The following is a 53873-nucleotide window of genomic DNA, read 5'->3' as shown; positions in this document are numbered from 1 at the left end:
CCGGTAACGCTCCATACGGCCCGGTAACGCTCCGCACGGCTCGGTAAGGCTCCGTACGGCCCCCTACGCCTCGGGGCCGTTGCCGCGCGTGGGTGGGGAGCGTGTCCACTCGCGGGTGTGACGGTGCCAGGGCGCGCGCGATGCGTGTCCTGCCTGTGTGTGTCCCTGCGTGTCCCCGGTGCTGCCGCGTCCACACGCACCCTGCTCTGTACCTTCCACACCCACGCGTGTCCCCCCCCCCCCCCCCCCCGTTTGTTGTGCTGGGAGGTGAGGGGCGTTTCCCGGGGCCCCCCACGATCGCGGCTCTGCATCGCCCCAGCCCGGCCCTGCGGTGCCCACGGGCACCACCATGGTTCCCCACAGCCTGGGGACCCCCATCCCAAAACCCACCCCACAGCTGCCACTGGGGTGACACCATGTGGGGGCTCACCACGGCCTCTCACCTCCCCCCAGAACGGGCTGTGCTGTGTATCCCACTGTGCTGCTGTGCCCCCCCCCCCGCACGGATCAGCCCCCTTGCCTCCATCTCCCTCATCGTGCCCATAAATTGATTCCCAATCCCGTTCCCACCCTGCCGGCCCCTCGCGGGACACGCGGCCGCTCCCAGCCCGCGCCGGAGACATGGGCTGAACTTTGGTCCCCGAGCAATTAAGGTGCCTGAAACTGCACTTCATTAATGGTTGTTCCGCAATAAAACCCATCAAACTGCCCTTATTTGCAATATAAAACCGCAATTTGTTTTAATTTATGTTTTTCCCTCCTTGCCGGGTGGTTCCCGGGATCTGCCAGGAGTCTGTCCCTGGAGCTGGCCGTGGGGAGCGGGGTGGTGGGTGCTGGTCCCCGTGGGGAGGGGGGACATGGGGTGGTGGGTGGGCACAGACCCTCAGGGGCACCATGGCATGGGGTGGCCTCTGCCCCGGGTCTGGAGAGGAGGTTCCCATTCCTTCCCGTTCCCCCTGGACCATGTGCTGTGTCCCCCAGGAAAGGAGGGCAGGGATGTTCCCGAGGTGCTCGCGGTTCCAGGGAAGAGCATCCCTGTGCCGTGGGAAGGTTCGTGGGAGCCCCCCCCAACCCGGAGCTGCCACTGAGGCGAATTCCTGAAGAAAAATCTCCGTGAGCAAGGGTGAGATGGGGGTGGGAGCCCCTGTGCCTGCATTCCACTGAGGAGGGGTGGGCCTGGCCCTTCTCCCTGGACAGCATCACCCGTGGGAGCTGGGAATCTAGCTCAGCTAAGAGTGGGGTGTGCACACATGGAGCTGTCACATCCGACACAGCAGCGGCGCCTGGAGCTCCCAAGGGATTTGTCCTTCCATAAAGCAGCGCGGAATCCCCACAGGATCAGCCGGCCCTGAGCCCCCATTTCTAATTACAGTAATTGTGGCTCTGGCATCCTCTGGGGCCGGTTGTTCTCCGGGGCTCCAAATCCAGGCGGGAGGAATCTGGGCCATGGGGCAGGACTGGGAAGGGCTCTGAGCCACCCAGGCTTCCCGGTGGATCTGTGGTGGGAATGCTGCCACCGGCTGCCAAATCCAAAAGGGCCCTTTGCTGGCTCCCAGTGTCCTGTGCTGGCACAGGGGAGTCCCCATCCCAGCTGGCAGCTCCTCATGCAGGTGCCTGGCCTTGCAGGGGGTTGGGACTTTCCAGGGAATTCTCCCTTGCTCTGGGCAGGTCCATGATGGGAATCTGCCCCGGCGCTGCTGGGGAAGAACACAGGCAGTGCTGGGACAGAGCCCAGCTCCTGCTGGAGGCAGGATTTGGCCCTGGAGTGTTTGGAGCTGCAGAAAACCCCCATCCCTCGGGATGGGCATGGAGATCCCGGGGGGAGGTGGCAGAGCGGGGCCTTCTCCCTTGGTATCCCCATCCCACAGGAATTCCCAGCTGGCTCTGGATGCTTCCCGGGCTCCCACTCACACATGGAGAAGCCACTGGAGCTCTTTTCCTGGCAGTGCTGAGGCAGAACACGCTGGGGGCACCCCCAAAGGGGCTCCATGACACCCCGAGGGGATCCCTCGGCCCAGCCCAAGGACACACAGGGACACGGCCCCTGCTCTGGCACAGGAGCCAGGAAAGCGCCGCCGGAGCTACTGATCCCGCGCCACACCTGGAGGGAATTAGGCTGCCTGTTCACCTCCCTGCAAACCTTTTGTAGCGCGAATTCCTGCGGTTTCCAGCCGCAATTGCTGCAAATTATACGAGCGCCGCGTGTTTTGCTCCGACGGGAGCGCGTGTGCTGCGCTGACCTGCTGCTGTGCATGGCCTCGGGGGACCCTGCCACAGCCCCCCGCAGCTTTCCTGCTGTTCTCCTTGGGTCTTCTGTCTTGTCCTGCAGGATTCTGGGGGGTCCATCCACGGTGGGCTTTGGGATCGCTCCGGTTGGGATGGGGAGCAGATGCGTTCTGTGTGCACAGCTGGATGCGTGCCCAGATGTGCACTCGGGAGGGGGCTCCCGGGGGGGATGTGCTGCCCTCGAGGGGCCGTTCGGGAACCCCCCATCGCCCCGGGGATCCCTGCCCAGATGCCAGTGCTGTGGTCATGTGCATGCGTGCACATGCATGCATGTGAAGCCATGCGCACAGCCGTGTGCTTTCCATACATGTGCGTGTGTGTTTGTGCACTCCCGCACGGCCCTGGCCGCACTGAGCATCTCGGGGGTGCCCCCAACAGCGGGGACCCCCGGTTATCCCTCCCGGCCTCCCAGGACCAGCGAGAATGGTCCTCCAGGGCGGCAGGAGCGTCCCCACTCGGTGGCTCGAGCCACGTGGCTTCCGGGAGCGGCGGCGGAAGGCGGAAGTGCCGCTGTGGCCGGTGCCGGGTCGGGGCGGGCCTGGCGGGGCCATGGCGGGCACGGGCGGCTGAGGGCGCCGGGGGCACCGGAGGGCTCCAGGAGGACCGAAGGGCTCCAAGCCGGCCGGGGGGCGCGGGGAGCGGCCAAAGAACGCGCCCCCCCCTCGCCTCGGGGACCCCCCGCCGCGGGCCATGGCGGCGGCGGCGGCGGCGGGATCCAACTGGGGCCTGATCATGAACGTGGTGAACAGCATCGTGGGCGTGAGCGTGCTCACCGTGCCCTTCTGCTTCCGACAGGTAAGCGCCCGCTCTGCGCCCCCCCCCCGGCTCTGGGGGCTCCCCGGGGCCGCCCGGGGGGGAAGGGTGGTCCCGCCGGTGGCCCCCAGGCTGGGGCGGCTGTGCCGGGCCCTGCCCTGGTCAGCCAAAAGCCCCCATGCGGGCGCTGCCCCACTCCGGGGTAGCCGGGGGGCGGGCAGGCAGAGGCCACGTTTGCCCCCCCCCGGTCCGAATTTGTCCATGTGACGAACACGAGTCGATTTGGAGGCATTTGCAGATGCCTGCTGTGCTCCCAAGCCTCAATCCCAGGATCTGCCCCATCCCCAGGGCCCCCCTGCCTCCAAACAGCGGGAAAAGGGCAGCTGGGATCAGGATTTGGGCCTGTTCCAAGTCACCTGCTTGAAAAGTGACCTGTGGTTCCCACCCTGTGCAGACAGGGAGGCAGGAGAGGAGCTGGGTGAGGGGTTTGGGATACCAAGGAGTGGTTAATTTATCAAGCTACAGCAGGGGTGGAACCTCGGGGTCTGTCTGTGCTCCCTGGACCTGCTGGGGGATGAGCCAGGGGGGAAGTTCTGCTCCACAACTCGCTCCCAGTTCACTCCTGGGAACTCTGACTGGTGCAGCTGAGGGCTGTGGGAAACACGAGTGTGTTCCCTGTGGCCTTGGGCTGTGGAGAGAGTGATATGGAGCAGATGGGGAAGGGAGGGAATTCTGTGAAACAGGGAAAAGCGTGGCTGGAATTAACCGGGGGTGCTGAGGGAGGGCCTGACCCCTCACCTCCCGCTGGTCTCTTCCCCCTGTGCTCTGTTCCAGTGTGGGATCATCCTGGGGGCTGTGCTGCTGATCTTCTGCTCGTGGATGACCCACCAGTCCTGCATGTTCCTGGTGAAGTCGGCCAACCTGAGCAAGCGCAGGACCTACCCCGGCCTGGGTGAGACCCCTGCCCCAGGGCTGCTCCCCAGCCCTCCCTGCTGGCTCTTACACCTGCAGCATGACCTGGGCCTCCCGATTTCCATTTTCCCACCTGGTGCTGCTGGAACAGCCGATGTTTTCCTGCTGCAGTTCCCTTTCTCCCCTGGGGCAGCGCCGGCATCTGATCTTGCCCCCGACAGCCCAGCTAATGGTGCTGAGTTGTTTTGGCTCCCCGGGACAGGGGAGGAGGTGCAGCACTGCCTGATCCAAACCCCAGCTCCCGGGAGGCGTCTGGGATGAATTAATTGTGGGTCTGGGATGAATTAATTGTGGATCTGGGCACGAGCTCCCCGCCCAGTGCTGCCGGGACAGTGGGTGCTGCCAGCCTGGCATGGAGCTGGGCTGCCTGGAGCCGAGCTGGGAGCTCCTTTATGGCTCAGCAGAGAGGAAACACTGCAGGCTTCCAAGGGGCTGAGAAACCAGAAACATCTGGAAGGTCCTTGGGTGGGTTTTGGCAGGGCCTGGCCACCATTGGAGCACGGTGCTGGCGCCAGGAGCCCGTGGCCTCTCTTGGAATCCTGACTGACCTGGGGGGCAGGAGGAGGGGGGGGGGTTCCACTGCTCTCCGTTGCACGTGAAACAGCAGGAAAAGCCACCTTTTCCTTGTTTTTCCTTATTTTCCCGTGGGAGGAGGGCGCTGGCTGGCGCTGCCCTGGTACAAGGGCGCTGACAGATGGGTTTGCTCCTGCCTCCAGGTGCCCGAGGTGCTGCTCCCGGGAAGTACATCCTGGCTGCTAGAAACGGGAAAGCTGGAGCAGCTCCTTGGTCTGGGGGTTGTTGTGATGCCGGAGAGAAGGGGGAGCCCCCGTTCCAGCTGCCAGTGCCGCCCCCCCGGCCCCCTCCACACGCCTTTGTGTGCTGCTTCCCGCAGTACACAGAGTCCCCTCCACCTTGGAGCGTGTCCCGGGAAAAGGGATCCTCTGCACGCTCCCAAGCCAAGGGGCTGGAATATACAGAGGGCCAGTAATGCTTCCCAGCTTCCTCCTGGCACGAGGGGGCTGGCAGCCGTGCTGTGCCCCCTGGGAGAGGAGCCACGGGCAGGGACAGCCCCGGGAGCGCTCCCGCGCCGCATCCCAATGCTCCGGGGTCGGGCAGCTCCACACAGACCCTCTTTGTCCCCGCGGGCCAGGCCTGGGGACATCTGTGGGCACTCCTGGCAGCCCCGGGGCCGATGTCCTGGGAGGATTTGGCAGCGCTGAGCCAGGGAGGAGAGTTGTGCACATTCCCTTCGGGCAGGCACTGCCTCCCGGAGGGACGGCACAAAGGAGGGGCTGGCCCGGGCTGGGGCTGGGCCATCAATGCTGCAGGGAGGGGAAGGGCCTCGGGCAGGTGTGTGGGCGAGGAGGGAAGCAAGATGAAGTTCCCAGATGGATTCTAACCAGGAGATGGGTGAATCCCTCCCTTCTGGCTGTGCAGGGGGGCAGCTCAGCCCCACAGGGGAGCCGCTGAAGCTCCATCCCAGGAACCACCTTGGGTTTGAAAGGCTTCTCTGATTCCTGAGCAGGCTCAGCTCTGCCCAGCCTGGGCATCCAGAGGTCCCATTCCAAGGATTCCACTGTACCATTTCTCTTACAGTCGTTGCCTCCTGGAGAAGATAAAGGATCCAATTTTTCCAGTGTCCCCAGGTGGGGACATCAGGTGTAGCGTTAGGAGGCATGTTCTCACTGAACATCAGTTCCAAACAGTGGAGGAGATGGGCTGGTTCCAGCCCCACCAGTGGCTGTGTCCATACCCAGGGGCGCCCGGCTGTGTGTGCCGGAAGGATGGAGCGCCGTTGGATCCTCCCGGAGCTCAGCCTGTTAATACCCACCTCCAGGAGGGATATTTTCCTCTTACTCACTCCTCTCCCTCCTCCCAGACCCTCTCTGTGTGGGACTGGCCCCCCCAGGGCTGTTGCCTTTTCCCCCATGGCTGTGGATTCCCGGAGGAGGCCGGGGCGGCCGTTCCCGGTGCCCAGGCACTGTGCCTGGTGGCGGCTGTCCCACCGCCCTGGCACTGAGCCAGCAGCTATTTCGGGTGCTCCCCCACGTCCCCGCTCCAGGCTGTGGGTCCCTGCCGTGCCTTTTGCTCATTTTGTGGGAGAACATCTCGTTTTCCTGAATTTTTAGCTCAAAGTCCAAGGGAATCAAGAGTTGAAGTTAATATTTAAAATAGCAGAAGAAGCTTCCAGAAAGTATCCGAGTATGTGTGCTGGCGGGTTCCAGGAATGTTGGGCTGTGCCTTGAGGGAAAGCAGAGGGGACTCCAGGGTGGTGGGTTCATGCTGGACAGATTTGGGCACTGTGGTCTGGGTTTGGAGCTCTCCGTTCCCATTCTGCCCAGTAGGGTCTAAAAATAGAAGTGGAGTTTTCTTGGCATTGTTTTTTTTTGAGAGAAAACCCAATGATTTAAGGACTACTGAGCATTTTCTGCTCCAGCCCAAGGATGGGAGGGGGGGAAAAGCAAAGCCTTGGCAGCGGCCCTTTGGTGTGGGTTGGGAGCACTGGGTATTCTGGGAATGGGATTGAACGTTCTGGGCACCAGCTCAGCTCTCCCAGCCAGCCATGTCAGGCGGCCCAGTTCGAGGGGGAAGATAAAAATAAAGAGGGGAGTTGGATTGGAATTCTGCACCACTTCAACTTTTGCCACACAGAATCTTGTACAGGAATATTTTCTCTCCCATTGCCTTTAATGGCTGCCATGTGTGGCTGCTGCTTCACACCACTTCTGGTTTTAAATAGGAAAAAAAAGAACCTGCTCGCTGGCTTTTCCTCATCTTTGTTCCTGTCTTTTGTGGTTTTCAGTTCCCAGAGGGAATGGCTGAAAAAGAAAGTGGGAGGGTGAGGCAAACAGCCCCCAAACACCAGCAGTGGGGCCCTGCTGCACTGCCCTGTGTCACTGTTAGTGTGCAACTTTGAACTGGCCTCTGGCCTATTCTGAGCCTTTCTTTGACTAACTTCCACTTATTTTTTTTTCCATTTTATGCCAGCATTTCATGCCTATGGAAAAGCAGGAAAAATGCTGGTGGAAACAAGGTAAATCTGCTGCTCGTTCATAGCGTGAACAGTTTGGGTTTGTTTGGGGAAAACTCCTGCTCTGAGCCTTGTCCTCCTTCCTTCCCCTCCTGCCTCCCCTGGTCCCCACAGCCCTCCTGCCTCCTGGAATGTAGCAGGAGCCTGAGTGAGATCCCTAAGCCCAGCTCTCAGGTGTCACCTCCAGCGTATCCCGCCCGTTCCCGGGCGGAGCCGGGAGCGCCTTCCGGGCGGTGGGAGCACAGAAGGTGGGAGAGAGCTCATCTCCTGCTCTGCTGTGAAATCCCAGGCATGTCACCTGTGGCTGTTCTCCAGGGGTGACATCCCTGCTGAGAGTGCTGTGAATGAGTGGGAGGGGGAGCGTTTGGTTCCTTGGATCCATGGATCTGCTCCGGTCCTGCTCATCCCTGCTGTGAGATGCCTTGAGGGGGAATCCTGGCTTCATTTTGGGACGGACTCTGCTTCCTCCCATGACCCCAGTGCAGTAGAAGCTCCCTGCAGTTCTCAGGTGATGGGACATCCTCACAGCCCTGCTTTTTCCAGCAGGGATTCTTTTCCAGGCATCTTGAGCCCAGGCCAGGCAGTGGTGGTGGCTCCTTCCCTCACCCCAGCTGCAAACTGCTGCACAGCACTAAAAATACACAGAATATTCCTCAGATGTTGCTTGTCCGTGCAAGCAGTGGCTGTAATTGCCACGGGGATGTTCTATAATTGGAACTGGGAAGGAAAGTGGTCCAAGAGTGGGAGGAGAAGCAGTTCATGGACAATCTTTTCATTAAAGTTTGGTCCATTGTGTGGAGAGACATTGGAGAGCCCACTGGATATCGAGATTCATGGCACGGCTCTGCTGTGGGGTGTGGGCTCCAAGAGCCTCATGCTGATTATTTTAGAGGTTTTTCCAGGAACCGAAGGAGTTCTTGCCATCTCCAAGATTGGTTTTTGGAGTTTGTTTTTTTTACCCATGGCTCCAAACAGCAGTTAAACCAGTGCATGGTCTGTTAGCAGAGTTACATCTCCAAGGCGATTAGTGTGGATGGGGGTTCTCTGATGGTTGTTTTACTGGGATTGAGTGCAGAAGGGTTGTCCTGCCCTTCCCAAGGTCCTCCTAACCTGTCCCTGTTTCTGTTTGCAGCATGATTGGGCTGATGTTGGGCACCTGCATCGCTTTCTACGTCGTCATCGGCGACTTGGGCTCCAACTTCTTTGCGCGGCTGCTCGGATTCCAGGTGAATAAATCCCACCTACCATGCACACAGTGCTCCCAGATCTTCCACTGAGCTGTGTGTTCCTTGGATACAGCACAGCTCCTGCCTTGGAGTGTGCTCAGCACTCCACTGGGGTCCCCTCATGGAGAGCTTTGCGGGATGCCTGGAGCGCGGAGCCTTCGGCTCTGGGAAGTCCTGGAAGCCCAGACATATGGTGAACAATCAGCTGTAAAACTCCAGTAAGGCATTTCCATCAAAGGAATTCTTTTTAACTTGTTCCCTTATTAATTCTGGAGCAGATTCCTTGGGGAGATGATGCTTCCTGCCTTAATTCCAGCCCCAGTGGGTAGTGACAGGCAATTCCTCTGACTGAGTTCTCCCCTCTCAGTCCAGGAGGGGTTTTTGTCCTGTCCCTGGCTGTTTTGGTGGCCAAAGTCATTGTGTTCCTGCCTCTTCAGCCGTGTGATGAGCCTGGTGCTGGCTCAGGATGCTCAGAGGCAAGAGGTGCTCCTCGTGGGCATGGCTGGAAGCTGGTACAAGAGCCGTGCAGGGAAGCAAAAGGACATTTGGGAAGCAAAAGGATTTTTGGTGGAGCTGTTATCTGCGCTGCCTGATGCTCCTAAGCTCAGATTAAGGGGCTGTGAAGTTAGAAAAGATGTGTTGAGGCCACAGCCAAATTAGGTATTAAATATTTCCGAGTGTTCTGCTTTAATAAATACCAGTGTGAGGCTTTGATTAATTTTCTGGATCGGAGTTTCCAAGACTTCAATCTCTCGTTTCCCCGAGTAAGTTTAGTTTTTATTTAATTGCATGAAAATACCTAAATAGCTTGTGCTGGATTAGCATTTAACCCCTCTCCCACCCCCCAAATTCTTCTGCCTCGGACCTGTCACACACTGCAGAGCAACAGTGGCACCCAGTGACTGTCTCAGCTCATCACAGACGGAGCCCAAGGAACGTTGACTTTGCAGCATCGGATCTTTAAACACCTGCAGTCACAGAATTTCACACTTTATAGCTGTTTCTCACTCTGGGAAAATGAACCACGTCAGGGTTTGCTCGTTTGGTGGATGTTTTGGGTGTCTTCTCTGCTCCAGGTCTTTATGCAGGTCCCTTTTCCAGGTGTCGGGCAGTTTCCGGATAGTCCTGCTCTTCGCTGTCTCCCTGTGCATCGTCCTCCCCCTGAGCCTCCAGAGGAACATGATGGCCTCCATCCAGTCCTTCAGTGCCATGGCACTCATCTTCTACACTGTGTTCATGTTTGTGGTGGGTATGGACGCCGAGGATCCTGTTTTCCTACTGTTTTAACTCAGGTGTTCCCTGCAGGGGCAGACCTTGAGTTTAAAATGTCCTTCCTGATAATTAGTGCTGGGAATAACTGGGCATCTGGGTGCCTGTGCTCCTGAACTGGTGGAAGTGGAGAGGTTTGTTTGTTGGACACCAGCAGCTCTGTTTCTTCAGCTCCATAAACTCTTTTGGCACTTGGTGTGAACTTGTTCTTAGAAGTTTCTAGAAAATACGTATTTTTATTTCTTCCCTGCGCTGGACAGACTCTTGACCATTTTGATGCCATAGGGGGAGTGGAATGATGCCCAAACTGGCCCGTTTGGCTCTGCCAAGCCCTCTGCCAAGTTTCCTCAGAGGTGAAAGCTGAATTGTGCTTTTTCATGACCAGTTTCACCTCCTGGATGCTCCTGTGGTTTGCTCGTGGAGCACCAGCCCTGTCTCGCCCAAATTTCAGGACTGGAAGAGCTGGAAGGAAAGGGAGGTGTAGAAATTCTTTCCATGCAACTTTTCTAGTGTGTTGTGCAGGGTCACACCTCGGAGCCTGCTTCCACAGGGAGGTGTGGAACATTCCAGGAGCTGTGCCTTTAAGAAACCCACCACAGTCATGAGAGTTGGCTGCACCAGAACATCATCTCTGGGGATTAGAACCCCCATTGAGGGATATTATAAACAGGCATTCAGACATATTTACCTTCTGCTTCCTGTGCAACCCAACTCCTGCCAATTCCTGTGTCTGTGACAAAGGAGCTCCCCGGCCTCGGCTCTCCCCTTTTCCATGAAGTTTATCCTTCTCTTTGGTGAGCTGGTGTTGTTAAATGCCTCTGGAGAAGCAAGTGGGATCCTGTTTTGGGATCCTTTGTCTCTGCTGAGCAGGATCCTCCAAGGCCACCGTCACTTCCCATTTGGATTTAAAAACACATCAAAAAACATGCAGAAGAGGCTGCTTTGAACAATAATTCTCACAGTTAAATGTGTCAGTGGAAATTGTCCCACCCTGATGTGTGCTGTGATGTCTGACAGCATCAAACAAGGGGGAATGTCACAGATCCTTTAAGATCCTCCCTGGGATCCTTGGTGGCCCTTGGAGCTCAGTAGGTGGGATGGGAGCTGGGGCTGTGGGGCTGCTCCTGGCAGAGCTGCCACACGCTGCCTCTTATCCCAGCCCTATCACTCCTGCTGCCATGGAGCTGTTTGGGGCTGGACCCTCACCCCTGCTCTCTCCCTTGGCTGCAGATTGTGCTGTCATCCTTCAAGCATGGGCTCTTCAGCGGGCAGTGGCTGCAGCGAGTGAGTTACACGCGCTGGGAGGGCATTTTCCGCTGCATCCCCATCTTTGGAATGTCTTTTGCCTGTCAGTCGTAAGTACCTGCCGTTCCCACCCCTGGCAGTTGTTCCCACAGTGAGTTTCTGTGAGGGCAGAGGGTCAGGAGGATCTGCAAGGGATAGATACCATCTGGTTTGGTGTTTTATTTTCATCAGAGTATTTTACGGCCCACTGAAGTTCAGGCTCTCATTCAGTCGTGACCCTTTTGTTACCGAGGCGGGGAGGGAGTTACATTTCACCTGGGAGTTATTGTAGCTGAGCAACACGAGACTGCTTGGGACAAACAGCTCCTCAGTGTGACACACCGGGCTTCTGGTGCAGCTGCACGAGGGATGAAATTCCCCCGGTTCTTGAAGGGAGCAATGGAGCACCAGGAAAGGCAGCAGTGTCACCCCATGGCTGCAGGGTCCCCCCCAGGGCAGTGAACACTGGGGGCTGCTCTGCTGCCCCAAATTCCTTGGAGAACACTCAGAAGATGGCACAGTTGTTGGCTTTGGAGGGTTGTTCCTGCATTTCCAGTTCCCTGTTTTTAGTGGCACGTGGAAGGAGGTGAGAGCAGACCAGGCTATTTCCAGTTCCCTGTTTTTAGCAGGGTTTGTGCTGACAAGTGGAAGAAGGTGGGGACAGACCAGGCTATTCCATGTTTCCAGCAGCATTCCCTGCTGCACCGAAATGGCACATGAGCCTGGCCAGAATCGTGACAGCTCCAAATGGTGTAAATCCAGCCCTGGACACAGGAAGGATTGGCCTCCTTTGGGAGGACCATCCTCCTTTGGAAGCCTGGCAGAACTGGGCTTCCCCCCTGTAGTTCCAGCAAACGGGTCTCATGCCAACAGTAAATGAATGTGACAGATAAAATTTGTTCAGGCTGCTGTGTTTACACCCACTGCAAGATCCAAATCATCATTTTCCACTTACTGCCTCTCTTGGCAGCTCGGATCCTACCCCGGCTCCAGGCTTGCTGTTTAATGTCTCCATCACAACTGGCAAAGAGAATTGTGTTCTCCTGCAGCTTTACCTTGTTAACAAATCCCTTTTTTTTTTTCCCTTATGATATCCACACAGTAGTACCCAGCAGAATTTTCCTGGGAGCTGGAAATGCAGGGAAATGGTTTGGTCTGGACCAGTGTGTGTGGACCTAAATAAAGGCTCCGTGGCAGCACTTTTGTGGCAAACCCAACCTAAAGCTGGGTGTTTTTCTCAAAGCATCAGGAAAATACACTGTCCCCAGCCCAGGCAATATTATATATATATATATATGTTTTATTTTGTTACATGTTCTATCTATATTTTTTTTTATTTCTCTCTTTATATATATTTTATCTGTCTGTGTATTCTCAGCTATGTAGATTTAATTTGGTTAACCTCTGAATCATCTTTTTAACCATCCCACACACTGCAGAGCCTCCATGCTTCCAGCCTGGATGTTTGGCTGGACCCTTCCCCTCGGGGGGGGGGGCAGAAGTTTGGGATGTAGTCAGTTAATGTAATGGCTGTGGTGAGGGCAGGGAGGAATCCCAAATGGAGAGACTCCCGAGAAAGCCATCCTTGATCCCAGCCAGTAACTGCAGCCCCTGTGGGTCCTGGAGCTGACATGCTCGGCCTCCTTTGTGCAGACCCATTTGATGTTCAGGGATTAAGGGTTAAGGATCCTTCTGCTTGTCCTCACCCTGACACACTTCTCTGGGAATGGCTTCCTGCCCACTGGAGCCGGGGATACCCCTTCCCATCTCCCCGTAGGCTCCCCTCGCTTCTCCCTAGAGTTCCTTCAGTAACACGAAGCCAGGATGTAGCCACTTGAATTAAAGTAACAAGAGGTTAATGAGTTGCTAAAATATGCACCTGATGTCAGAAAAGGACATTCCTCACGCTTTCCAAGGCTGTAAATACCCCAAATCCCGGGGAATCGGCGCTCCTGGCTTTCTGTGAGCGGAGCTGAAGTAGGACAGGCGCTGCGTTCCCTTCTGTTTGTTTAACTTTGCCTTTTAGACAGGGGGATGCTCCAACCTTCTTCCCGCTTTTCCTCTGTAAACACTGTGTTGCTTTAATTATCAGCACGGAGAGCTCCAAGAACAATAATCTCCGGCGCTGGGGCTGGCCTGGAGCCACCCGCGTTCCCGGGAACAAACGGTCATTCATTTTGCAGCCCTTTCCGAACCCCAATGTTTACATCACACGTTTTGCTCCACGTGGTGGGGTGGGGAGAGCAGGAATATTTTTGCAACACTTAAAAGTTATGAGTGTTCTGAAATCTCTTGGCATTAGCAGTATAAATTGTGGAATAGCAGTGGGTGTTTATGCTCCAGAGCGGGAAGGTGTCAGGGATTCGTTGCTGCTGGGCTGAGGCAGGGAACGGGCTGGAAATGAGGGTTTTCTCTCTTTTTCTGCAGGTTTCCTTAAATAATTTACCCTTTTCTACAGTCAGGTCTTGCCTACCTATGACAGCTTGGATGAACCGTCTGTCAAAATCATGAGCTCCATATTTGCTTCTTCCCTAAACGTGGTCACCACCTTTTACATCACGGTAGGAACTTCCCCTTCTCTTCCCTTGCCAGAAATCTGGAGGGGCCAGAGGGACGAGGATTTATCTACAGCCAGGGCTGGTTTCTGTTTATCTGTATTTATTCTGACAGATAAGTCGTCGTGCTGAAAGCAGAGTTATCTGGGAGGTGATGAACCCGACAGCACAGGGGCCTTTGGGAGAGTCCAGATTTTCAGCGTGGCACGTTTTCCTTGGGTGGAGGCAGAGTGGAGGCCCAGCTCTTGCCAGGCCCAGCCTGGAGCTGGGGATGCTTCCCAGAGTTTGGGAGAGCTTTTTTCAGCCTATTGTGAAGGAAGTTATGCCTCATAAGGCAGCAATTAATAAAAGTGGGTTAATTATTCTTGAGGAGAGCTCTGGCCCATGAGCCAGGCTGCTGCAGGGAATCGTGACAGCCCCTCCATTGGAGAGGGACAGTCCATGGGCCTGGCAGCAAGGAGAGTGTGTCCTCCAGGAAACCCCCTGTGTTTGTGAGAAACTTGCTTTTAGGCAGGTGCCACTGTTCATTAACCACCTGTCCCAGCTTTTGGGGGTGCTGGGGCTGCTGGCAGGTTTCCCATGGAGGAGACCCCGTGCTCCCACCTGGCTGCTCCAATGGGAGGTCACCGTCCTCCCCACTTCCATAAGGAGCACGTGTGAAGTGCTTTGGAGTCCAGCCCACCCTCTCCCCTCCCCAGGTGGGCTTCTTTGGCTACGTGAGTTACACCGAAGCCATTGCTGGGAATGTCCTCATGAACTTCCCTTCCAACCTGGTGACGGAGATGATCCGAGTGGGATTCATGATGTCGGTGGCAGTGGGGTTCCCGATGATGATCCTGCCCTGCAGACAGGCACTGAACACCCTGCTCTTTGAGCAGCAGGTAAGATCCCTGCGTGGCCAGGGCTGCCTCGATGTGAAACTTGCTTTTTGAAAGGTTCTTTGTGACTCCTGTGCTCTGACTGGGTCCCAAACCTCTCTTGGTTCTGTGAGACTCTGGTGACAGCGGCGTGGGGCAGGTGCTTGCTATCCAATGGGACAAACCCCCAGCTCCCATAAAATCCTCAGTGCCCTGCATGTGGTGACAGTGCAGCAGGGGCCTGTGGCCATCTCTAAATCCTGCTCTGCAGAATGGTTAATCCCTGGGACTTAAAGGTTCATGTCCTCTCCTCAGAGGAATTCCATGGGCAGAAGGGCTGGAGTTCCCAGGCTGAAGTCCACATCCCATGGCTGCTGCTCCCTGCTCCACTGGGGATTCCAGCTCTGGCACAGACGTGTTACACAGCTCAGAGCCGAGGTGGTTTCCCCCCCCTCAGAAAGAGGGAGAAATGTGCTTTTGGAAGCACTGGAGCCTCCTCATTTCCTGCTGCTCCAGCTGCCGTCCTTTTGCTGGCCAACTCACTTTGCATTGAGCTCCAGCTCCTGTTCCCGGCCTCAGAGCCCAGCCCAGCCTCATTTCTTGTTGCTTCCATGTGTGCCTGCTCATTCCTGCTCCATTATTCTCACCCAGCACCTTTGTCAGCAGCCCTGTCCCCTCCGGGTTCGGATGTTCCCTTCCTCCAGCGCCTCCTGGGCCGCGGTGCCGGCCCAGTGCGGAGGCGGGCAGTGGGATATGGGATACAGCCCTCTCCCACACATTCCACCTTTCCCAGGGCCAGCTCCTCAGCCAGCCTTTGTGACTGTAGCTGGTCTGTCTGCTGGAGACTGTGAGTCCCTTGTGGCGGTGGCGTGTTCTCCTCTGTGCATTGTGCGGCGCGGAACGCGCCGATGGGATTCAGCAAATACAGTAAGAGATTGTGGGAATGTTCTGAGGCCTTTGTGTATCCGCATAAATAGAAACCTCTTAGGGCAGGAAATAAAACTTGAGCAATTTATAGCTCTAAATCCTGCCACTTCTGCCTGTGAGAAGCCCCCAGCTCTTTTCTCACGTCGGGAGGGCCCGAGGATGGGGGCAGACAGTTGGTGAGAGCCAGCGGGTGCAGGGGAGGAAGCGCTGGAAACACTTGGGAACACTTTGGATCTCGCCTGGGCTCAGCTCGTGGCTCTTTAGGCTTGAAGGTGTCACTTTGCCTTCCTCTCCATCTGTGCAGCAGCAGAGCCGGGACCGACTGGGTCTGCAGGGCACACTGGGGCCTCTGCCTTCCACACCTCCCACTTGGAGTGTGGGGATGGGATGGGGTGGGAAGCAGAGGGCATCTGGAAGCCTTCCAGCAGCACTCATCCTTCCCTGCTGTCTCCCTGGGGTGTCCTCCTCCCAGTTGAGGGGCTGTTCCTGTTGTGTAGTATGGTGGGAATGGCCCTGCTCCCCCAGGTGTTGGGAGACACCTCTCCCTAGCAAAGCCAGAGCTCTTCCCCCTGTGACTGTTCTCCCTCCTGCTGCTCCCTGTGCTCCCTCCTCCTGCTCTTGGCCTTGGCTGCTCTCCGAGTCCCTGCACAGGGACTGGGGCACAGCTGTGTGGGGTCATATTTGGGGTGTGCTGGAAACAGCAGCTGTGGCCCCATGTCCCCTGCCCTGTTTTGGAGATTCAAATGCACCTTAGAACTGCTCAGCCGTGTTTGACTGCCTCCAGCATTCACCTCTGTGGAGGGTGGAGTGATGGTGCTCTGGAGTCTGCTGGGGGATTGCTGAGGAAGTGGGGGAATTGCTCAGGAGCTGGGGAATTGCTGGGGGCTGTGATGCAGGAGCTGAACTCCCCCCTTCCCTAACTGCCTCCCACCCTTCTCTCCCAGCAGAAGGACGGCACCTTCGCTGCTGGGGGTTACATGCCCCCGCTCCGGTTCAAAGCCCTGACGTTGGCTGTAGTGTTTGGAACCATGGTTGGAGGCATCATGATCCCAAATGGTGAGTGAGCAGCTGGGGACCAGGGCTGGCTGTTTTCTTTGCTCCCTGTTATTTGCTTTCCTGGCTGGGGTGATCGGGCTCACAGCCCGTCCTGCCCCAGGGCTCCGACAACCACCCCGTGCTGCTGCTGTGGCACTTCTGGAAGAGACCTCTGCTGACTTCTTCTCTTCTTTCCCAGTGGAGACAGTCCTGGGCCTGACAGGTGCGACCATGGGAAGCCTCATTTGTTTCATCTGCCCGGCTCTGATTTACAAGAAGATCCACAAGAATGCGCTTTGTTCACAGGTCAGTGCTGATGCTGCTTGACATCCCCCTAAGCCCTCTGCAGAGCCTGGGAACAGGGTTCTTTTGGCTGCAGCAGGGAAACTGCTCAGCACCTCCTGCAGCCTCCCCCTCCAGTCTGCCCAGTACAGGTGGGAGCTGTTCTGGTCGGGTGTCTGTCACTTAGGGAGCACACACAGCAGCAGAGGTGGTGGCCCAGTGCATGGCTCGGAACACCAGCTCTTTTTCTTCCTCCAGCAGCAAGTGAAACGTTGATTTGGTGCATAAAATGCTGCTTCTAGTCCTCCTTCTGGTGGGATTCAGGTTCTGGATCCTCAGAACAGGAAATCCAGGCAGGCTGTAAAACCTTAAAGCCTCACATGCCGACCTGCCCGGGCTGGGTAAAACAAACAGGGCTTCTCTGCGATGCGGTTCCCGCTGCCGACCCTCAGCCTTCTGCTTTCAACCAAAGTAATAATAAAAAGGAACACACACATAGAGGTGTTGCTTCAGGAATTGATTTTCTGAGGGACTGGGGTTGTTCAGAGGCTGTTAGAAGTTTAACTTTTCCTTTTGCTCCAGTTTGAATTGGCCTCCTCAGGGACCGAAACAAAGTGGCTTTTTGCTGGGCTTGATCTCTCTGCTCCTGCAAATACTGTGGGCTGAAATTAACAGGTTTGGGGATTTTTTTTTTCCCCTAACAATAATTTAATCCACTCACTTTTTGCAGGCCTCTGTCCCAGCGTTCCCAGAGAGGACAGTGCTGGGCTGCCCAAGGTTTTGGGCAAAGTGCAGAGTCAGCAGGGGAGAGCAGCACGTTTTTGTGGGGCCCACAGAACTGGTGGCTTGTTCTGTGCTTAATGACTTGTGGCTTTGCAAACCTACGTGAAGTTTTTAAGCAGGGTGTGTTTTTTTTTTCTTCCCTGTGCTTTCCCTGACACAAGGAAATAGTCCAACTTTCCAGCTTTCACTCTGAATTCTGACACTTAGCTCCGAAGTTCTTTGAGTGAAACCCCGAGCAGGAGTCTGAATGCCAGCCTGGGTTTTTCAGGGAAACAAAGAGCACTTTCAAGAATTGCTTTCTATTCCGGCTGAGCCAGAGTGTTTCTCTGCAGTGCCTCGAGGCTGCACTCAGGACAGGCTGAGCTCTCAGCCCTGGGGTGGGACACTGGGGCCCTCACAAAGCCTGACCCCAAACGCTGGTCACGAGGCTGAGGGAGATGTTTGTCCTGCAGAAATCCTCACAAAGGAAGGGCTTATCTAAAGCATCAGGCCCCAGGTTACCTCTCAAGGGGCTGTCCAACCTTCCCTGAGTGATCCATTGCCTGTCAGGTTTGCATTCCTGCTCTGAGCAAGGACACACCTGCTCAGCACCTCCCCACCTCCACAGCCCAATTTGGAGCCTACCCTCTCCTCCTTCCTCCAGGTCTTTGCAAAGGCTCATTTATTCTTTCCCTGGAGCTCTGTCTTTGGTCTCCTCCTTCATTCCTGCTTTTCTTTGATCAGGTGCTCCACTCCATCAAAGTCTGCTCCTGAGGAAGGTGGCTGTTGGGGGGGAGAGGAGCCAGCCCTGGGCACAGCTGTCCCTCCCCGCCTGTCCCTGTCCAAACAATGTTTTCCCTCCTTCCCTCCACCGTCTTTAGCTCCCTTCAGAGCAGCAGACCTTCTCAACGCCAGCTTTTACACTTGTCTGGGTTATCTTGGCTCTTGTGGTGCTGAGAACTGGCTGCTTTTATCGAGCCACCTTTGGCATCCAGTCTGGTGTCAGGAGGCTACAGAGTGGTGACATGGGAGGGCAGGTTTTTTCAGGAGATGGTGCAAACTGAGGCTACGAAATGGGGATGTTGTACTAAAAGTAGAGAAGAGGATTCCAGGAGGAGGGATATGGTCAGGCCCAGATGTTCACTGGCCAGCAAAGAGCTTCTGCCAGGGAACTGTGAATTATCAGAGCTGCTGCCTGGCTGGGTTGGGCTGGAAGTGTCCTGGTTGGAAGGGCTGGGTCGGAAAGGCAGGTCCCAGAGCAGTTAAAAAGCCTGTGAGTGAAGCAGGGAGAGTGTTCCCTTTCTTGTGGTTAAGCATCTGTTCCTGTAAAGGTCTGGTCCCGCTGCCCCCCGGGGCCCTGGGTTTGGCTGAGGCTGCTGAAGGGCGCGTGGGGGTCTGTGAACAGAGTGTGGAACTGCCAACAGGAAGGTGTTGCCTTCCCAGTGTTGACACAAGCGTGTCCGAGAGGCCCCTCCTAGGGAGGCCAGAGTTGTCCCAGTTGGGGAAGAGGAGCTGCCAGAGGTCAGGAAGTGACTCCTCAGGCTTGCTTCTGAGCGGGTGGAAAAGAGATTCCCCGTGCCCTCCCCTGGCAGTGCAGGGGCCAGCACTCCTTCCCCACCAACACACTGAGGGGTCCAGCCCCCCAAACACAGCGTGGCTGTGGAGGGACCCGGCCGTGACCGGGGCTCTGCATTCCTTCACCATGACTCCATCCCTCGGAACGCTCCGTGTCCATGGATGGTGTCACACCACACAAACGCAGTGTTTGCTGGAGGACAAGGGCTGAGCTAATGGCTCTGCTGTGCAGAGCTGGAGTTATCTTCAGAGGGAGGAAGGACGGCCGGGGGAGCGCGACCGGCCGAGGAAACGGCCGCGTAAACTTCCTCTCCTGAATTCCCGTCCGAGGCTCCCGGGAGACGGGCCCTGGCCCTGCTGACCTGCCTGGTGGAACAGGCTGCAGCCCCGGGGACAGCCACTGCCTCTTGTTTCCATGCTGACAGGGGCTTCTGGAGGAGGGTCTCTGCTCTTGGTGGGATCTCTGGGTCTGGGGGACATCCTTCCCATGGACACTAGGTCAAAACTGCTCTGCAGTGCTGTCCTTCCCCTTGCTCCAGGATCTCTGGATAAGTGGGGGGTCCATGATTCCTTGAGCCCCGAGTCCTTGCAGCCCTCATTCCCGTTCCTTCCATTGCCTTGGTGGTCTCCTGAGCACAAACCGCCTGCTTTTCCATGTCATAAGCATCTCCATGGAATTAAGCCAAATCATAGACCTCTTTATTCTGGTCTTCAGTTGGAGAGGGGGTAGGTGAGGAGGAGGAGGAGGGGGCTGCTGGGGGGAGCTGGGATGGCTCAGGGACAGCCCAGCCTGTCTCCGACTGCCACGTGTGCCCGTACCCGCTGCTCCGGGAGCTCACAGCTGAACTCCAAATGTGGAACAATCAAAGGGGCTTCAATCCGAGGCATTCGAGGCCCTGGTTCCCCACTAAGATAAGAAACAACAAAAATCCTTTTAAAGCATTTAATGTTTTCAGCCGTTTCCTACAGTTCCCTTCTCTCCCACGTTGCTCCTGGTTCCTGTGGCACCAGAATAGATCCTCTTTGTGGAAACGCTCTTCCTCTCCGCTGTTGTTTCTGGAAGGTGCCAGAACAGCCTCCCAGGCACAAAATGCATTTGTGCCGGGGCTGTGGATTGTGTGAGGGGAGGAAATGGAGCAGCTCCAGCCCAGGGCAGCAGAGCAGGACCTGCTGACTCGGCGTTTGGCCCGAGGGGTGGATGGCAGGATTTCTGCTCTTTGTGCACCCCCGGGCAAGGCAGGCAGCACATTCTGCTCCTGTTTCCTCTGCAGTGGCTCGAAGGTCTGGCCTCTGCTCCCTGGCCACGCTACCCCTGATCCAGAGCTGCTCCACATCCCGCCAGCCTTTTCCTTCCGAAGGCGTCCGTCTGTCTGCGGGGTGTGCTGGGAACGGGCTCTCTGGGGTCTCCTGGGCCCAACTCTGACCACGCTGGCCCGTGTTTCTGGGTGACCTCCCTCAGCATGAGGCGGGTGAGGAAAGCATCAGCCTCTCCTCCCCCTCTGGAAGTACCAATGTTTTAATTTCTCCTTCCAGTTTCACCTCTCCCCTTGATTTTCAGTTTTCTGGCAGCTTCCAGTGCTAGAAAGGCTCCCTGTGGCTGTTCCTGGTTTTCCTCATGCTGAGAAGCATCTTTTTGTTGTGCTTTTTGTGAGTTGGGATGTAGATGCTGCAGGGCGAGGATTTGGGGGGAAGAGGATGAGTCATGGAATCATGGAATGGTTTGGGCTGGAGGGACTTTAAAGCTCATCCAGTTCCATCCCCTTCCGTGGGCAGGGACACCTTCCACTAGAGCAGGTTGCTCCAAGCCCCATCCTACACTTCTTAGGAGTCATGTGGAATTAGATCCTTGTAGATCAATTTGTCATCAGATAACAAGCTGTAGAAATTCCTTTTGCTGCCCATCACTTTCTCCTTTTTGAGGTAGAGAAATTCCTAGAGCCCTTCTCTCCACAGGATCCAGATTCCATCCTTCTATTTTTATCCTGCTTGATCCCAGCTTTCTGGAAATGAGGGAGTCACTTCTCAGCAGCTTCTTGAGCTCTGGCCACCAGCACTCGTGTGTGGACATTTTACTCTGCCTTTCCAAACCAAGGATTTCTGAGCAGCTCCCTGGAACATTTTGGGTCTGTAACCAGGCCGGGCACCTCTCAGCTCAGCCAGACCGAATTTCATGGATGTCTCATACTGGAAATACCAGGGAATGAGCCTTTGCAGCTGGACTCATGTCTGCCACATGCATTTTCCTCTCCCTACATCCTCTCCGCTCGCTTTTGAGCCCTTCCAGTGCAGGAGTTGCCTTTCCAACAGCTTCCAGCATCCCAAATTCCCATTCCCATGGCTCTGCACCCAAATACAAACCTCAGACAAAAGCAACTGGTTTCCCTGTTTTCCTCCTAAATTTCTCTCCTCTCCCTCTCACTGGCACATGTCACTGAGCTGGGAATTGTTTGGAGACACCGTGGGAATGCTGTACGGAGCGGTGCCGGTGGTTTTACTGTGCTAACTGTCCCTCTGGCACTTTGTGCAGATCATCCTGTGGATTGGGCTGGGAATGCTGGTGATCAGCACATACACCACCCTGTCTGCCACCGAGGACACCCCTATGAGGACAGAAGCAGTGGGCTTGGAGCACCTGGACAGAGAGGAGAGCAGAATCGACCAGGATTCGGTCAAAATCCCAGGTATGTGTCTGCTGGAGTTGGGTTTCCCAGACCTGCTCCCTGCTCCACTTCTTAAAAAGAGGGAAAATAGTGGTTTTTTTAAGTGTGGCGGAAGCAGGGTCATTTCCAGGCATCTCTGTGCATCTTCCCAGCTTCCTGGGGCCTTTTCCCAAGAAAAGCTGCAGTTTTGACTGCTGGAAAAGCCCACTGTGACCTCCAATGGTACCTTCTGGGAGTTGTTTTTTCGGAAAGGGAAAGGTGGGGTGCAGGGGCTGGGATCCTCCGTGGGGACAGAGCAGAGATCCCTGTTTGGGATGATCCCAGCCGCTCTGTGAGCACAGTGCCCACCTGGCTTGGGGGGCTTGTGGCCAAAGGGGGCTGCCCTCCCCCCTCTGCCAGCCCAGGAACCAGCCATCCATCACCCTGGAAGGCACGGGAATTTATGGGAACTGCCTTTTTTTTTTTTTCGGTGCCGAGGAGTATAAATTTGGACTTCTCTTTCGCCCTGACAAAGGCTGTGATTATGCCTCAGCTTTGTTTACTGGTTCCTGTTATTTATTATTTGTTTGCTGGGGCCGCTGATGGAATTACGGCCGCTCCTCCCTTTCCCAGCTGCTCCGGAGCGAGGCCGCGCAGGTGCCGCCTGACCCCGCGCTGCCCCTCGGCCCCGCCGTGTCCTGTTCCTTCGCCTCAGTTTTGTTTCCTCCTGCTCCTGTGGGGCTTTTTTTTTTTTTTTTTGTTCTTTGGAGGCCTTGAAATATCCTCGCGGAGATTGAGAGCGGAAGGGAGAAAGGGGCCGGCTCTTCGGGAGATTATCCTCCCTCCTGGTTCTTGGCCGGGTTCCTGCCCGGCAGCTTGGAGTGTCTCCCACACCGGTGCTGCCGCCGATAACATTCACTCCGGGGTTGCTCCGCGGCGGAGTTTACTTGTGGTTTGCTCGTGGCTTGCTCAAGGCCGCGTGTGCCTTCCCAGGCACGTGGGTGCTGGTGAACTCCAAGCAAAAGAAGCTCCCAATCCCTTAATGGAGCCCTCAGCAGGGCCGGGAGGAGGGATGCGATTGAATTCTTCCGTCTTGGTTAATTTCGGAGCAGTAATGGCCAAAGAACAGCTGCTCCTTTCAGGAGGAATCGCTAATGACACGTGTTCTGACTGGGAAAATAAAAAATCCCATGAAACACGGTGTCCGCGGGAGTTTGCTGAGTCTTCCCCCCTTCTCAGCGTGAGCCGGGGCGGCGGAGCGGGATGCCAGGCTCTGATCATCCGAGCGATCCCGGAGCCCGCCGGCATCGGCTCTTAGTGCTGCTGGATTAAATAATCCCACCGGGGAGGGAGGCGGGTTCGGTGCTCCTGGGTCATAAACTTCCCAGGGAGGAGCCGTGTGGCTCCGAGGGAAAGCTCGGCTGCCCCCACGGTCCCTTTGGCAGTGGGGGACTGAAGGGCTCCATCCCGTGGGATGAGGACGAGGGGGGAGATGGGGCTGGGCAGAGGAAGGGGATCAAGGAGCTGCAGGGTGGACATGGGGCTGCCCCAGGAGAGCCGCCGCTGCAATTCCTTGGATCTGTGCCTCCCTGTGGCTCCGCAGGATGTCGGCTTGACTAGCAATGAGAGGCGTTAAATGGTGCCCTTCATCCCCCCCCCCCGCGGCTCCCCCCTCGTCCTCGCCCGCCTTGTTTTGCAGAGAGCAGGAGCTGCCGCCTGGAACGCGCCGCAGCAGCTGCATCCTGTCCTTCCAGGGGCGCAGGATCCGGGCTGGGCCGCCCCCGGCACCTGGGTGCCCTCCGGATGGGCCCCGTTCCGCACCCGGGGGTTCAGCGGGATCGCACGGCCTCTCCCTGGGCACCAGCGGTGGGTGCTCCAGGCCCCTTCCCAAGGGTGGAGGGTGCCTCGTGCCCCTTCCCCAGGGCACAGGATGCCTCGTGCCCCTTCCCAGCGCCCGCCCCATCCCAGGCGAGCCTCGGGGCCTTTCCCCAGCGCTGCCTTCCCTGCCTGCCTCCCGCCTGTCAGCGTGTGAGAGGAGTTTTATTGGCCTCTTTGATGTTGTGGAGCCCAGAACTGGAGAGACTTTCATTAAAGCCCTGCCCCGTGGGCCCGGGGATTATGAATATTAGAACATTGGCCTTTTATGTGAACACGTATTGACCAGCGGCCTCGGAATCGTGTTTTTCCTAACGACACCCAAGTGCCCATTACAGCCCCAGCCTGTGGTGCTGGAGGTTTTACTGTCAGCAGCTCTTCGGGAAAGGGATAAAACCCCTTCCAGCCCCGTCCTGCCGCGGCTGCGCCTCTGCTAAAAGGTTGCTAAGCTGCCTCTGAAAGCTCAGGAAGGCAATTATCCATTTAAAAAAAAAAAAAAAAAAAAAGAAGAGCTAATTAGGCAATTTCTCTCCGTATTTAAAGCACCCTCGAGGGTCTCGGGGGGGATTAAGATTTTGTAATATTTTTCAGCTCCTTACTTGGTCGTTGCTGCTTCATCTTCTCCCTGGCGTTGTGCAATGTTGGGTAACAAAGCCCTGATTCAGGCTCCTTGTGCAAGAGCCCTTTCCCCGCTGCTCTGGGCACCCTGCTCGGGCCATCCTGGCGTCCTGTGGGGTGGGGAGGGCTGTGTTACCTGGGTTTGGGTAAAACTGGGGGCTGTGTTTGGCTTGGCGATGCTGAGGGCTCCTCCACCCCTGCATCCGTGTGTTTGCCCACAAAAAACCAATCTGCCCGACCCAGGCTGTGTCCCCGCCGGCATTCCCAGCCGGAGCAGCCCCGGAGATGTGTGGAACGGGGATCCTGCATCCTGGTAGCTGCAGGAACAGCTTGGCTCCGTGGCGGCTCTCCCTGGTGCTTTGTGCAAGAGAGCTTTTAATAGTGCCTGTGACACAGAAAAGGAACCAGCAGCCTCTGGTAATTTGGGTTGGTTTTTACTGCTGGTGCGTCAGGAGACAACTGTGAACTAATTTCAGGGATGCCATTCCATAACCTTGTGAAATCTGTACCCGTTTGGGGGGAGGGAGGGCTCCTGGAGGCGCAGCTGGGCCGGGGGCTCCCCAGGGAGGGCCCGTCCCTGCCCTGCTCCGGGCGCTCGGCACGTCCGAGGGCAGCGTTTGCCCCCGTCCCTCTGCCCTGCTTGTTCTGCTTCATTTTCCTTGGCACGAGCCCCTGGACCTTGCTCCATGACACTGCGGTGAAGGAATGTCAGCAGGCCCAGAGCTGGGCTGGCACGAGCGGGTCCTGCACCCCGTGTCCCTGGTCAGCCCTCGCTGATGCTCTGGAGCAGGTGGTGTGTCCCCGAGCTCCCTGTGCTGTCCCTAAGGCTCCTCCACTCCTTTGGGCAGGTGCCCCTGGACTGGGGGGAGCACAGCAGGGCCCATCCCGCTGCCTCTGCCCAGGACAGGGGCTGTGGACATACATTTCAGCTCTGGCCGTTGCTGCAGCGGACGAGAGGCTGAAGAAACATGTGAGGAGGGATTTAGTGCCTGCCTGGGACCGTTGCTGCGATCTGAACCGGGAGCTGGGGGAGAAGGGAAGCTTTTAGGTTGCTAATCATGAAATTTTATGGCAGCCTGGAGAGGCTGCTGGCAAACCACAACACACCCAGACACGCACACGCACAAATCAGCTGCAGGACGCCCCGGCTTCCCCTCGTGTGAGCGGAGCTGCCAGAGAGCCGGGGGGTCAGAGCGGAGCCTCCCGCTGCTGCCTCGCACCCCGGCCTCTCCTTGGGAGCCAAAAGGCTTTTACAGCCTCTCAGCCCTTCCCTGTAAAGTCCAAGGCTGGTCATAAAACATGACGAGGTGCAGCGTTACTGGAAGACGCTCCGGAGGGACCGGGAGGGCGATGAGACAGGCAGAGCCATTATTGCACATCCCGGGCAAAACTGTTCCCTGCAAACCACCCGGAGCCCTGGATGGATTTCCAGGCAGCCTGAGAGGTTGTTAATTCACGCCCTGATGATGAACTTAATTTTGTTTCCCACTGAGCAAATGACGGCTTAGAGGCAGCTTGGCCTTATTGCAGCGTGGAGACTTTTGGGTTTGTGTTTTGTTTGTGTTTTGGGCTTTTCCTGCATTGTTTGCAGAGCAGGGAACGTGCCTCTGCTTGATTTACGATGGGAGCTGTCAGGGACACTCCCAGAGCTGAGCGGGGCCTCCCCCGGCCCCTCGGGCTGCCCTGGGCCAACGGGGGGTTCACCCACTGCAGGGTCCTCTGGGCAAAGGGGAGTGCTGGGATTAACTCCTCTGTTTCCTGCTTGCATGGAAAACTTCCTGCCTTTTTCCTTCTTATTTCTTCCCCTCTCCCTATTTGTTTCCCCCTCCTTCCTGTTTTTTTCCCCCTTGAACATCATCTTGCTGCCTCGGCTCCTCATTCCCTCTGCCATGGGAACGGCCGTGTCTGCGTCGGGTTTCTCTGGATCCTCTGGTCCTCTCCAACCGGAGCCATCTCCCGCCTCCATGAACCAATTAACGACAAACTTTCCTCCAACAGAGTAAATAGTTTTTTGCGCCGAGGCCAGGCCTGAGCTGGGAACATCCGCAGCCGTGCCGAGCGCTCCCCTCCCCGGCCTCGGCCTCCCGCTTCCCAGGGCCCCCGGCCAGGGCTGGGCACTGGTTCCTGCAGCCCAGTTTTTCCTGAAAAGGAGGAGTGTCCTGCCCTGACTTGCTGAACCCTGGGAAGTCCCTCAATGGAGAGGGGGGACCCTTGGGTACTAGACTCGAATTTCTCAGAAAATCCAATCCCTTTTCCCCTCCCACCATCATTCCTGAAGCAAAGGAACGTGGAAAGCCAGCCAGCCCCACGCACGTCCCTCGGCTGGGTGTGGAGCTCCGGGATGCAGTCCGGGTTTCTGGAGAGGCTCAAGGTCCTACTGGCATGGATCCCTCTGGGCCAGGAGTTTGTTCTTAATTTTGGGGGAATTTTTGTTGTTTCCCCCCCCCCAGCTCGGGCAAGGCCCACGCAGCTGAAGTTGTGGCAATCCCATCTTTCCCATGAGTTCATCTCGTAATAAATCGCACCAGCCCTGCAGAGGGGGAGGAGAAAATGGAAAGATGTTTATAGAATTAATTCCCCAAAGGAAATTGCACGGGGGAGGGCGAAGGGGGGAAGAGTTGGGAATTTTTTTTTGTTACAGAAGATACTTTTTTTTTTTTTTTTTAAGTTTGTTGGATGGAAAAAAATCTGCAGAACAACTTCAGTGCTGGGAAACAATTTGATTTCCTCCTTGGCTGCTCTGTGAAGGAAGAGTTCACTCCCTGTGTGGGTTTTCTGCCACGCTGGGGGAGGAAAGGACCCTTCCCATCCCATGGGATGTGCCATGGATTCCATGTGGAATACGCTGGTCACACTGGCACTGAACCAGTAACTGGTTTGACTGGGTTGTGTCTTCCCATTTCTTTGAAGGAGAGAAGGGGGAGTCCCCCATCTCCCTAAGGAGTTTCCCCTAATTAATGCCTGTTTAATCCCACTCAAAACTTCTGTGGGAAAAGGAAACCTCCCCTCCCTCCCTCCCCTCCTCTGAGCGGCATCAGAAGGGCTGCTAAGAAAGGGAGAAAAAATAGGGGAGAAAAATCAAAATAAAAGAGGTTTTAAGGTGCTTTGCAGGAAACAGCAGTGGGGGGGGGGTCCAGGGTTGGCCCCCAGCTTGGCTTCTCTGGGAGCTGGAGGTCTGAGGCTGGATCCCAGCTCAGGTTCTGGTGTTGGGGGCGTGTGTCCAAGGCTGGATCCCAGCTCAGTCTCTCCCGGTGCTGGAGGTCCAGGGCAGGGAGCCGTGGGGATGCTACCATCTGGTGGCACTGGCTCGCAGCGGCAGCCGGCTCCATCCCGGCTCCATCCCGGCTCCATCCCAGCTCCATCCCAGCTCCATCCCGGCCACGCTTCCCTGCCAGCAGCTCCATAAAAACCCACTGCAGGGAAAACAACCGGGCAACCCCGGAACAAAAGCCCCCCCTGTCATCCCCCCCCCCCCGTGCTAAATCTCAAGGGAAACCAGCGGCTGGGCTTGGGTGGGTGAGGGGGTTGGGACAGACACGGCGGTTCCCGGGATCCCACACCTCATCCCTGTCCCCATCCCGTGTTTGCAGAGCAGAACCCGGCAGTGGAGGAGCCCGAGGATGACCGTGATAAACCCAAACTGCTGGAGGAGAAGGAGGAGATGGAGCAGCCACAGATCAAGGTGCCCATGCAGGTGCCCAAGAGGGAGGAGGAGAGAGGAAAAGCAGAGGAGAAAGTGCAGCTGGACCGTCCCGATCAAGGTAACGGGGAGCCTGGGAGAGGGAGCCAGGCTGGGGGCTGGGGCTGTGTGTTTTAGGACTATTTCAGATATAGATCCTGTCTCTGCTCCTTACCTTCCTCTCTTCACCCCACATTCACAGTGGACTTTGTGGGCCAAAGGTGATTTAGTGTTTGGTGCTCTGGAGGCTCGTTGGGTACGCAGCCTCTGGACAGGGAGGAACGACAGGAATGAGCAAGGGCAGCAGGGAGCTGGGTGGACTGGGCGTACTGGGAGCCTGGTGCCTCTTGCTCTGCAGCCCCTAACCCTGCCTGTCCCCCCAGGGATTGCCCTGCCCGTGGGGGAGGCTCATCGCCACGAGCCCCCGGTCCCGCATGACGAGGTGGTCGTGGACATGGGGCGGGAGCGGGAGGAATCCAGCGAGAACAAGGCTGCTCCCGGAGGAGCCAACGGCCGCCTGCTGGAGGAGCCAGCCAGGCTGAACCCCCAGAAGGAGGCACTGGGCCCAAAACAAGGGAAGGAAGCGGTTGCTGAGAACCAGCAGCGGGGAGGGACTGCTGGGCCCGTCCAGAAGCCGGAGAAGGTCCTGGAGGCGGTGGTGCAGCGGGATGGTGGGGATGGCAGGCCGCCCTACAAGGAGCTGGAGCCAGGGAAAGCAGTGCTAGAAGCCAAGGAACAGGCTGCTGTGCCGGATGGTGACACTGCTGAGGCCGCGGGTGACCGGGACAAGGCCCAGCTCCAGCTCCCCAGGAGAGCAGAGGAGGCCGGGAAGCCTGTGGAGAAAGAAGCAGAGCCTGGTAAACTCCTTCCACAGCTCATCTGAGCACACTCCTCTGGGCCTGTTATCCCCCCGGGGACGGGACAATTTGGTCATTCCCAACTCCGTCCCAGTGTTTCCTTTTAATTCCACGAGACGAGCACGTGAGCGTGCACAGCCCCTCCGGCAGCTGCTGTGGGAAAGGAGGAATCTGGTGGCTTTGACAGCTACTGTAAGAGCTGTCAAACAGTTGTTCGCTACCCGCCAAAATGTCAGGTGCCGTGCTGTTCCTGCACGGCTCCCAAATCACCGGGGACACGGAGCCGGGAGATCCTGACAGGGAACACATTGCCAAGTGCCCGTCTAAAAGCCAGTTAGAGCTGTTCCTGCATGTTAATTGGCCGAGGTAGTTAGTGCTGGCTCGCTGCCACCAGCCAGGAGGTTGTTAAATATTGGGTTTATTACTTCCCTCGCAGCCGCCGCGCTGGATCCGAACGGTGCCGGGTGGGCGGGGAGGAACACGGAGGAGATTTGGGGAACATCTGCACTGACAGCAAAGCTCTGCCCTCCTTTGCAGGTGAAAAGCAGGAGCTGCCCCTCCCGGACAGAGTGGATCTGCTGGAGAACCGGAACCCCGAGGAGAAACAGGAGAATGTGGAGAGCAAGCTGGGGGGTGAGTGTGTGTCCCCAGGCGTGTGGGGAGGAGGCACAGCCAGGATTCCCCAGGATCCCTCTCTGCAGCAGGATGGTGTCTTAAGGCCACAGTCCCCCCAAACCCCAGCTGCTCCATCCTGGAGCCTCAGAGCTGGTGCAGCAAACCCTTCCTCAGGCTGAGCTCCTCCCTTTGACCTCTGCCTGGCAAGGGTGCTTGGAGTCTGAGCTCGGACTCACGTGCTCCCCCTCATCCCATCCTCCTCCAGCTTCCTTCCCTCCCTCCTGGGTTTGTGGGGTCGGATCTTCCTGTGAGGAGAGCCCCCACAGCCCCTCGAGCAATTTCTGAGGGCTTTGGGTCACTGAGGTTTTATTTCCTCTCTTTCCCCTTTTCCAGAAGCCAGACCAGCAAAACTGCTGGACCACAACATGCTGCTGCAGGTGATCAAGGAGCAGCAGGTGCAGCACAAGCAGCTCCTGGACCAGCAGGCAAAGCTGCTGGCAGTGATCGAGGAGCAGCACAAGGAGATCCACCAGCAGCGGCAGGAGGAGGGGGCAGAGGAGAAGCCAAAGCCAGGTAAGGACATGGCCAGGGAGCAGGACCCCTCCCCAGGGTGCTCACTGCTCAGAGCAGCTCTAAAGTCAGGCTGAGAGAGATCCAATTCCTTTTGGCACATGGCAGAGTCCACTGCAAAGCCATTCCTGGCCTCCAGGGCATCCCTAAGCACAGGGATAACACCCCAGGGTTCTCCTCATCCTCCCGTGTGGCCATGGGTGGTGTGGCCTCGTCTCCTGTCATACAGAATGTGCTGGCAGGAGCAGGGAATCTCCTAAGAAAACCCTTTTCCGTGTTGGTTTTGTCCCACAGTGGAAGCTCAGCCGGATCCTGCTGTGCCCCTCTCCAGGAGCAGGGAGGACGAGGGCCCGGGAGCCAAGGAAGACACAGCCGGGAAGCTGCTGAGCAAGGAGCTGCCAGAGCAGCCAGAGCAGCGCCCAGGCCGGCAACCCCCCGGGGCCACTGAGCAGCACAGGGACACTGTGGGGAGGCTGGAGGAGCCTGGGCACAGGCGGGACATTCCTGGGGCTCCTCCCAAGGAGCGGAAGGTGCTGCCGCAGGAGAATGACAGAGCTGTTAGGAATCCCGCGGAGAACCGGGATCCCGTCCATGGGGATGCCCAGCCCCTTCCAGCAGCCAGAAACCACCTGGAGAAGAAGCCCTTGGCGGAGGATTTGGGAGGAGATCATGAAGCCAAAGCTGGAAGAGACATCCACGAGAAGAAAAATTTCCTGAAACCCGTGGAAGCAGCAACAGCTCCCATCCAAAGAGAACAGCCGAGGGCTGCCAAAGTTCAGGGAGTAGCAGGAAGGAGTTTGGAAAGAGACTCAGGAATAGACCTTAAAGCCAAAGCTGTGAGTCAGGTGGAGCCCAAGGACCTGGCAGTGGCGCCAGACTCTTCCAGTAACAGGAATGGGGCAGCAAGGGAGCAGCACCCCCGGGAGCAGCGGAGAGGGGCGGAGGCTGAGGGAGCCGCGCTCGGACGGCAGCAGGACCCGCCCGGCCACGGGCACGGGAAGGAGGAGGATCCCCGGGAGGAGCCGAGGGGCCGACAGGGCCACGGGGGCGGGGGTCCCTCTAACGGCGCCGACAGGAAACCCGGCCCCGAGGATGCTCCGGCCCCAAAGGCTGAGAATGGAGTGGCCGCTCCCCGGGATCCGCAGCCGGAGCGCGACGTCAAACCCAACCGGGACCTGAAGCTGCAGGTGGGCCTTGACCTGCGCCGGAGGAGACGGGACCTGCTGCCTCCCGACCAGGAGGAGGAGGAGGAGGAGGAGGAGCAAGAGGTTGCACGGGGGGCTGAGGGGGTCCTGATCGGCCTGGACCCCGTTCCCGACGTGAAGGTGAACGACCTGCGGAGCGCGCTGGACACGCGGCTGAGCGGGGTGGCAGAGGGTGCCCAGCACCTGGTGCGCAGCCGCCACATCCAGCAGGTGACACAGGACAGGGGCCCGTGACGGGGATTTGGGGTCGTGCCCAGGCACAGGGAGGTCTGAGCCAGCGGCACTTTGCCAGGCGCAGCACTTGGATCCGTGGGATCCCCTTGGATCCAGGAGCACCACCCCGAGGGCTCCCGCAGCGGCAGCCCCAGCATGTGCCTGTGGGCAGCTGAGGTGATGGTGACGCTGGAAGCGACATTCCTGCTGCCCTTGCCTTCCAGAGCTCCCCCTGCCTTGGCTTCCTGCCAAGCTGCTGCTCCAAGGACCTTTTTCAGCATCTCATTCATATCGAATTGCCTTCTCCAGCCATCTCCCAACTCCTCTCAGAACGGGGAAGGGGCTGTGCCGAGGGGACCCAGCATCCACACCTCGGGAAGGGCTTTATCCCAGAGGAGCCGTGAGCTGAGGACCAGCAGAGCCAGCAGTGCCGGAGCTGGAGGAGGAGTGGAGCCCTGTGTGTTTGGAGACAGTTGTGGTTTGGGAACCTCATTTAGTAGAAACGCTGCCTTAACCAGGCACAACTCCTGCCGTTGTGCTGCCTCTGTCCCAGGGATGGGATTCCTTGGCCACACACTGGAGTCACAGGAGCTGCGTTCCCGCTGCCCTCCCCGGGAGCTCTCTGTGCTCTCCAGCTCCACTTCCCCTCTCCAAAGTGCATTAAGAAGCTCAATTCCCCTCGCCCCTTCCCGGCCCAGCTTGGTTTTTCTGCTGGAGATGATTAATTTGGGAACAAGCTGGGCAGATCTGGGGCCTTGGCTCACACACACCTACCTCTGCCCATGTTCCATGTGCTCTTCCCAACACCCCAGGCCTGTTCTGCATCCAGAGAGATCCCTGCTCCAGCTCTGGAAATGCTTTTGATGAGTGAGGAAGGGAAGAGCTTCCTGAGAGCCCTGGGTGGTTTCAGGCTCCCAGTTTTGGGAGTGTTTTGGGTTTTTGTGTTTTCACATCCTGACCTGCGAATGTACAGAATCCAACCCCAAAGCTCCCCCTAGACTGGCTGAGAATTTCCAGCCTGGAGCCCTCAGACCTCATCACTGTGGTGGGTTTTATATCCCTCTCTCCAAGTGTCTTTGGGGACCTTGAGTCCGTGGCCGATGGGACCCTGCGGAGCTGGGATGGGGTGGGACCCTCCCTGCCTGGTGCTCCCGGGATGTCACAGCCCAGACCCATGGGAGTCCTTTGGGAAGACCCCCTGGAATGCCATGGCCTTAAACCTCCAGGACCCCCCACATCCCAACGAGCTTCTCCATTAATGCTGTCGTCAAGCACAAGCACCAGGAGCCCCAGAGCTGCTCCAAGGACAGGGATGGGCTCTGGAGCACGGCTCCAGCTCTGCCCTGGGACACAGATCCAAGCTGTGTCCCTGTGGCACTGACCAGCCTTCCTGAAGCAAGAAGGAGCCAGACCCAGGTCGGCTCCTTCACCCCCTTTGCTGCCGGGTCAGACCCGCCTGTTTGTTGTTCTCCGTGTGAACACAAAGGACCAAAGATGCTCCTGACATTCCTCCTGCTGGGAATGGTGTGGGCACCCCGAGCTGGGCTGGAAGCCCGTGGGAGCTGCCTCCTCCTGCCAGGAACAGCTCCCCTGGGGTGGATGGAACATGGGGAGAGAGCCCAGAGCGCGGGCCAAGCCCATCAATAAAATAAGCTGAAGCATTTTGATCGGAATTTTTTTTTTTTAAATAAATATAGATCTGAGACCCTCACCCAGCCTGGGGCTGTGCCTCCTCCGGGACCCTCGTGAGCAGGATGGGGGGCGTTCGGTCATTTCAGGGCAAACCGGTGCGTTGGAGGGTTTGATTCCTCTGGAGCATCTCGGGGTGGGAGGGGGGGAGCAGCTCTGAGGTCACTTCGGTGTCGCCTTCGCCTGCAAAGAGCTGCGGTCAGGCCGGGCCGAGGGGTCGGGATTGGAACCAGGACCGGGATGGGGACCGGGGCCGTGACGTACCGCCCGGGCAAAGCATTCCCGCAGCGCCTGGAACTCCTCCAGGCACGTGTCTCGCCGCAGCTCCGCCGGCCCGGCCGCCGCCGCCGCCACGCACCGCCCGTAGGCCGCGGCCTGCAGGAACCACAGGGGACGGGAGCGGAGGCCTCCAGGACCCCCCGGCCCCGCAGCCGCCCCCCGTGTCCTCGCGTGTGCCCCTCGGCCCCACCTGGTCCCCGCACGCCGCCAGCGCCGCCGGGAAGCGCCGCAGCCGCGCCCGCGCCCGCAGCCACACACCGCGCCCCGACATCGCTCACCGCATGGGCGCCGCCATGACAGGCCGCCCGCCATTGGCCGCCCGCTCCGCCCGTCAAACCACCGCGCTCTCCTATTGGTCCGTATCGTCCCCATCCCAGCCCCTTCTGATTGGTCCCTGTGGAGATTGTTCCCTCTGATTGGCGGAAGTGCCCGTTGTTTATTTCCCGTCTCCCGCTGGCGTCAGCCCTGTTCTCCCCTTCCGCGCGGAGCTCCGCCCTTTTCAGCCGATGATTGGTGGAGCGGCAGCGTTTCTCCCTCTCATTGGTGCGCGGAAGCATCCTGGAGGCGGAGCCTTGACGCCACCGCGGGGCCGGGCAGGGCGGTGCGGGCAGTGTCATGGCGGCGCCGCTGCGGGACCGGCTGAGTTTCCTGAGCCGGGTAAGAACGGGGGGATTTGGGGGTCGGGGGGGCTGCCCGAGCCGTGACGTCACTCCACACGCGTGACGTCATCGTCGCGCACCCCCACCTCGCTTCTACAGTGGCCTCACACAGCCCTGGCGGGGCCGGGCCTGCGCCGGAGCCTCAGCCGGGGCCGGGGTCCAGCCCTCCCCGGGGTCGGGCCTGGCCCCTCTCACTTCGCCCCCTCCTTCCGCAGCTGCCGGTGCTGCTGCGGGGCACGGCCGACGACGACACCCCGTGCCCCGGGTACCTGTTCGAGGAGATCGCCAGTATCCTTCGGGGCCTGGGGCTGGTTCCATGGGGGGGGGGGGCCCCCGGGGGCAGGGGGGGGTCTCTGGGCACTGGGGGGGGGTCCCGGGGCTGCCCCAGGCCGTGGTGGGCGCAGGAGGCCTGTGGGGCTGGGTAGGGGCAGCCACAGTGCCGCGGGCCCTGGCTGGGATTCCATGGAGGGGGTGAATTCCTGGCATCCCGGGGGGCTGTTGGTGCCCCCTGATCCCGACTGGGGGGCGCAGGATCCCTAACATCCCCCCAGAGATCTCCCACGAGTCCCCCGGGAGCAGCCAGTGCCTGCTGGAGCACCTCCTCACGCGGCTGCAGAGCAGCTCCTGCCACGTTAAGCTGAAGGTGGGTCTGTGCCAGGGGCACCAGCTGGTGACGGCTGGACCCCCACCCCGTGCTCCAGGGGGCTGGGGGAGCACCCCTGACCTGGCCTTGTGCCCCGGGCCAGGTGCTGAAGATCCTGCTGCACACCTGCTCCCAGGGCTCCCCCCAGTTCGTGCTGCAGCTGAAGAGGAACGCGGGCTTCATCCGCGAGGCTGCGGGTAACGGGCTGGGCTGGGCTGGGGGGCTCAGGGCAGGGGGCACGGCCCCACACGGGGCTGGAGACCCCGACAGGGTCCTGCTGCGGGGGCTGCACCAGCAGCAAGGTCCTGCCCTGCCCGGGAGCATCCCCCATCCCTCCCCCCGGTGTGTCCACAGTGTTCTCCGGGCCCCCCGACCCCCTGCACGGCAACAGCCTGAACCAGAAGGTGCGGGCGGCGGCACAGGTGGGTGCCGGGGGGGCACGGCAGCCCCCAACCCCGTCCTGGGGGTCCCCAGCGCTGCACACACTCCTCCCTCTCTCTCCAATCCCCCAGGACCTGGCCAGTGTTCTCTTCTCGGATGTGCCGCTGCCACAGTCCCTGGCACTGCCCGCCCGGCCCCCGGCCCCCACCGGTGAGTGCAGCCCCCCAGCACCCCCGGGGGGAGGAACTGCAGCCAAGGGGGACCCCGAGTGCTGAGTGTTCCCTGTGTGTCTCCAGGGATGGGCTCCAGTCCCAGCCCCTGCGGGTCTCTGCAGGGATTCGGCTTCAGCAGTGACAGAAGCAGCCCCGGTGAGTCCTGTGCGGGCCCTTCCCTGCCTGGAGCTGTGACAGGGCCCTGGGGGGCACTTTGTGCTGTGTCCCCGGAGCTCCCAGGGTTTCCTCACCCCCGTTCCCCAGCCTGGGAGCCCGGGATTCTCTCACATCCCAACCTCTCCACAGCTTCCACTGGGGAGGCCCTGCTGAGCAGCCTCCAGCGAGCGGCCGAGGCCGTGGCCCAGGCCGTGCTCCCAGCGCCGGGGGGGCCCCGGCAGCCTCAGGGGGACCTCCCCGAGGACACCTACGAGCCTGTCCGAGCCCCCTCCCCTGCTGGCAGCCCAGCCCCACCGGCCCCGCCGCCCCCTGCCCCCCGCGGGGCCCGAGGTGGGTGCTCCTGGGGGGCTGGGGGGTCCCCACCCACCCCGAGGGGTTTGGGGACCCCAGCTCAGCACTGCTGTCCCCACAGTGAGCCACCAGCCCGGGCTGGCCGGGGGCGGCTGGGAGGAGGTGGACAGCGGGCACAGCTCCCGGGAATCCTCGCAGGGACACGAGCGGAGCCGCGCCTCAGACTCGGGCAGCAAATCCGGCAGCGACAGCCGCTCCGGGGCCAGCCGGGAGCTGAGCCACGGCACCGACAGGTGAGAGGGGCTCCGGGGGCTCCCGAGTCCCCAGGGTCATCCTGGGGGGCTGCCCTGCCCCTGGCACTGTCCGAGGGGCATCCCCAGGAACGCTGCCCTGGTGCTGCCGGCTGTTCCTCCTGGGATGTTTGGCCTCCCAGCCCTGGGTGGGCAGAGCTGCTCGGGGTTGGGGGGGTCCCTGGCCCCTGGTAGGTGTTGAGTCTGTGCCGGACCCCAGAAGGGGGGAGCAGGTGTCCCCTGTGCCCAGCAGGCATGTCCCCAGCAGGGTGGACGCCGACAGCCCCGGTGACTGCCGGCGGGAGGTGAGCCTGGTGTCGGGGCTGACGCGCGGGGCCAGGGTCTTCCTCACCAGGGAGGAGGCTCAGCACTTCCTCAAGGAGTAAGTGTTGGAACTGGGGGCTTCTGGGGGCAACCTGAGCCCTTCCCACCCCCCTGCCTGGGCCTGGACCCCCATGGTGGAGAGGGCCTGCGGGCGACTGTGACCCCCCTCCCTGTCCAGGTGTGGGCTTCTGAACTGTGAGGTGGTGCTGGAGCTGCTGGGCCGGGCTCTGGAGGATCCCAGTGACAGCGTCCGCATGGTGAGCACAGGGTGTCCCCCCCAGGGGGGCTGTGGGGTCTGGGGGGTGCCCGGCTCAGCCATGATCCCCTTTTCTGCAGAGATCCATGTCCGCCCTCTCCACCCTCGGCTGCTCCGACCTGCTCTCCCCAGAGCAGATCTTCGCCGTGACCCGGCAGCACCTGCAGCAGCTCAGCCAAGGCAGCCCCGGGCCTGTGGCCAACCGGGCAACCAAGGTGACTCTGGGGACATCCCTGTGCCCAATCCCAGGGTGGGGGGGCTCCCAGGACTGACTTCCCAGTCCTTGAGGACACACAGCTCTTGGAGATGGCTCTGTGCCTGTCCCAGAGCGGTGGGATCGGCAGCCTCTCCTGGGAGCAGGGAGCCCGGGCGGGGGGATGCTCCCTCTGAGCCCTGCGAGGGGACACTGGGGTCAATCCCTCTGCCTGGGAACAGGGTGGCCGGGCCCCTGTCTCGGTGCTGCTCTCACCCCGGCCCCTCCCGCTCCTCCCGCAGATGCTGCGGCAGTTCGAGGCCCTGTGCCGGGCCCAGCCCTCCCCGAAGGCCCCGCGCCTACCCCCAGCCCCCCCGGCGGGCTCGGCCAGGGACCTGCTGATGGACATCCCGGCCCTGGCCGGCGAGAGCATCCTGACCCCACTGAACCCGGCCCCCACGGCCCCCACAGCCCCCGGTGAGGAGCTGGGGGCAGGAGCGGAGCCCCCCGGGGCCGCGGTGCCGCCGTGTCCCTGCCAGCAGGGCAGGGGAATCGGGCTTGGGGGGGACATGGCAGCCCCTGGGCTGTCCCTGTTCGCTGGGATGGAGCTGGTGGCCCGTCCTGGTGCCGTAGTCCGGCCAGAGTCGCCATCGGCACAGCCACAGACACTGCCCCAGCCCCAGGACACGGGCACGGACATGGGGACGGACACGGAGGGCCCCCGGCAGCCCTCGGCCTTCGCCTTCCTCAACATGTAGCTGCTGTGGGGTCCCGGGGGCTGTGGGGGCTGTGCCCCCCTCCCTGCGGGGCCTGTGGTGTCCCGGTCCCTCAGGGGGACATGGGGTGTGAAAGGGTCCCTAGGGGGGACATGGGGCTTCCATCAGGTGACAGTGGCCCTGTCCCTGGTGTTCAGGGTGGGCGGAGGGGCCTGGCCATGGCACCTCTCTCTCCTCTGGGCTGGAGGGGAGCCTGGGACCCTCTGGGGCTGAGCTGGGGGTGTTCTGGGGACCCTGGCGTGGCCATGGGGTGCCCCTGCCTGGCCCCAGCTCCAGCCCAGGCTCTGTGGGGCCAAGGTGGGAGAAGGTGCCGTCCCCGTGGGGCCGGGACCCACCAATAAACCCCTCCTCGGGTCTGGGAATGTGTGACTTCTTCCTGCGCCACTGCTGGAGCCCTGCCCGTGGCTCTCCCCTCCGCAAGGGCCCTCCTTGCCCCACAGCCCCCCATCACACCACAAACCCCAACAGCCCCATGGCTCTCCCCTGCCACAGTCCCCCCTTCCCCACAGCTCCCCATGACCCCCGGTGTCCTCCTTGCCCCACAGGTCTCCTCCTGCCCCACAGCCCCCCAATAGCCCAAAAGCCCCATTTTTCCCCCAATAACCCCATCACTGTCCCCCCGCCCACGTGAATCAAACCCCGCCCCCTCGAGGACCCGCCCCTTTTCCCGTAGCCCCGCCCTTCTCTCACCTTATTGGCTCCTTCCCCAAGCCTCGCCCCCTTCATTCTGCCGCCCCCTTTTCCGCCTCAGCCAATCCCGTCTCTCTTCGCTTCCTCACTGCCTTCCCATTGGTCGCTGGCCACAGGCCCCGCCCCGTGGGCGTGGCCGGACTCGGCCGTAGGTGAGGGGCTGGGGGTGTTAATGGCGGCCGGGAGGGTCCGGGGGGGGGGCCGGGACAGGGACACGGCCTCGGGTGAGGCGTTCGCCCCGGCCTTGCCCCCCTGTTTCACCCTCCGCGTCCGCCCCGGGGGGGCTCGTTCGCTTGTGGGTGCGTGTAGCCCATCGCTGTGGGCGTGTGGGGATGGGGGGCTTGGTGGTTTGGGGGCTTGGAGGGGTGCGGGTCTGGGCTGGGGTCTGGGGTTTGGGAATTGGAGGGTACTGGAAGGGTCTGGGGCTTGCGGGGGCTTGGGGTTTGGGGACGTGGAATTTGGGGGTCTCTTGGGGATCTGGGGCTTCGGGGCTGCGTGTCCTGGGGGCTCCTGGGAGGGGTCTGGGCCTTGGGGGCCTGGGGCTTTGGAGCTGGGGGGTCTGGGCCTTGGGGGTCTGAGGATATGGAAGAGTGGGTCATGGGGGTCTGGGGCTGGGTGTTCTGGGGTCCCAGGGAGGGCTCTGAGCCTCGGGGGTCCCAGAGGGTTTGGACATATTGGAGGCTTGGGCTCGAACTTTGTGATCTAGGATGGGGTCCTGGGGGGTCCTGGGCCTTGGGAGTGGGGGAATCCTGGGGGGTTCAGGGTTGTGGGAGCTTAGAAGCCGGGGCTTGGGACCAACGTGATCCTAAATGGATCAGGGATTTGGAAACTTAGGGACCAGGGCTTGCACCTGGGTTCTGAGGGGGGCCGTGTGGGGCCTGGGTCTTCAGACCTGGGGGGTCTGGGCCTCAGGGGCTTGGGATTCTGGGCTGGGGGCCCGGGGGGCTCTGGGTGGGTGTGCTGGGCCTGGGCTCTGGGCCTGAGCCCTGTTTTCCCACTGTGAGCCTGGTGGTTTCCATGAGAGCCGTTTGTTTCCCTGCGTTGTGGAGCCCGAGGCGTTGCCAAAGGCTGTGGTGGAGCCCGGGGGTTTGGAATCCAGGGCTGCAGAGGGAGGGGGTTTAGGATTTGGGGGCAGTTTGGGTAATAAATACAAAGAAATAAAGTGATGTGGTGTTTGCCTGGAACAGTGGCAGCTTCTGGCTCAGCACTGGGGATGGGGGATGAAGAGGGGGGGATGTGCTGCCCTTCTAGCTGGGAGGGGGCTCAGCCCTCCCTGTGCCCCCCTGGAGGGCACTTCTGAAGGGCTGCTTGGCAGGGATTGGGAGCACTCGGTGCAGGGAGGATCCCTGGGAGCTGTGCAGGTGGTTCCTCAGTGTCTGTGCCTGATGCAGGTTGAGCTGAACCTCCCCACGTGCTCCCCTGGCAGCCACGGTCTGTGTAGGGTGTAGGGTGGAAGGGGAGCAGGGCTCTTCTCCTCTCCCGTCGTCCTGTGCTGGGATCCTGTCCCATAAACGGATCAGCCAGACATGGGATGGCGGGAGCCTCTCCAGGCTGGAGCCTCTCCTGGAGTTCACCTGGAGCCTCTCCAGGCCTGTGCTGGGTGTTGCTTGGCAGTGGAAACACGGAGGAAGGTGTCCTGTCCCGTGTGGGAGCAGTTCCAGCTCTGTGCTGGTGCTTGTGGGAGCTGGAGCCCCTGGATGCTCCGTGCCTTCATTCTCTGCTCTGTGCTTGCAGGGTCCATCCATTGTGCTCCAGCATGAAGAGCACCCGCAGCTGCTCCTCCGTGCAGGGCTCCGGCGTCGCCGACCTGGTGCTGACGGGGCTCCCTGCGCCGCTGTCCCGCCGCCCCGGCAGCGCCTCCCCCGCCAGGCTCGTGGCGCGCTCCGTGTCCGTCACCGCCGACGGCAAACCCAAGAGGAATGCTCTGGTGAGCCCCAGTGCTTCATCCCCGCCGTGCCAGGGGCAGGGAGGGTGTGCCTGGGATGTGGGATGTCTCCGTGCACACCCACACCCCTCTCGGTGTGGTTGCCCCACCACCTTCTCGGCTCTGGTATGGCGGCACCACCCATGAGATTGCTGCTCGTGGGTCTGTGCCCGGGGCTTTCAGATGGGCAGAAAAGCAACCAGGGAGCATCAGGCTTTCCTGCTTTCCCTTCCCTTTGCCTCCCTGCACCAGTTTCCTGCGATCTCCTGCTGGGATTTCAGGCCCACCCTGCCCCTCGCTGAGCACCCTGTTCCTGCCGTGCTGGGGTCTCGCTGAGTGGGGGTTCCACAAAGGGAACGAGCCCCAGGTACTTGCTGGGCTCTTTGGGGATCCAGCAGTGAGGAGTCTGTGCTCTGTGCTGAGTAATCCCTTGGCAGCATTCCCGTGCCCTCGTTCCTGGGAGCTTGTGCTAAGGAACGTGTTCCTGCTGGCTCAGCAGCGCCGGAGCGAGGTGTCATTGCCCGCTCCTCAAGGAGAGCTTGGCAGCCCTGGGAGAGCGGGGACTCCGTGTCCGGGCTGTGTGAGGGGGGTGAGGGGAACACCACTGCCTATTTTGGGCTGCCTGACTTGCCAGGGAGCCTGCCTGTGCTCCTCCTGAGCATGGCTGCTGGATTGATCCCTGTGCTCCGCAGGAGGATGCGGGACCCCGGGCGATGAACAACCTGCGCAGGTCCAACAGCACCACCCAGGTGAACCAGCGGGTGAACAGTGCACACAGGTACAGCCCAGCCAGGGACTCGTGTCTGTCTGTCCTGGGGTGTGTCCGACCTCCCTGGGCCTGTGGGGAAACCAGAGCCATTCCAAAATGTGTATTGAGCTCCGTCATGCACATCAGGCGTAAAAACCTGGCCTTGGAAAACCAAGGTCTGGGCTTTATTTGGTTGGTTTTTTGGAAGGGACCTTCCTTGTTTAGGATTTCATAGGATCATGGAATGGTTTGGGTTGGAAGGGACCTTAAAGCTCATCCAGTCCCACCCCCTGCCATGGGCAGGGTCACCTCCCACCAGCCCAGGTTGCTCCAAGCCCCGTCCAGCCTGGCCTGGACATTTCCAGGGATGGGGCAGCCACAGCTTCTCTGAGCAACCTGTGCCAGGGCCTCACTGCCCTCATAGGGAAGGATTTCTATTTTGGGAAATGAAGTGTGTTTCTGTGGCTGTCACAAAACCCACTCCATTAATTCCAAGGGACAGGGCTGCTCTATTCCAACAGCCCCTCATGGATTCTTCAGGCTGTGCCTGGGCTGTCTGACGAGACAAAAGTTCTCCCTCTCTCCCCAGTGCGCTCTGGATTGGAATTTTCTGTTCTCCTGTTGGTCTGTGCTCATCCCTATCACTACACACCACCCTGGAACCCAAAGCTCTGTGTAAAAATGAGTTGTTCATAGATATTTTTGGCTGTATAAAGATTCTCCAGCCCTTTTTCTCCCCTGTGTCACACTGGAGTATATCCAAATGTCCTGCACTGTCAATCTGTGGCTTTGAGTTATCCCAGAACCCCTTTTCCCTCCTCTCTGCCTTCCCTGGGTCTGGCTAAAGCTCGGAGCAGACAGGAGACTTCCTGGCCTTCTTTGAGAGCGGTGCAGGAGGAAGAAAGAAACTGGCAAGTCTGAGCAAAACTTCCTCGGAAAAGAAAACCACATGGAACATCCTGGTGAGGACAGCGGGCTCAGGGGTGGGTGGGCCGGGTTGGCTCTGTGCTCCTCAGGGTGTTTGAGGAGGTGGGTTTGGTGCTTGCTGGCACTTATTCCTGCTGACTCCGTGGCAGGATGACCAGCCCCGGGCATTCCCAGGCCCCTCTGGCTCCCACAGCCTGGAGCCACCTCCGGGCATGAGGAGGAAGGAGGCCACTGTGCTGCTGGCTGCCAACTTCACTGCCAACAACAGGTGGGAGAGGGGCTGCTGGGGCTGGGGGTGGGAGGAACTGCACTGGGAAAGCACCTGGAGAGGGGGGGGCGCTGGTGCTGACGCTCCTTTTCTCTTCCCTCCACACAAGGAGCAACAAGGGCGCGATGGGCAACTGCGTCACCACCATGGTGCACAACAACTACTCCACGGCCGAGAAGGGCCCCACGCCCAAGAGCTCCAACCAGGCTCCCAGTTCCCTCAAGTGAGTGTGGTGGGGTCCTGGCTCAGTGCCAGGCTGGCCCCACGGTCGTGTGTCCATGTGGCACAGGATGGGGCTGAGCAGCTTCATCTTCTGTCCCAGCAACGTTGTGAAAGCGACCTCGAACGAGGACGGGGAAGGCGGCGGCAGCTTCGTGAAGTCTCAGAAGAATTTCTCCAGCAACAACATCGTGACCCGCAACAACAACAGCAGCAGCAGCAGCAGCAGCGCTCCCAGGAGGAGGGAGGTGACCGAGGAGGAGGCTGAGAGGTGAGGGGAGAGGCAGGAGGACAGTGCCGGGCGGTGTGAGGAGCTCCAGCAGAGCTCATTCCTGTCCAGTGGGGCTTCAGATTGTGGAAGGGCCCCTCTTAGCAACTGATTCACCCTCCCTGTGGCTTGGCTCTGTGCTTTGGGGTGTCATCAAAGGCACAGTTCCTTCCACCCCAAAAGTCAGTCTGGGAGCAAAGGCCTTGTTGATTTGGGGGGGGAGGGGACAGAAGTCCTGGTGCTGTGGATGAGCCACCTTGCTCTGCTGTGGCCAGAGGGGTCAGTGCTGCCCAAAGAGGTCCTGGGGCCGTGCTGACCGTCCCTCCCTGTCCCCACAGGTTCATCCAGCAGGTGAACCTGGCTGCTGTCACCATCCAGCGCTGGTACCGCCGGCACTCGCAGCGGCACAGGACGGCAGCAGCGGCTCTGGGGCGCCTGATGGCTGCCAAGAGGGAGGTTGGTCCTGTCCCTGGTGGCTTCCAGAAGGGAGATTGGTCATGTTCTGGTGGCTTCCAGAAGGGAAGTCAGTCCTGTTCTCTGCCCTGTAGCCCAGACCCCTCCAACACTCCTGTGCCACTCGTCACGTCAGTGGGGATTTGGGTCCCTTCAGTGACCAGACCAGGGCTGTGGGAGTCAAGGGGGGGGTCTGGCTTTGCATCCACCCAGTCCCTTGTGGTCCAGAGAGCTGGGGAGGCTCTCCCCACAGAGCTTTGCTGGCTGTGTCCAGGGAGAGCCTGGCTTTGCTTCCAGCAGGAACTCAGGCCCAGGGGCTCAGCACCACATAGCTCTGTTCCCCCAACCCCCTCTGTGCGATCAGGCAGGTGCTGGCAGGAGCAGCACAAATCTCCCTGAATTCCAATGGTCTGGACCAGGAATGCCCCATCTCAGCTCATCCTAATGAATCCCTAACGAGGTGGCTCATTAGACTGACACGGCACTGCAGCTATTTATGTTTCTTTGTTCAATTATTTATCCCAATAACGAAAAGCGCCGTCGCTCTGGCGTGTGAGAGTCTATTTTTAAGCCTCATCTCCTTGGTGGTTGCAGACCCAGATGATATAATAATAATAATTGCACTGAGTATCTAAAGAAAATGAGCTGCTCCAAAGCAGAGCTGTTCCGAGGGCTCCTCACCTGTGCAGAGGGCAGGTTGGGAGGATGGAAAACCTGGATATTAGGGTGACCTCAGGGGTGGGTGCCCTCTCCTGCTTCTCAGTGGTGAGTGGTGGAGAGCTCTCCCTAACATTTTCGACCCTCCTCTCTGGAAGGAAAGGCAGCAGCGGATGGAGGAGGGGAATATCCTGGATTTGCAGGAGAGGAAGGATGAGGAACGGCGGAAGATCCGAGAGGAGAAGGCGCGCCTGGCCCGGCGCGCGGCCATCCAGGTGGGCACAGGGCGAGCCCGTCGTGGCCTGTGTGCCTGTGTTTGTTGGCAACATCTGGCGAGGCCTCTGTGCATCTCCAGGGCCTCGGCATGAGGCAGGATCAGAGCCAGCCCTGGAAGTGGAATGCTCCCTCCGGAGACGGAGGTGCCATAGAGCAGTTTCCTGCTGCGCTCCTGCCAAGCCTTGGCAGCTCATCCCGAGCTTGTGAAGGCAGTGCTGGTTTCCATCTAGTTCTCAGGAAAATGGTGACCATGTTGAGACAGGGAGACTTCAACCTCCTTGGAGTGGCCAAGGACTTGCATGCCTTGGGAACAGGACCCTCCTCAGGAGCCAAGCTCCCCTCCGTGCCCCTTGGCAGGAAGCAATACGTCATTGTCACCCTGTTCTTGCAGCTGGTGGTGCAGATGGGGCTGGCACAGGCTGCAGGGAGCTGGCAGTAGAGCTGGAGATGTTTTAAACCCCAAATTCTCTTTGCCTTAATTGGAATCATGTTCCACCGGGGGGGGTTACTGGGGGAGACACAGCAGTGAGCAGCTGGAGGATGGCAAAACGCTGCCACAGCCTTGCAAACACATGCTTGTGCCTTCCCAAATCTTCAGGACACCCATGGCTCCTCTGTCCCTGCAGGAGCTGCACCAGAAAAGGGCCCAAAAGGCCTTGGAGACGAAGTGCTTGGCAGAAGAAGAGCTGGTGCTGGTGAAGGGGAGCAGGAGGGTGCCCAAGAAGAAGCCTGGTGCCAAACCTGCCTCGGCCAGGAACGTCAGCCCGGCCAGCAGCCTCACCAAAGCCAACAACACCGGTGAGTCCCTGTGGCACATCCCCAAGGCTTTGGGAGTGGGGGGAAGGAGCTGTTTGCTCCAGGGGACTGGGACTGCTTCCCAGGGGCTGTTAGTGGCAAGTGCCTAAGAACAGCCGGGTCCTGCAGAGCCCAATTCCCACCTGGCAGCTGTGGATCTGGAAGGAAGCGCCCTCACAGCCCTCGGCTCCGTGCCCTCGCAGGACCCTGGGGCAGAGGACAAGCTGCAGGTGGGTCTGGCTGTGCCCCCTGGGGCTCCTGGCACCAGCTGCTCTGCCAGGGTGGCTTTGGAGCCTTCACTGGCTTTTGGGGAGACCTGGAAAACTCTCACTGCAAGGTGTGTGTTCTCCCATAGGATGTGAGCTCCAGAGAGACAGGTAACGAGGACCTGGAGACAGCGGTGACCGCTGGCAGCAGGGCCCCATCCAAGGTCACACTCAATGAGCTGCTGGACACACTCCGGCTGCTGGAGGAGGAGCCAGAGCTGCTGCCCCCACCCAAGCTCCTCAGGAAGGACAGACACGCCTGGATGGACAGGGTGAGCTGCAGGAGGAGGGTGGTGTGTCCAGCCTCGGGCAGCAACAGCTGCCTGGTGAGAAACAGCTGGGTCACTGCTGGGGAGGGTGGTGGGGGAGCTTAGAAGGGCTGATGGAGGAGTTTGGAGGTGAAGGACTGAGTCTGGAGGTGGGGGATTTGTTTGGTGCAGTCAGGGCTTGGGAATCCACAAGGAGCAGCAAGGACTGTGGTGGGAGCAGGGTTAGCCGAGGCTGAGGCTGGTTACTGGGGCCCAGTGGGAGGACTGGGCTCCAGCCATGGAGAAGAGCCAGCACCCCTTCTCTGAGCTTTCCTCTGGGTGCTCATTCACCATGGTGAATTCCCAGCAGGAGCCCAGCTCCAATTCCCTGACTGCTGATAACCTGGAGAAGTTTGGGAAGCTGAACCACTCGCCGGGGGTCCCCGAGGACGGGGCCCTGCTCTCGGAGGCCAAACTCCAAAGCATCATCAGTTTCCTGGATGAGATGGAGAGGTCGGAGCAGGAGAGGCCCAGGTCGGCTGCCTCAGCCACGCAGCGGGAGGTGAGTCCTTGTGCTGGGGAGGTGGTGGGACCCTGGTGGGAGTCATCCCCCGTCTCCCTGTCCTCATTCCAGGTGGTTCCACCGCCTGTTAATCGTGTTTTTTCTGCTGTGGCAGAGTTTCCTCTTGGAAGAAGAGCTGGCTCACGTGGAGCAGGTGTCAGCTGTTGCCACGGAGGTGACGAGCTCCATGATGAGGCTGAAGCTGGAAGTGGAGGAGAAGAAGCGAGCCATCAGCCTGCTGCAGACAGCCCTGGTGCGTCAGCCTGCTGGGCAGCCCGGGCCAGGAGCCTCACAGGGGGTTCTTGGGGCTGGGGCTTTGAAGCACATGATCAGGGCTCTGAGCAGGACTGTCCCTTGATTTCCTAGAATCATGGAGTGGTTTGGGTTGGAAGGGACCTTAAAGATCTTCTAGTCAGGACCTGGACTGAACTCCCTTCTCCTCTGTCCCACAGGGGTCTGGATGTTGCTGCTGATGGGGGTGGGAGGTGTGAGCACCAGGGGTTTGTTTGCCTCTGTCCCTCCTTGCCCTGGCCTGTCAGTGCCTCCATATCCAGCAGTTATTCCCTGTACATGTGCTGGGAATGGTGTCACTCCTCCCTCTAATGCCCTCCCTGCCCTCCACAGACTCAGCAGCGGGAACTGACGGACCGACACGTCAAACAGACCGAGCAGGAGCTCAGCCACCAGCTCAGGCTGCAGAGGGAGCAGTATGAGGCAGCTATCCAGAGGCACCTGGCCTTCATCGACCAGGTAATGCCTCAGCCCAGCTTCTGAAGGCAGAGGCTGAGGTGGCTGCACCTGCCTGATGCCCTGTCCTCGCCCTGCCCAGCTCCTCGATGACAAGAAGGTGCTGAGTGAGAAGTGTGAGGCCGTGGTGGTGGAGCTGAAACAAGTGGACCACAAGTACGGCCAGAAGATCAGCCAGATGCAGGAGCAGCACGAACTGGTGAGGGGACAGGGAAGGTGGGGGGATGTGTGTGTCCTGGTGCTGTGGGAGAGCTGGTTAGTTTGGCTCAAACGGGGACTCTGCCCAGAGCAATTCGGTCTCTGTCACCTTGGTGGGGCCTGGTCACTCCAAGGAGCCCTTTCCTGTGCATAGAAGGTCCCTGTCACCACAGAGCTTTGCCCTGGCTCCCCAGGAGGCTCCTGTCCTCTGCTGCCCAGAGCCAGGAGCGTGGCACTGACCAAGGGACAGCATTCACTCCCAGGCTTTGCCTGGAGAGACCCTTCCCACACATCTGCCACAGGTTGCCCAGAGCAGCTGTGGCTGCCCCATCCCTGGAAGTGTCCAAGACCAGGTTGGATGAAGCTCTGAGCAATCTGGGATAGTAGAGGGTGTCCCTGCCCATGGTGGGGGGTGTCCCTGGGTGAACTTTAAGGTCCCTTCCAATCCAAACCATTCTGTGATTTCCATGATCCTGCTGTGGGCAGAGCTCTCCCAGACTGGGGGTGACCAGTGGGTTGTGCTTTGACTGTGTAAGGATTCTCCAGCCCTTTTTGGTTAAAACCAGCACTGGCACAACCCCAGTGCCATGGAGGAATTTGTACCTATATCCTCTGGTTCTGGGTGCCTTCCAGCTGCCCTGGCAGGAGCAGGGGTGCTCTTGGAACTGAATGGAATAGGACTAGAATGGATCATGAGGTGTGTGAGCAACAGTAAAAGACTTGGGTGGGTTTCCCTGGGCTGTTGCCCTGCCCAGCACCCAAACATACCCAGACAGGGCTGGCCCTGGCCCTGCCCATTGGGCTGTGCCTCCCCTCACTCCCACAGACCCCTGCCCACCTCTGCCCTGCCCGTGGATCCCACAGACACGGCAGTGTGGATTTGCCTCTCTCCTCTCCCCCACGATTCCCCTTCTCTCTCCATCCCCTCCTTTCTTTCTCCCCAGGTCTGGCGCACTTTGGGCCCCTTTTGTGAGGTAAATGTGGTCTTTGCTCTGTTCTGTGCCTTGCCCTCTGCTCTCGTGCCCTGACCTGCTCCAGCCCTTGCCAGAGGTCCTTCCATGGCAGGGAGAGGGAAGGCTGGAGAGGAAAGCACAACCACACAGGGACAGATGGGCTGCCCTGCATGCAGAGACCCTCGGCAGCCCCCAGCTCCCCTCTCCTCTCCATCTCCTGCTCTCATGTCTTGGCCAGTGAGCGTTTTCCCAAGGGTTTTACTCTTCCCACCATCCCACTGGAGACAGGGGAACGCACTGGGAGAGTGTGTGGCCAGTTCTCTGGGCTGGATGAAGGCACCTGGCTGGAGCTGTGTGATTGTCAATGTGCAGCCCTGGCCCTCTGCTCTTCCCTGCAGCTTCCTTCCCAACAGCCCGGCTTCCAGGCTCCTGGGGGTTTTCTCTCCCAGCTTCTCTCTGAACTTTTGCCGTTTGCTTCCAAACAGGAGATTAAGAAACTGAAGGAACTGATGAGTGCAACCGAGAAAGTCCGACGGGAGAAGTGGATCGAGGAGAAAACCAAGAAGATCAAAGAAATCACTGTGAAAGGTACGGGCAGGTTCCCTCGGCAGTGGCTGGAGCTGAGACGGTGCTGGGGTCAGGTCTGGCTGGTTCTGGAGAGTTTGGGAAGAGTTCCTCAGTGTGGGCAGTCTCTGCTCCCTGGTTTTGGTGGAGCAGGTGCCAGCGGGCAAGAGCACCCCTCTGCTCATCCCCCTTTCCTACCAGCCCCTTGCCGAGTCCATGTGCCTGCAGCCCCGGGGCCGAGCCATGACCGTCCTTCCCGCTGTCCCAGGGCTGGAACCGGAGATCCAGAAGCTCATGGCCAAGCACCGTGAGGACATCCGGAAGCTGAAGCTGCTGCACGAGGCCGAGCTGCTGCAGTCTGACGAGCGGGCGGCCCAGCGCTACGGGCGGCAGGCGGAGGAGCTGCGGGGGCTGCTGGAGCGGCAGAAGGAGGAGCAGAGCCAGCGGGAGCGGGAGCGGGTCCGGCAGCGGTGGGTCGGGGGGCACAGCTCCGGGGCAGTGTCCGGCACCGATCTGCCGGTGGGTTCCCAATATTTGCAACTCCACGGGGAGCAGCCTCTTCCCACCAGGCCAAGGTGGGAGGTGGCACCGAGCCGGGAGCATCCTCCTGCATCGTGGAGGGGGTGGGATGGGGCAGGGCGGAGAGGTGGCCCCAAGGCAAATCCCTGAGGTGCCTCTGCCCCGCAGGTGTGAGCAGCAGCTGGAGCAGGAGGAGCAGGCGCTGGAGCAGCAGCGGCGCCGGCTCTACGCTGAGGTGGCCGAGGAGAAGGAGCGGCTGAGCCAGCAAGCGGCCAGGTCAGTGGGCTGGGGGCACCCCCAGAGCCGTGGGGATGGACTCCCTGGGTCAGGCTCCCATGGCAAGAGGGCCAGTGCTGGTGTGGACGCTGGGAGCTGTGTCTGTGCAGGCAGCGTGCGGAGGTGGAGGAGCTGCGGCGGCAGCTGGAGGCCAACAGCTCGGCCCTCAGCCGGGCACTGCGCGAGGAGAGCGCCAAGGACAGGGAGGAGCAGGAGAGGCGGCACCAGGTCTGGTTTCCCCTCACCTCTGTGGCTGTTTTTGGGTGCTGGCACCATCCTACCGAGCCTCATCCCCCGTGTGTGTTGGTACCATGGAACCCTGTGCCGCAGTGCCAGGGGCTGCTCCCAGCTGGTGTGGGATGCTGCCAGGGCTGAGCTGTTGTTTTCCTGTCTTCTTACAGGCAGAACTGAAGGTGCTGAAGGACCAGCTGGAGATGGAGAAGCAGGCCTGGGAGGCCAACTACGTGAAGAAGGAGGTAACGGCAAGAGCTGTGCTTGTCCAAAGGTGCCACCTGTGGGCTCTGAGAGGGATTGAGGCCACGTTTTCCATCTCTATCCCCAGGAAGCCTGGCTGCTCTCCCGGGAGCGGGAGCTGCGGGAGGAAATGAGGAAAGAGAGGGACAAAGAGATCGAGCTGGTGATCCAGCGTCTGGAGGCCGACACATCCTTGGCCAAGGAGGAGTGTGAGAGGGCAGCGGAGAACAGGTGAGGGGGAGAGGGAGGAGGGAGGTGCCAGGTCCTCAGCAGGCTGGTCCCCTTTCCCTGTCCCCTGCACATCTCTCCAGCGAGCTCTGGAGCAACTGGAGAGAAAGGAGTGGATTGCAGGGATGAAGTTTGCCTCTTACCTGAGGAAACAGCCCTGGATCTCCCACGGGGCAGATCCCCCCTTGCTCCTGTGCCCTAGTCCCTCCTGCAGCACTAATAGGGCTGGGATGACCCCTGCAGTGCTGGGATGATGCAGACTGGCTGTCCTTCCTCTCGATAGGATCAAGAGGATCCGGGACAAGTACGAGGTGGAGCTGCAGGAGCTGGAGCGGTCCGAGCGGAAGCTGCAGGAGCGCTGCAACGAGCTGAAGGGGCGGCTGGCCGAGCTGGAAGGGGAGAGCATCCGTCTGCAGGGCCTGCTGAAGCACAAGGAGCAGGAGGTGGAGGAGATCCGGAAGGTGGGCGAGGAGCAGAGCCAGGGTGCCCTGTGCCTGGATGCCGGTGCAGGACCAGCTGGCCCAGGAGCACAGCGGCCTGACCGAGGGGATCCTGCAGGAATTCGTGGACAAACTGGTGGGGATGGAGGAGGAGAACACGCAGCTGAAGGCGGAGATGGCAGAGCTGAGGGCCCGGCAACGCCTGGAGCTGGACAGGCTGGTGCGGGAGAAGGACCGGGAGCTGGAGGAGGTTCACAGGAGGTGAGGGAGCCCGGGCGGTGCAGGAGCAGGGCCACAAGAGTGCAGCTCCATCTGCATTCCTTCCTGGCAGGAGCCCTGGCCAGGATCACTGTCAGCTCCTGAGGGCTCTGCCGTGGCTCACACTGGAGACCTGTGATGGGGGAGAGGGACTGAACTCCCCAGGGCTGAAATTGCCTCCCTGGGCAGGGCCCAGCCCGGTGTTTGGGGCTGGGCTCCGGGGTCCTTATCCCTGTGTCCGTGCAGGGTGAAGTCGGCGGTGCAGAGGAAGGAGGAGAGCGTGAGCAGCCTGCGGAAGCAGTACGAGGTGAGTGGAGCAGCCCTGCCCCGGCCCTGGCTCCAGCCCTGCCGGGCACCACGAGCTCCCCCGTGTGCTCCCTTGCAGGCAGCTGTGCAGAGAGCCAACCTGCTGGAATCCCTCCTGGAGCAGCAGCGGCAGCTGGCCACGGAGTGACTGTCCTGCCGGGCAGGGAGCAGGGCTGGGGTGCTCCGGGGTGCTGCTGGGGCTGGGGTCAGGGTCAGGATCTCCCCTCCCTCAGCCCTTGTTCTCCACAGCCCAGTCCTGGTGCCGTGGCCATGCCGGGACATTTGGTGGCCTTTAGATGTTCAGGAGTTTTGTTCTGACAATAAATCTGTGCTGGTTTCTACAGCTGGTTCTGTAACTGCATGCAGGTGCCAGTGCTGGCTCTTCTGCAAGGTCTGTGCCCACTCCCACCCTCCCTACCCCACTCCTGCCCCTGCCCCACAGCAGCACTGCCAGAGCCCCCACGGTCTCATGGAGCCAGAGGGGGACCCTTTGTCACCACAGGAAGCTGCAGAGGAGCTTGGCCACTTCCCAGCACTGTGTCCTGGTCTGGGCTCCTGGCTGCAGCTCCCGGGGGTGGTGTGATCCCAAGGCAGCCCATGGAAACCCCTTGTCCCTGCTCCCGTGACGTGAGTGTCTGGGGCCACGAGTGGCAGCAGGTGCCTGGGTCCTGTTCAGCAGAGCCATGGCAATGCCAGTCTCTGTCCCCCTCTCCCTGTTGGGTCAGGCTGGAACACTCATCCTGGGAAAGGCTGGGCACAGCGCTTCTTCCCGCTGTTTTTGGTTTTCCAAGGAGTTTCCTGAGCTCCACACACAGCCTCCACATGGGCCATCCTGAGCCTGTGCCGGCAGCTCCTGCTCTGGGAAATTTGGTGTGGGGGAGAAGGGGGCTCAGCCCCTTCCCTGCTCATCCAGGGGGCTGTGAGCCCTGTTTAGGACCCGGAGCCTTGTCTGGCTTCGCCACTGTGGGGTGAACAGTCCCAGGGGTGTCTGGTGTGCCCGGCCCTGCTCCTGCCACCACCCTGGAGCTCCGTGTGCTCCATCACCTCCCCAGCCCGGCCCCTCCCCAGCATCGCCCGGGCTAATTTCTAGGCCAGTGCCCGGTTCAGGCATGAATAAATCAGCACCGTTGCATAACAGGGATGCGGATTTTCACCGGATGGCTGCCTGTGCCGGCGCCGGCGCCCACCTCCCGCCCCTCGGGGGTCCCGCGGGACCGCTGGCCACATGGCACGAGCCGTGTCCCTGTCCCTGCCCGCCCGTGGCACAACCGGTGCTCAGCCAGGCTGGCGGTGACCGTGTGGCCACTGCAGGCTCTGCCAAAGATCCCCAGTTAAGGGCCCCCTCTCCCCCTGGGTCCCCCGGGTTAGGAGGGATGAGGGAGCCCGTTGGCTGCCACGCGGCCGCTGGGCCGGGAAGGAGGTCAGGAGCACAGGGGGCTTTTGGCAGCCACCGCGCAGGGATCGCGGCTCAATCTGGTGTCTGCCCTGGAGGGGATTAGCTACAGCCCCAGACAAATCAGCCAGGAAGCCGGAGCAAGTGGCAGGATCCGAGCAGGGTAATCTTCCCTTGGGAAGGATCTGTAATCTCTCCTGCTAATTAGGGCGATGGCAGTGGCACTGCCCGGTCTGGGAGGTGGATGTCAGGGGCACAGGCGGGCAGTGCATCTGGATGACCCTGACACGGCTCAAGGCTGCTCATGAACATGTCAAATGGAGCTACAGGGGGTGTCACCTGGGCAAGGAGGGTTCCCAGGCATGGTGCTGCCGTGCTCGGGGTCCCAGCTTGGCTGAGGGTCCTGGGCCTTCCCAAGGAGGGCAGGGTGGCACAGCAGAGCTGGGTAGGCACACGCTCCATCCTTATCCCCCTATCCCCATCCCATCCTTATCACAGTGCCATCCCCATTCCACTCTTCTCCTTGTCCTCTTCCCCCTCCCATCCTCACCTCCATTCCACCCTGATCCTCATCCCATCCCATCTCACCCTCATCCTCATCTTCCTCCCCCTCCCATCCTCATCCCCATCCCAGTCTTCATCCCTATCCCATCCCAACCTGTCTCAGACATGGGTAGGAAGGGACACTGGGTACCAGGGCTGTCGCCCCCAACACAACAGCCAGGTGATTTCACCCCATCTGACTTTCCAAAGCCCCCACTGTCCCTTCCACGTGCTGGGAAGACCTTGAGCTCATCCCTCCTCTCACCCACACTGGGACTGGCCACATGTGCTCAGAATGCTGGGGGCAGCTGTGGCGGGTGGGTCCCTGCTGTGGGTGGGTGGGTGGGTGCCTGGTGTGTGCTCAGCACAGCCACCCCCCTGCATCCCACCTGGATGTGACTCAGCCGGTACCGGCTCAGCCACACGTGGGGCAGGGCTGACCATGCAATCTGCCCCCATGGCACATGGCCACCCACTCCCACAGGACTGTGGCCACTCCAGTGGGTGCCAATGGCACCACAGCCCCAAGAGAGCCCAAATCCCCCCACCCAGGGTGCTGGGCACCGTGCTGGGGTGGTGCCACGTTGGCTTGGCTGCTCTGGGGCCAGGGAAGGCACGTGGTGGAGCTCAGGGGGTCCCACAAGTGGGGACGTGGCCCTTTGCACATCCAGAAGGGATCAGGGACCCAGTGGGGGGTTGGTGGGGGGGCACTGGGGTGCCCGTGCCAGCCCTCCAACTGGGGATCACCAAAATGAGTGATGGGGGGTCAGCAGTCCCCTGCTACCCCTGGCAGAGGGGCCTGAGGGTCGTGTGGGTCAGAGCTGCTCCATAGCAGAGAAATGCAGAGGCGCAGGAGAAGGGAGAAGCTGGCTCCAGCATGTTTGTTCTCCCAGCAGCCGGTAATTTTTCCAGGCCTGTATCTATTTGTGGCAACGTGACATGTGCAGCGTGGTGCTGTTCTGTGCAGGCTTGAAGCTTGTAAAAAATTAATCGTGTACGCAAAATTTGGCTTTAAATATTCAAGCCAATGGTGGGGATGTGTGAGCCCCGTGCTCAAAGCTGAGCCTGCCAAGGGGTGGGCAGAGGGCCTGGACGGGGGTTCCTGGGAAAGGGTTGGGACAGGATGGGACAGGACTGTCCCACCATGACCCCAGAGGAAAGTCCAGCCTGGGTCCTGGCTGGGTTTGGTGACCAGCTGTGGTGCAGCTCTGCCAGGATCTGGTTGGGAGCTGCTGGGGGCTGTGTGTGAAGCTGTGGGATGTTCCCTGCCAAGAGAATTGGAACTGTCAGGTTTTGGAGCATCCTGTGTTTCCAGGGCACACTCCCATGTGCCAGGGCTGTGGTGTCGAGCAGACGAGGCTGAGCTGTGTGGCCCCACATGGGGCAGCCCCACAGCACAGAGGGGACCCCATGCCATG

The 53873-nt window shown here is 59.8% G+C and overlaps 4 protein-coding genes across 12 annotated transcripts; 3 read left to right on the top strand and 1 right to left on the bottom strand.

Moving 5' to 3' along the window:
- Positions 1-2874: 2874 nt before the first annotated feature.
- On the top strand, positions 2875-39917 carry SLC38A10 (solute carrier family 38 member 10). 3 transcript variants are annotated; one of them, XR_003531650.1, is made up of 17 exons: positions 2977-3081; positions 3874-3991; positions 7000-7045; positions 8175-8268; positions 9370-9513; positions 10768-10892; positions 13280-13382; positions 14075-14257; positions 16105-16216; positions 16395-16501; positions 21342-21495; positions 27537-27707; positions 28009-28482; positions 29020-29115; positions 29491-29670; positions 29962-32448; positions 39906-39917. XR_003531650.1 is itself a non-coding variant. In XM_027667504.1 (16 exons), exons 1-16 carry the CDS (start codon positions 2977-2979, stop codon positions 31104-31106), a joined length of 3354 nt encoding a protein of 1117 aa, XP_027523305.1. In that variant the 5' UTR covers positions 2875-2976; the 3' UTR covers positions 31107-32754. The 3 variants fall into 3 exon arrangements, 2 of the variants coding, with proteins under 2 accessions (XP_027523305.1, XP_027523302.1); XM_027667504.1 differs by lacking the exon at positions 39906-39917 and having other exon boundaries at positions 2875-3081; positions 16108-16216; positions 29962-32754; XM_027667501.1 differs by lacking the exon at positions 39906-39917 and having other exon boundaries at positions 2877-3081; positions 29962-32754.
- On the bottom strand, positions 32788-33324 carry NDUFAF8 (NADH:ubiquinone oxidoreductase complex assembly factor 8). Its single transcript, XM_027667513.1, has 3 exons — positions 33244-33324; positions 33039-33149; positions 32788-32957 (listed from the first exon to the last, which is right to left on the bottom strand). The coding sequence occupies exons 1-3, from the start codon at positions 33322-33324 to the stop codon at positions 32937-32939; spliced, it is 213 nt and encodes a 70-aa protein (XP_027523314.1). The 3' UTR covers positions 32788-32936.
- TEPSIN (TEPSIN, adaptor related protein complex 4 accessory protein) lies at positions 33620-37609 on the top strand. Of its 3 annotated transcripts, none has more exons than XM_027667512.1 (13): positions 33620-33710; positions 33928-34000; positions 34264-34355; positions 34459-34552; positions 34710-34777; positions 34868-34946; positions 35033-35104; positions 35255-35455; positions 35538-35709; positions 35975-36088; positions 36209-36287; positions 36367-36501; positions 36782-37609. In XM_027667512.1, the coding sequence occupies exons 1-13, from the start codon at positions 33669-33671 to the stop codon at positions 37235-37237; spliced, it is 1677 nt and encodes a 558-aa protein (XP_027523313.1). In that variant the 5' UTR covers positions 33620-33668; the 3' UTR covers positions 37238-37609. The 3 variants fall into 3 exon arrangements, with proteins under 3 accessions (XP_027523313.1, XP_027523312.1, XP_027523311.1); XM_027667511.1 differs by having other exon boundaries at positions 35972-36088; XM_027667510.1 differs by having other exon boundaries at positions 35033-35455; positions 35972-36088.
- On the top strand, positions 38046-50875 carry CEP131 (centrosomal protein 131). 5 transcript variants are annotated; one of them, XM_027667506.1, is made up of 27 exons: positions 38046-38097; positions 39680-39872; positions 40562-40647; positions 41465-41579; positions 41694-41812; positions 41922-42035; positions 42135-42302; positions 42638-42755; positions 43568-43684; positions 44312-44483; positions 44610-44710; positions 44836-45018; positions 45362-45556; positions 45672-45809; positions 46181-46306; positions 46386-46502; positions 47446-47475; positions 47940-48042; positions 48287-48488; positions 48706-48813; positions 48924-49041; positions 49215-49289; positions 49376-49518; positions 49799-49976; positions 50074-50216; positions 50460-50520; positions 50599-50875. In XM_027667506.1, exons 2-27 carry the CDS (start codon positions 39702-39704, stop codon positions 50665-50667), a joined length of 3270 nt encoding a protein of 1089 aa, XP_027523307.1. In that variant the 5' UTR covers positions 38046-38097; positions 39680-39701; the 3' UTR covers positions 50668-50875. The 5 variants fall into 5 exon arrangements, with proteins under 5 accessions (XP_027523307.1, XP_027523308.1, XP_027523306.1 ...); XM_027667507.1 differs by having other exon boundaries at positions 38091-38244; positions 45365-45556; XM_027667505.1 differs by having other exon boundaries at positions 38091-38244.
- The last annotated feature ends 2998 nt before the right edge of the window (positions 50876-53873 follow it).

This window comes from Corapipo altera, unplaced genomic scaffold (assembly GCF_003945725.1).
Source record: "Corapipo altera isolate COAL_440 unplaced genomic scaffold, ASM394572v1 305, whole genome shotgun sequence".
Taxonomy (NCBI): Eukaryota; Metazoa; Chordata; class Aves; order Passeriformes; family Pipridae; genus Corapipo; species Corapipo altera.
The sequence above is the reverse complement of the archived record's forward strand: the minus strand, read 5'-3'. Positions and strand labels throughout refer to the sequence as shown.

Coding starts and splice junctions, on each gene's coding strand:
- SLC38A10 (XM_027667501.1), top strand. CDS start 2,977: ATGGCGGCGGCGGCGGCGGCGGGATCCAACTGGGGCCTGATCATGAAC. Junction 10,893..13,279: donor ATGTCTTTTGCCTGTCAGTC/GTAAGTACCTGC, acceptor CCTTTTCTACAG/TCAGGTCTTGCCTACCTATG. Junction 16,502..21,341: donor AGAATGCGCTTTGTTCACAG/GTCAGTGCTGAT, acceptor CACTTTGTGCAG/ATCATCCTGTGGATTGGGCT.
- NDUFAF8 (XM_027667513.1), bottom strand. CDS start 33,324: ATGTCGGGGCGCGGTGTGTGGCTGCGGGCGCGGGCGCGGCTGCGGCGC. Junction 33,150..33,243: donor TGGCGGCGTGCGGGGACCAG/GTGGGGCCGAGG, acceptor TGGTTCCTGCAG/GCCGCGGCCTACGGGCGGTG. Junction 32,958..33,038: donor GGGAATGCTTTGCCCGGGCG/GTACGTCACGGC, acceptor AGCTCTTTGCAG/GCGAAGGCGACACCGAAGTG.
- CEP131 (XM_027667506.1), top strand. CDS start 39,702: ATGAAGAGCACCCGCAGCTGCTCCTCCGTGCAGGGCTCCGGCGTCGCC. Junction 39,873..40,561: donor AACCCAAGAGGAATGCTCTG/GTGAGCCCCAGT, acceptor TGTGCTCCGCAG/GAGGATGCGGGACCCCGGGC. Junction 46,307..46,385: donor ACCTGGCCTTCATCGACCAG/GTAATGCCTCAG, acceptor CGCCCTGCCCAG/CTCCTCGATGACAAGAAGGT.
- TEPSIN (XM_027667510.1), top strand. CDS start 33,669: ATGGCGGCGCCGCTGCGGGACCGGCTGAGTTTCCTGAGCCGG. Junction 34,778..34,867: donor AGGTGCGGGCGGCGGCACAG/GTGGGTGCCGGG, acceptor CCAATCCCCCAG/GACCTGGCCAGTGTTCTCTT. Junction 36,502..36,781: donor TGGCCAACCGGGCAACCAAG/GTGACTCTGGGG, acceptor CTCCTCCCGCAG/ATGCTGCGGCAGTTCGAGGC.